General features: G+C 47.7%; 1 protein-coding gene across 1 annotated transcript; it reads right to left on the reverse strand.

Moving 5' to 3' along the window:
• Window positions 1-23,295: 23,295 nt before the first annotated feature.
• LOC119439893 (uncharacterized) lies at window positions 23,296-55,638 on the reverse strand. Its single transcript, XM_037704867.2, has 3 exons — window positions 55,383-55,638; window positions 54,127-54,281; window positions 23,296-23,459 (listed from the first exon to the last, which is right to left on the reverse strand). The coding sequence occupies exons 1-3, from the start codon at window positions 55,476-55,478 to the stop codon at window positions 23,369-23,371; spliced, it is 342 nt and encodes a 113-aa protein (XP_037560795.2). The 5' UTR covers window positions 55,479-55,638; the 3' UTR covers window positions 23,296-23,368.
• Between the last annotated feature and the right edge of the window lie 16,451 nt (window positions 55,639-72,089).

The following is a 72,089-nucleotide window of genomic DNA, read 5'->3' on the forward strand; positions in this document are numbered from 1 at the left end:
CCAGTCAGAAGAGCAGGGTCAGCAAAATCGTGGAAACAGTGAACACGACTCCACTAGAATCATGTTCTAGTCATACCTCGACTGCAATTTTTTTTTTCTTTTATGCCACAAAAGTGTTGCTGTTTTGTGCAATGCCTTTGTCAACAGCCGAGCACACAAATAAATATGAACTTGTACAACGTAGTACGAATCTTCCTGCAGACCTTTCACGATACTCTGGCGCCATCGAATTATACAAAAATAGGTTCAGTCTTCAAACCTCGATAGTTTGTTTGCATTTGAAAATGATGGTACAGGTCCTGCGCAAGGGCGAAACCCATGCAAACGAGAACGTACCCGCACAACCATCTGCACTTAATACATGAGGAATACAAGGTAAAGACAGCGGCAGGGGGGGGGGGGGGGGCACACTTGTTCAGAATTTCACCTATGTGCACTAAACACTCCTTCCTTTATACCCTCCTTTTCCTCCCACCATAGCCGTGCTCCCTAAAGGGCTGCAGAAGATAGCGCCAACCTTTCCTTTTCAAATGAACCACTTAGTAGTAAACACTCTTAAAAACGTGTGCATTAATTGGGGCTTATCTTGTCCTACCACCATAATCGTAGCACCTAACACTCAGATTATGCGTTTCAATACATCAAAACAGTAACCCATTAATCTCGAGCATGACGTTGCGGTATGCGAAATGGTCTGAGCTAGAGATAGTACACGTTCACAAGGCCGGGCTTTTCGGCTGAGAATCACAAGCGACGCTTTGGCACCAGGAATGCTGACAACTGCGTCGTTAATTAGAACCGTTTTACTCACCACATTGCGATTATAGAGTTTTCATATGCCCCCATCGCAACAAACACGTTTCACGACTGTAGAGCACGGCAGCGCAACAAATGCAGCAGGCGCGTCTTCGTCGCGGCTGTGTTTCAAGTTGTGCAGCCGTGCAGCCAGCGTAGCTAGGGGCGAATGGACCTAGTGGCGTATCCGGCGTGGTACCTAGGCAAAGGCGATCCTTAGGGAGCAAAAGTGCCCAGATCCGAGGCGCCGCCGTGTTTCAAGTTCTCCCGAGCGGCGGCGCCACAGTCGAGGGCCCAGCTGCCCTGGAAAATGAATTACGCGTCGCCGCACGGCCACCGCTCCTGCCGTTGGTAAAGTCCCTATATAGGAAAAGTACCACCATCTTTTGATCAACGCCGCTTCTCTCTCTTCTGTATCTCCGATTGGACGATGATACCGCACGCTTTCACTTCTTTATATTTAGTTTTTTCTGCCTCATAGCCATGTTGAAAGTCGCTCTGCGCAGCCGCAGTCGCCGGCGGCGGTGCGCGCCCGGCCTGAAAGCTTCAACGTGGACTTTCTAGGGGCGCCACCATCTACCTGCTTTCGCAAGCAAAAAGTAAAGAAAAAAAAAACAAGCGCTTTGGGAGAGGAGACGGCGGAGGAAAGAGTAGATGGCGGTACTTTAGCCGTTGGGCGCTCGCTGTACCCTCTATATGACGTCACACCCCGCGCTCCACAGCTGCGATAACCGGGAGTATCCAAGGGGAGAACTTGCGTCGCCGCAGCCATAGTTGAGGAAGCAGTATGGATGGTGAGAAGTTGGCCAGCCTGAAGGAGGCCAGGGATCGCCGTAGAAATGAAGTGGAGAGAGCGCGCTGAAGATACTCAAGAGGAGCATGCCGAACGGTTGGCCAAACGCCGTGAAAGCGATGCCGCTAGACGGGCTCGCTTAGCCTCTAACGATGAATCTACAGTGCCGACCTGTGATGAGCGCAGCCGGGGGTCTGTAGCTATCGCTACTCGGCTAGGTTCAACCAGAGCTAAACCACAGCCAATTTTTTCTCTTAATGTCAATGAGAATATCGGCTATCCCCGTTTGCTCTCGAATCCACACCGCTCTCTTCCGGTCTCTTAACGTTAGGCCTAACATTTTTCATTCCATCGCTCTTTGTGCGGTCCTCATTCTCGAGTTTCCTTGTTAACCTCTAAGTTTTATTGCGATAGCAATTATATGGACACTCAAAAGCAGATTTCTGCCGTCGGCGTCGCCGTCGCCGTCGCCGTGAGGTTCCGTATGACGTCAATGGAGATGAAATCGTCGCCGCGCGCCGCCGAACGCTGTGTGTGCGAGTGAAAGAGCGCGAGGGACGCGCGCTTTCACGGGGAGTGAACGCACGGCGGAGAACAAACGCGCGTTCTGCGCTGTGCTCCCTTAAGGGCTGCAGAAGTAGGGGTCTCTTTCCTCCTCTACAATCACCATATATGTAGAGTAAACGTACCTTCTTCCGACGCGCGAAAGGGTGTGGGGGAGGGCGGGGGAGGGGCAGGGAAGGGAGGCGACGTTTAACTGCGGCACGAAGTGCCTATTTATATCAGAGGCTCCGGTAACAGTCACCAACGCCGCACGCATTTTGAGCGAACGCGGGCAAAACGCCGGCGGCGTCGACAACAGTTCTGCGTGTTGCCGGTGCTGCTGCATGTCCAAGTTTATACAGCTGATAAAGCTGCTATCATTACTCCGTATAGCTCTCTTCAAATTTGCTATCGCAATTGATGCTTCGCCTTTCAGGTGAAACTGCGACAACTTTTTTTGCCCCATATGTTAGCACCGATGGAATGCAATGATTGTATACTTTTCTTTTCAATGACAGTGGTAAGCTCCCAGTCAGGATTTCGCAATGCCTGCCGTATGCACTCCAACCCAATCTTAATCTTCTGTAAATTTCCTTCTCATGATCAGCGTCCCCTGTGAGTAATTGAATTAGACAAACGTACTCCTTTACAGACTCCAGAGGCTCATTGGCGATCCTGAATTCTTGTTCCCTTGCACACTATTGAACATTTTCTTTGTCTTCTGGATATTAATCTTCAACCCCACTCTTACACTTTCTCGGTTAAGGTCCTCAATCATGTGTTGTAATTCGTCCCCATTGTTGATGAATAGGCGAATGTCATCTGCAAGCCGAAGGTTGCTGAGATATTCGCCGTTGATCCTCACTCCTAAGCCTTCCCAATCTAAGAGCTTGAATACGTCTTCTGAGCGTGCAGTGAAAAGCATTGGAGCGATTGTGTGTCCTTGCCTGACCATATTCTTTAAGGTAACTTTCTACTTTTCTTGTGTAGAACCAATGTAGCTGTGGAATCTTTGTGGATATTTGCCAATATATTCACGTATGCCTCCTGAACTCCTTGAATACGGGATACCTCTATGACTCCTGTTATCGCTACTGAATCAAATGCATTTTCATAATCTATGAAAGCCATATAGAGAGGTTTATTGTACTCCGCAGATTTCTCTATTACCTGATTGATGACATGGATGTGATTCCCTTCCTGAAGCCAGCTTGTTCTCTTGTTTGATTGAAGTCAAGTGTTGCCCTGGTTCTGTTAGAAATTATTTTGGTGAATATCTTGGTGAAAGCAAGCTAATCGGCTTATAGTTCTTCAATTATTTAACGTCTCCCTGCTTATAGATTAGAATAATGTTGCCATTTTTCCAGTTCTATGGTACACTTGAAGTCGTGAGGCATTGTGTATAACGGGCCACAAGCTTTTCAAGCGCGATATCTCCTCCATCTTTGATTAAATCGACTGTTTTTCATCTTCTCCTGCCGCTTTTCCTGGGGTCATGTCTTGCAAGGTGCTTCTAACTTCATGGCTAGTTATAAAAGGAGCCTCTGTATCATGTTTATCACTACTTCGAATGAAAGTAGCTTAGCTGCTTTGGATACTGTACAGGTCACTGTAGAATTCTTCCGCTGATCTTACTATGCCATCGAAATTGCTTGTGATATTACCCTGCTTATCTTTCAGTGCATACATCTTGCCATGTCCAATGCGAAGTTTCCTTCTCAGTGATTTCATGCTGCGTCTATTGAAACTCATGGGAGCGGACTATACGAGAAAGAAGAAGACGGCGGGCTCCAAAGGCGTGCGCGCTAAAAAAGCAATAAAGAGAAAAGAAGAAGAATCTTGATTTCGTTCGCATCTACATCTACGCATCGAACGCAGCTGTCTCGTCTGGCCACGGACTACCAGAACGACGGACTAATCACAGAAGGCGGACGAAGAGGAGGCCCGGGAGTGAACCAACGGCGGCGAGGCGAGACATCGACAGCAAGGAGCATGTGATGTCAGGTTCTTCTGGTGTGAATTGTTACACTGAGGCAGAGCCTCCGTTCAGGAAAGACAAAGCCATTTTCTTTTTCAAAACAAACTTAATATTCAAAGCAAGGAAAGGGAGGAAAATAAAAGAACACTAAACAGAACACAGAAAGTACATAAAAACCAAAAGTACAATTAACCCCGTTAGTCCACGCGAGAAGAGTCTCAATCAAAACAAAGAAACAAAAATCATCGAGTCTTAGTTACTCGGGCACTTGCGTTGACGGCGTGCACTAGCACTTGCGTTGACGGCAGTAGTGACGTGGCGGGCAGTGGCATGCGAGGGACGCGGACGCACGGTAGAGCCAACCCGGACGTCCGAGTCCAAGGTTGTCGGAGTCGAAGACCGACCAAGTCCGACCGCTGTAGCTGAGCGGCGCCCGTACCGGTTCCCTGGTTCGCGGCTTCGCCCTGGCGCCTCTCGTCAGCGTCGTTCCAGGCCTCTGGTCACCCCCAGGTGACCTCTGCTCTCCGCACGGCAGCTCAGGACCAGCAACAGGAACGCCAACCGGAACAGGCACGCCAGCAGGAACAGCAACAGGAACGCCAACCGGAACAGGCACGCCAGCAAGAACAGCAAGAGGAGCAGGAACGCCAGCAGGAACACGAACGCCGGCAGCAGCAGCTGCCGCAGGAATAACCGGGCCTTACGCTCGGTGGATCCCTCCAGGGACAACCGGGGCCATGCTGGTTCTGTTGAGGCTCTCGGGTTCGGGTCTGGACCCCGACGACACCGACCTCGACACCAGCGATCCTTGCACCCCGTCTCCGAGCGATCTCTCTTCGAGCGTCCCAGTCTCTTCTTCCTCCTCGTTCCTCGTACCACAGCCTGTGGTTTCGTGTCGACCACTGATTGGTCGATTCTCTTTCTCCCTCGTCTGGTCGCTCGTGCCACCGCCCGCCAACATCGTCGTCTTTGTCGGCGACTCGATGGTTTTGGAGCAGACGCTCCTACGCAGTGCCTTGACGCTGTCCACTCACTCATGACAAAGAGTCCCCCCCCGCGATAAGTTTTTTTTTCATAAAAAAAAACGCGGTACAGAGTGAGGGGTATAGCGACACATGTACAATAAAGTGGCAAAGCGACACATGCACAATAAACACACACAGTAAAAAGGGTAGACCAGCTACGCTTGCAGTCTACTCAAAAAATCTGCGCCTACATTCTCAGAGCCTTTTATGTGCTCTATCAGGCCCTTTTTTTTTCAGCGGCCGTGGCTCTACCTTAAAAGAGTACTCTTGTATGAGAACGGCCTCTATCCCTTTGTCGGACGTTTCGGTGCGGACTATGACTTCCTTATTGAGGTCCGGCGCCTTGACGATAGGTTTCGAAGCCAGCGCGTTCTTAATAGCTTCAAACGCTGCTTCTCGATCGTTCCGGAGTCCTTCTCTAGTCTTAAACCTAGGAATTGGATTATCCGTTTCTTCTTCTTTAAGCACAATGAATGTCGATGCTTGGGCTGTCTCTAATGGCTTGCGTTCTTCGTAGCGTTTCAACATATTGATGTGAAACAACTTCCTGCTGTTGCCAAGGTCCAACCAATAGTTGAAGTCATTTTTCTTTCCCGTGACGACAAAGGGTCCCTTCCAGTGCATCAGCAATTTATTATGTTCTGTTGGGAGTAGTAGCAATGCTCGCTCCCCAACCTTCAGCTGTCTGCGACAACTCTTTCTGTCATAATATTTCTTTTGTGATGCTTGTGCCTTGGCAAGCTTTTCATGCGCTAGTTTTAGCGTTTTTTCCAATCGTTCCCTTAGGTCCAGTACATATCCGTAAGTGGTCTTCGCTGCCTCATCGAGTTCATCTTTAGTCCACAGCTCCTTCAGGACGCTCAATGGCCCTCTTGCCTGATGACCATATATCAGTTCGAAGGGTGAGAACCCGAGACTTGTCTGCGGCACTTCTCTGTATGCGAAGAGAAGAGGCGCAAGGTATCGGTCCCACATCTTCGGTTGCTCTTGACATAGCTTGCGCAGCATTCCCTTTAGAGTGCCGTTAAACCGTTCAACCAAACCGTTGCACATTGGATGGTAAGGAGTAGAGCTGAGGTGTTTAATAGCAAGCAGTTCATTCACTTCTTTCATTAAAGATGACGTAAAACAGGAAGCCTTATCGCATAGGATTTCTCGTGGAAACCCGATCCTAGAAAACATTTCTAGCAAACCTTCAGCTACTGTAGCTGAATCAATAGCCGCTAGCGGTACAGCGTCAGGGTACCTCGTGGCAAAGTCTACCAACGTTAATATATAACGATTGCCTTTACTAGAAGTTGGCGACAAAGGACCTATGATGTCCACTGCCACTCGCTCGAATGGTGTATCTATGAGCGGCAAGCGACCGAGTGGGGCTTTGCCGAGTTTCCCTTTGGGAAACGTCCTTTGGCAGGAGTCGCAAGATCGAACATATCTTTTGATCTCTGCTTGAACGCCGGGCCAGAAGAATGCACCAAGTACTTTCTCCGTGGTCTTCTTAATTCCTCCATGTCCAGACAATGCATTTTCATGCGCGAGTACCAAAACTTGGCTACGAAGTTTCTTTGGGACCACAGCTTGTTGTACCGTCTTTCCGGGACAAAACTGGTAATCGCGATACAAGATCCCTTTATCCATGTAAAACGACTGTGCCGTTGATCCCACGCCAGGAAACGTTTTGCCGACCTTCTTCCTGCAGACGTCTAAACTCGCATCTTGTTCTTGTTCCTTTTGGAACACCTGCCTGGATACTTGAAGCAAGTCCAAGACGGTCGTGCGCTGTTCAGTCGCGACTTTTGCTCCCACCATAACTGGGTGGTGCTTTTCTCCATAGTCCATCCTTCTACTTCCAGGGAGGTTGCTGGTGCTGCTAGGAGGCTTCCAGGCTGGGTCGGGATCTGTCGGGTCCCGTGATCCTGTAACATTCCCGACTATCACGTCGTATAGTGGGGTTCTCAAACATTTCACGATGGCAAGACCTGAAAAATATGGCGAAGAGATGTGAACCTTCGCTTCCGGCACTTCAATGGTACTACCATCAGCGAGCAGCAGCGTTGCCTTGGTGCCGATCATCGCGTCATCCGGCACAAGAGACCGGCGTACGACGAGACTGTTGCTGCCCGTGTCGCGTAGTACTGATACCGTTTTTCCATATACTTCTCCTGGCAAAACAGGTAAGTTGTAGAGTCCCGTCGGTTGATTTGGAGACACTTCTGTCGCGTCTTCCCTGTCAAACTTAGGCTCTTCTTTCTTGCATTGAACTTCGACAGGTGAAGAAAGACAAGCCGATGCTTTTGCATTGCCCCCTTTTCTTTTGCAGGACTGGGCGTCATGTCCCGTTTTTCGGCAGTACCCGCAATAGGGCTGGTTGACCCTTACGCGGCAATCTGATGCTTTGTGTCCTGATTTTCCACAAACAAAACATTTTATGCTCGACCTCACAGTTTGACCACCGTCTTTGTCTTTGCTTTCATCTTGTTTCTCCCGGAAAACAAGCAAGTTGTTTTGTCGCTGGGCTTCCATGAAGTGGTCAGCCGCTTCTGCGATTTTCTCAACCGTCTGACAGTTCCGCTCACGAAGAAACAGTGAAAGACGACTATGGCAATTATTCAAAAGCTGTTCAGCGACTATTAAGTCCCGAACCGCGTCAAAAGATTTCCCCTGGACACTAATCTCTACCCATCTGTCGAAAAAACTGAAAAGCCTACTAGCATACTGCTTAGCAGTCTCATTATCGTAGGGCTTACTGCGACGAAATTTTTCTCCATAGCCTTCGGCAGTACAACGAAAGCGCTGGAGCAATGCCATTTTGACCTTGTCATAGTCCATCGACTCCTCAGGCGACAAGCGACCAAACACCTTCAATGCTTCCCCATCCAGACACAAACTCAGTGCCGTGGCCCATTTCTCTTTAGGCCATTCCTGCCCATTGGCGACACGCTCAAATCTCTTTAGATAAGCGTCTAAGTCGTCTCGATTCTCATTAAACACTGGAATTAAGTTGTGAGGGTTCACAAAAGATGAGCGACTTCTTTCCGATTCGCGGCTAGGAGTTGCCAATTCTGTGCCACCTCCTGCCTCGGCTAACTTAAGGCGTAGCTCCAGTGCCCTCTGTTCGAGCTCTAAACGCTGCTTGATTGCCTCGCGCTCCGCGAGCCGCTCCTCACGTGCTTTGGCAGCCTCCTCCTGCGCCCTGTCGGCTTTCTCATCTACCCACTTTCGCAATTCCGCGCCCTGCAGACCCATACGCTCGCCCAACGCCGTAAGCTCTGACAAACTCATCTCGATGACTACACGGTAATGATAACTGGAAGAAATGGCTTTGTCTTGTCCTGTCGCGGACGCCAATTTTGTGATGTCAGGTTCTTCTGGTGTGAATTGTTACACTGAGGCAGAGCCTCCGTTCAGGAAAGACAAAGCCATTTTCTTTTTCAAAACAAACTTAATATTCAAAGCAAGGAAAGGGAGGAAAATAAAAGAACACTAAACAGAACACAGAAAGTACATAAAAACCAAAAGTACAATTAACCCCGTTAGTCCACGCGAGAAGAGTCTCAATCAAAACAAAGAAACAAAAATCATCGAGTCTTAGTTACTCGGGCACTTGCGTTGACGGCGTGCACTAGCACTTGCGTTGACGGCAGTAGTGACGTGGCGGGCAGTGGCATGCGAGGGACGCGGACGCACGGTAGAGCCAACCCGGACGTCCGAGTCCAAGGTTGTCGGAGTCGAAGACCGACCAAGTCCGACCGCTGTAGCTGAGCGGCGCCCGTACCGGTTCCCTGGTTCGCGGCTTCGCCCTGGCGCCTCTCGTCAGCGTCGTTCCAGGCCTCTGGTCACCCCAGGTGACCTCTGCTCTCCGCACGGCAGCTCAGGACCAGCAACAGGAACGCCAACCGGAACAGGCACGCCTGCAGGAACAGCAACAGGAACGCCAACCGGAACAGGCACGCCAGCAAGAACAGCAAGAGGAGCAGGAACGCCAGCAGGAACACGAACGCCGGCAGCAGCAGCTGCCGCAGGAATAACCGGGCCTTACGCTCGGTGGATCCCTCCAGGGACAACCGGGGCCATGCTGGTTCTGTTGAGGCTCTCGGGTTCGGGTCTGGACCCCGACGACACCGACCTCGACACCAGCGATCCTTGCACCCCGTCTCCGAGCGATCTCTCTTCGAGCGTCCCAGTCTCTTCTTCCTCCTCGTTCCTCGTACCACAGCCTGTGGTTTCGTGTCGACCACTGATTGGTCGATTCTCTTTCTCCCTCGTCTGGTCGCTCGTGCCACCGCCCGCCAACATCGTCGTCTTTGTCGGCGACTCGATGGTTTTGGAGCAGACGCTCCTACGCAGTGCCTTGACGCTGTCCACTCACTCATGACAAAGCAGCACGGACACAGAGGGCGGCTAAGCCTCAGATGACGTGTCACCGCTAGAATCTGTAAGCGATCAGCAGTTTCCTCAGTTATTCAAGATGAACAGAGAAGTGATTTTGAAGAAGCGAAAAACGCTGAGGACGCAAATAACAAACCTAGTGAGCGATGCTGAAAAGAAACTGGAGGAGAATCACGATCCTACAGCGATGTCGCTGATAGCCAGCCAGATTAAAGGTACTGCAGACTCGCTAAAGAAAGCGGACGAGCAGATGTAGCAGTTCATAACGCCCGAAACAGCTGGCTCGGAGTTTGCGAAAACAAATGAGTACGAGTTAAAGATAATAAGTGCTCTGCACAACATCAACGCATACCTTTCTCGGCAAGAAGTACGCAAACACCGAGGGAGCAACCCAATTTTAATGGCGAAGCTAGACAATCGCAGCAAGCAACAATAGTGAAGCTACCAAAGCTAGAAATAATGAAGTTTGACGACGGTAAAACGAAATGGCAGAGATTTTGGCGGCAATTTGAAACAGCTGCACATGAAAGAACCGACTTGAACGAAAATCAGAAATTTACGTACCTTCTGTCATCACTAACCGGAAAAGCGGCAGCTGCCGTGGAGGGACTACAGTTTTCAGACAGTAACTATAGCAACGCCATTGATCTACTCAAGCAGAGGTACGGAAAAGATGACGTGCTGGTAGAAATGCATATGAAAGAACTAACTTGAATACAGTAGCAAGCTGCAACGACCATGACGGTTTAACAAAGCTGTCACAAATAGTGCAAGTGCACATACGTGGATTGAAATCCTTAGGATTGAAAAGCGAGTCCTATACATCGATGTTGCTTCCAATCCTGAAAAGAGCTTTGCCAGTGGATATGTACATTGGATTCCAGTTAAAACAAAGAGAAGCGATCAGTGGATCTTCATCACGAGATCAGAATGTGGCTTTACGTCAAGAAGATATTCTTAGGCACTTTATGAAATACATCGAAGATCAAGTAGAGTGAAGAGAGGAATTGTCGATAGAAAGGAAAGAAAGCTACAGCAACAGAAGTGAGAGTAAGCAGCATACAAGAACTGTTAATTTTCAAAGTACAGCTGCAAAGCTTTGCATATTTTGCGTGAATAGTACTCATTACACTGATAATTGTAGGAAAACGATGCCTTATGAAGACAAGAAAATGAAGCTCAGAGAGGCAAACAGATGTTTCCGCTATACCAGGCCTCGCCATACTGCTAAAATATATAAGGCAAACATTAGGTGCAAGATATGTCGAAAATGGCATGCGACGTCTATGTGCCGAACCAAAGAACTGATAGCACAGTGTACAACATCTACTCTTGGTAAAAATGAAAATCAGGAAGAGAAAACATCTACTTGCCAGTTTATGAACATCTCATCAAGTGTATTTCTGCAGACTGCAGTTGCATTAGCAGAAGGTAGAAGGCAGTCATGTTATTGTCGTGTTCTACTGGATACTGGCAGCCAAAGATCATTCATACTGAAAAGCCTATCTGAGAAACTTGGCTGTAAGGTTAAAGGAAAAGAAAGAATCACGATAGGCTCATTCGGAGGAGATCAAAATGAAAGAGTCATGAATTCAGTTGAAGTTAAACTGAAAAGTATCTCCAGTAGTGAAGAAGTGGTACCGGAAGCACTGGAGGTAGACATAATTTCAAAAGAAAGATTACCGTTCCTGCCTATTTCACTGCAAAAGAAGTATGAAGAGGACGGATTCAAGCTGGCTGACGGTTCATGTAAAGGCACATCATGCATAGAAATTAGAATACTTATTGGATCAGACCAGTATTGGCAAGTAATGACAGGTGGGATACGAAGACTAGAAGAAAGGTTGACAGCAGCAGAAACCATTTTCGGCTGGGCAGTACAAATTCAAGCTAGGATATCAGCAACAATAAAGGAGAAAGAAGTCAACCGTAATGGTACTTAACGTCAACGTGGATAACTGCGACATACAGACAAAACTCAGCCATTTCTGGGATATTGAAACTCTAGGCATAAAGTGCCCTGAGAAAGAAACCAGGAGAGAAGAGGAAGTGATTCAGCACTTCAGAAGGCGCTTGAAATTGGAAAAGAAGCGATATTCTGTCAGACTTCCATGGAAAGATAACGTGGAACTTTATGAAAACAAGAACGTAGCTATGAACAGATTACGACAACTCACTCGAAGGCTACAGAAGGACGAAAGTATACTCCGGCGTTACGACAGTGCGATTAGAGATTATTTTAAAAAGTCACAGTTTCGCCCAAAGGGCGAAGCAATGAATGCGATAGCAACACAGCAATGTCATACGAAGTAGGGTGAGCAGCTTTGGTAGCAATATGAATTGTAGTAAACATGAGCTGATTAAGTAAGTAGGTGTGCTGCGGCGTAAGTAGACCGACATGAAGAGAGACTCGATGATCACGAGAAGGCGCGTGTGAAACGGTGGTGTTGATGAGAAGCGCTTCCCGTGGGCAGCGCGCGTGCGAAGGGACACACCTGTAGCGCTGCACTGCCGATCCGGGCAGCATTACAAGTGTAGCGTGCGTTGGAAAATGTGGCCCGACTATTACTAACTGAATGAACAAGCGTGGTGTGAGCGCGCACAAACAAACATGAATAGATCACAGTGAATGACTGCAGACAACGACTGTCAGAACGCTGGCAGCAATCCCATACGTTGCAGCGGGCGAAGGTACGTGCGGTCTATCGCTTCAACAGAAACTGAGTGGCGGATGCACAGTGCATAAATGTCAGATTCGTGTGTAGATAAGAGACGGTGCGGCGAGCGACGAGCGCGGTTGTTGGCAGAGTAGAAGTGCGCCCCCCCCCCCCCGCCAGTTCCCCCCGGCGCTGGCTTCCCGCTTCCTTGCTTGCGCGTGAGAGAGATAAGAGACGGTGCGGTCGAGCGACGAGCGCGGTTGTTGGCAGAGTAGAAGTGCCCCCCACCCCTCCCGCTCCCTCCGGCGCTGGCTTCCCGCTTCGTTGCTTGCGCGTGGGAGATTGAGTGCGTTCGCTCTCCGCGATAGCGCACGTCCCCGCACGCTTCCGCTCGGGCATACGGCGCGCGGTGAAGATTTTATCTATACGGAACCTCACGGCGACGCCGACGGCAGAAATCCGGTTGAAGTGTCCATATAATTGCTATCGCAATAAAATGGAGTAGCAGAAGTGGTTGAAGAAAAAAGTAGACCGATGACACACTGCTACTACATGCCGCATCAGGCAGTAATAAGGGAAGGCCGACAAACCACAAAGATAAGAATTGTATTTGATGCGTCTTCATCGTCGACAAAAGGGTTTTCTTTGAACGATAACCTCGAAACAAGACCGAATCTCAATTGTGATCTGGTGCATATGCTGATGAACTTCCGACACCATCACATAGCAATGACAGCTGATATAGAGAAAGCATTTCTGCCGATTTCAATGCACGAAGAAGATAGAGAGGCATTGCGTTTTCTTTGGTGGGACAGAATTTCAAGTGGTAGCGACGCAAAAGTTGTAACTTGGAGAATGTCAAGAGAAACATTAGAAACAGGTCCGAGTATTTTCTTACTTGCAGCAGCTGTGCAAAACCACTTAAGCAATTTGGAAGATAGCTTTCCGGAAACGATTAAGCAGCTGAAGAACAACATTTACGTCGGCGACGTGATACTGGGAGCCAACTCGCCAGAAGAAGCCGAAAAACTTTATAAAAAGTCAAAATACATTCTTCAAGAGGCGCCAATGACACTCAGAAAGTTCATAATGAATGAGCCTCGATTACAGCGAACAATAAACACACAAGAGAAAACCACAGGCATGGAAACCTCCACCCAGATAAAAGTACTTGGCTTCAGATCGAATTACGAGGAAGATAGATTGTACCTCCCATCTTTTGACATAAAGGACATCGATACGAGAGGCCGAATTACGAAGAGGCAAATGTTACAGCTAACAGCAAGAATATACGATCCACTGGGCGTCTTCACTCAATTCACAGTGACAGCTAAGCGAGAAATACAAAACATGTGGAGGAAGGGAACATCTTGGGACGACCCACTACCTGAAGATGAAACGGCGTCGTGGAGGAACTGGATTCATGAGCTACGATTAATACAAGACATTAGCATATTTACATGTTTTGATATTAACCAAGGCAGCCAGCCTCTTCAAACCGACATTTGTTTCCCGATGCAAGCCCGTACGCTTACGGAACAGCAGCCTAGTTGATAAACACCTACGAAAAAAAAAGTCTGAGCTACTCATATCAAAACGACGAATAGCTCCAATGAAAGAAATGCATTTGCCAAGACTCGAGCTAATGGCTGCGGCGCTATCTGCACGTCTCTCTGAATATATCAGAAGAGGATTTGTAAGAAAACTAAAGGAAACGAGATATTGGACAGACTCGACCATATTTCTAAGTTGTTTACGTGCAAAGAAAAAACACGAGAACTTTGTCGAAAACAGAGTGAAGGAGATAAAGGAAAAACGAAACTGCCAGAGTGGAATTACGTTGCAAGTGAAGAAAACCCAGCTGATTTGATGACTAGAGGTGTAAGCGCAGAGCGTCTGATAAAATTAGAACTATGGTGCCATGGTCCTAAATGGTCAGTTCTGAAAAATAAAACTACAGAACAAACCGAAGCAGAAGACTTCACTGAGCATGGTGAAAGTTATGCGATTAACAAATGCACGTCAAATGCGGCAGTGATTAACGCGGAGAAGTATGGCACATACATACGATTACTCAGAGTCACAGCTTGGATTCTCAGGTATATCCGGAATATACGAAAAAAGAGACCGATCATCGGAGATCTGAGTTTCGAGGAACTGAAGAATGCTGAGACGACAATAATAAAACTAGAACAACAACACATACGAGAAAACATCGTACAGAGCAAGAGCATTCCTCCGAAGACAACAAGGATGTTTCTTCATGGTACGGAAGTCTTTGAAGACGATCGAGGTCTGATAAGACACAAAGGTCGGCTACTCCAATGTGGATTATCATACAACGAAAGACATCCTATTGTGCTGCCAAAGTGGACGGCTGGTACAAAGCCATATCCAGTAACTCACGCTGCACAGAGGAATAAGCGTCACATTATCACAGCTTCGAACTAAGTGTCTAAAGTGCCAACGATTTGACGCCAGACCGCTGCACCAAGAAACAGCCCCACTTACTGCTGACAGAGTCAACGAGCGACAACCATTTGAAGTGATCGGAGTGGATTTCGCGGGTCCGTTACTTATAAAGGACACGATGAAAGGTACTACAACACAGTATGTTGCAATATTTGTATGTGCTACTACACGAGCTGTACATCTCGAAGTTGTGGACATGACAACAGAAACATTCTTACATGCAATCCGAAGATTTACAGCGAGACGAGGGCTACGTTGCATCATTTACAGTGACAACGCATGGACGTTCAAGAAGGCCAACAGAGACATCAATTGTATGATGAAAGAACTACGGAAGAAGTCTCCAAAAGAGCAAGCCAAGGGGACCAAATCAAATGGAAGTACATCGCAGAACAAGTGCCTTGGTGGGGAGGCTTTTATGAAAGGATGGTACGAAGCATGAAATCAACAATGAGGAAAGTTATTGGAAAAAGACTGTTATCAAGAGAAGAGATGCAAACACTAACAACTCAAGTTGAAGCTGTCCTTAATAACAGAGCATTGACCTATGTATACAACGAACCGGATGAGCCTCTACCTATTGGGCCGGCTGATATAATAGGTGGAAAGCATAGGATCAAAGACAGTACAGAAGGTGAAAAAAAGATCAGCATAGAAGAAATGTGGAGAAATAAGCAAGAAATTACGAAAGATTGGTGGAAAAGATGGAACAAGCAATATCTGAAAGAACTGAGAGAGCAGTGTAACGCAAGAAAGCAAGAAATGACAGTGAACCAAGGAGACATCGTTTTGATCGGTGCACGCACTCCTAGGTCCTTCTGGAACATGGCTAAGGTCATTGAAGTATATTCTGGAGTCGACGGGAAGCCGCGCTCCTGTCTCTTAAAAAGGAAGACTCGTTCGGAGAACACCTTTACACACTCGAAGGTTGCTTCCACTGATGAGAAGGAAACTTTTCGCGGCCAGAAGCTATTGAAACTCGTGGGAGCTGACAAGACGAGAAAGAAGAAGACGGCGAGGCACGCGCGCTAAAAAAGCAATAGAGAGAAAAGAAGAAGAGAGAGAGAGAGACAAAACTTTATTTTGATGACGCACGGAGAAGCGTCGATCTCCGTGGTGGGTGGAGCCTTCAGTCCAGGGCCCCAGCGGCGGTGGCAGCACTTTCGGCTCTGGCGATAAGCTTTCGCTGATCCTCCAGTGCCGAGCTGATCAGCACCATCTCCCACTGCTCGTGCGTTGCGTTTCGATTTGGGGAGTTATTGGGGATATTTTGGCATGCCCATGTGGTGTGGTAGAGGGTAGCTCGCTCTGTACAGAAAGGACAAAGGGGCTGATAAAGGGTGGGGTACATAGCGTGAAGGAGCGTGAGGTGAGGATAGGTGTTGGTCTGGAGTTGCCTCCAGGTCGTGGCTTCAGCTCTGGTGAGGGATGGGTGGGGTGGCGGCATCGTTCTTCTCGAAAGGCGGTAGTGCTGCAGTATATCGTAGTAAGTTTGTAGTGTGTCTGGACTTGGGTCTTCTGGCGTCTCTTGCAGTGCCCGGTTGCAGTGACCTCGGGCTATCGTGTGTGCACGATGGTTTCCGCTGACGCCTTCATGTCCCGGTGTCCAAATTATCGTGGTGCGGGGTATTTCGTTGAGGCGATGTAGAATATCGCATGCGATTTTATGTAGATGGCCGTTCGCGTAGGCTCGACATGCTGATTGACAGTCTGTAAGAATATATAGTTCTTCGTTTTGTCTCGATGCCGAGATGGCGAGGGCAATAGCGGCCTCTTCAGCTGCGGCGACGTTCTGCGTACGAACGGAGGCGGATACCAGTTCTTGCTGTCTGCGTCCAGCCACGCTGATTACCATGCCCTCTCCATTCGGGTACATGGCCGCATCTGTCCAGCGAGCAGTGGAGAGAGTGCCGTATCTCCTTTCTATTGTTATCGCTCGTGCTTTTCTCCTGCCCAAGTGATATTCCGGGTGCATGTTACGCGGAACAGGCGCCACCATTATTTGCTCGTGTAGGGACTTGCGGAGTACTTCTTGATTGTTGGTTGTCGCCACAGGGTATTGCAACCTTCGAAGTGCTGCTCTGCCTGTTCTAGTGAGGTTGAGGCGCGTGATTTGCGCATGTCGGTGTGCTTCAATTAGTTCTTCTAATGTGTTGTGGATGCCCAGGGATAGAAGTTTCGTTGTTCCGGTTCCTGGAGGAAGGCCGAGGGCTTGTTTGTACGCTTTCCGCAGTAACACATTTATTTGGGCTTTTTCTGTTGATGTTAAGTTCAAATAAGGTGTCGCGTACGTGACTCTACTGACGATAAGGGCCTGAGTCAAGCGTAATAAGTCTTCTTCCTTCATGCCATGTCTGCGACTGGCAACTCTATTAATCATGCGAGCTACGCTGTAGGCAGTTTGTTTCAGTGCGTTTACAGTGTGGTTATTGCGACCACTATTTTGCATGGAGACACCTAATATGCGGAGTGTTTGGACTCTGGGTATAGGTTTTTGGTTTAGGTGTATTTCTATGGCCTCTCTCTCTGTGCTTTTTCTTCTTGATTTCTTTTTGAGAACGAGGAGCTCGGATTTTTCTGGGGAGCATTCCAGGTTGCACTCTTTGGCGTATTCGGTGACAGCGTCTGCCGCCGCTTGCAGGGCGTCCTGCTGTTCTCCATCCGAGCCTCGAGTTGTCCAAATGATAATGTCATCCGCATATATTGCGTGACGAAGGTGCGGAATCTTCTCTAGATGCTCTGGGAGGTTTTTCATGGCGACGTTGAAGAGAAAAGGCGATAAGACTGATCCCTGAGGAGTGCCTCTATTTGGAACCTTTTTCTCTTTTGTTCTGAGGGTATCCACGCCTACCGTTGCCCTGCGGTCCGTTAAGAATGCTCGAATGTAGTTATAGATTCGTTCGCCACAATTGAGTTGCGATAAGTTCTTTAGGATGGCCTCATGAGCTACGTTATCAAATGCGCCTTTAAGGTCCAGTGCGAGTATGCATTTTACATGTGTGGTGACATGGTCCAGTACTTCTTCCTTCAATTGGAGTAGTATGTCTTGAGTTGACAAATGTGGCCTGAAGCCGTACATCGTGTCAGGAAAGAAACCCGTGTCATCCACGTGAGGCTTCAGGCGATTGAGCACAGCGTTTTCGAAAAGCTTCCCCAGGCACGACGTCAGGGATATGGGTCGCATGTTGGTGAGACCTGGAGGCTTGCCCGGTTTCGGTATGAGTACTATGTGCGCGTGTTTCCATTCATTTGGTAGTGTTCCCGCTTCCCAATGGGTATTAAAGAAAGTCGTTAGGGCTTCTATTGAGTTGTCGTCCAGGTTTCTCAGCATTTTGTTTGTGAGCCCATCTTGTCCGGGTGTTGTGTTTCGAGTTAGGGAGTGAAGCGCTGTCCAGACTTCCGTGATTTCAAATGGGCGATCTAGGTCTTCATTTGGCTTCCCACTATATTTTGGTATAGAAGTTTGGTTCCGTGTGTGATCGCCGATGTATTTTGCCTCTAGCTCTCGGAGAATATCTTCATCAGACCCCGGTTGGTTGCTAAGTATGCGTCTGATTGTGTGCGAGGTTTGTTGCTTGCTTTTGGTTGGGTCCAGTAGGTGTTTTAGGATTGCCCACGTTTTAGACGAGCTGAGCCTTCCGCTCAGGCTGGCGCACATTTGTTGCCAGTTTTGGCGCACCAAGACAGTAGCGTATTCTTCCGCCTGTTGTGTAAGAGCAGCTATGCGCAATTTTAGTTTTCTATTATGCTTTTGTTTGCGCCATCTTTTCAAAAGGCCTCTACGAGCGTCCCACATATGCACGAGATGTGGGTCTACCACCGGATTTTCCGTGGTGAGTTGCACCTGCTTTGAGTGTTGCCTGATCGACTCCTTGAGCTCATTCGTCCATTGTTGCAGCGATGTGATATTCTCCTTTTCTCTATTTTGTTGAACTCTCGCTTTACGAAATGCCGCCCAATCCGTCAATAAGATCTGACTGATGCGTTCGCGTGTATGCTTGAGCGAAATGGTAACCTCCAGGATGTGGTGGTCACTACCCAGCGTTTCTTCCATATTTCTCCATGTAGCCTTTTCGTGGTTCTTGATCATGGTAAGGTCCGGACATGTGTCCCTTGATACACTATTTCCCACTCTAGTTGGAAAGTCTGGGTCTGTGAGGAGTGTGAGTGCGTGTTTTTGAATGAGCGAGTGGATGGTGTTTCCTTTCTTTGAAGTGAGGTTGTAACCCCAAGTCGGATGCATCGCGTTGAAGTCACCTAGCACAAGCAGCGTGTTGTTTTTCGCCTCCTTGAGTGCCGATCTGATGAGGTAATCAAAATTTTCACCACATTTTTTTGGTGGGCTATATATGTTTAGGACGAAGACGCTGCGTGCCTTCCTGTCTGCCGGCAGTATTTCTATAAATACGTGGTCAATCTCACTACCATCCAGTGTGCGGTCTATTGCCGTCAGCCTGCGGGAGACAAGCACTGCTACCCTTGTATCTGTCTTCGCCATGTACGTTTCATATCCGGGCATGGTGGGCCTCGTACCTGTTTCCTGCAATGCGATAACCTGCGGTGGAGTTGTTGCGGTTTTTATGTATTGTTGTAGTGTGGCTTTTTTTCTTGAGAAGTTTCTGCAATTCCACTGCCATGCATGGAGTTCTTGTGCGTGATTATTGCGCTTACTCGCCATCGTGGGGTAATGGTGCGTTCTCCATGGACCTATCCAGATCCTCGACGCTTGAGTTCGCTTTCGGCTTCTTTCTTTTCTTTCCTTTAACAGGAAGATTGTCCGCTAGCTGCTCGCGGAAGGCGAGAAGCTGTTCCTGAAGTTTTTCGTGGAGGAAAAGTTGAAGCTGCTGCATCTGACGCTGTTCCTGCAGCTGCAGCTGTTGTTGTAGCTTTTGCGACAGGGAAGTTTCCATCTGGTGAAACATTTCGACGGACGACGGAGTGGTATTGGGGAGGGAGTTTGATTCCGATGACAGAGTAGCGAGATGCTCCTTGCAGGTGGTTGCTACCGCCTGACTTTCCGCTAGCGAAGCTCTTAGTTTGGCTATTTCTTCCTTTGCGGCTTTTATCTCATCTTTGGCCTCTTTCATTTCTTTAGTGTGTCTTTCTTTGATTTTTTCTATTTCTCTAATGTAAATTTCCCTAGTCTCTTTTAACTCCCTTGCGTGTGTCTCTCTGTCCTCTTTGAGTTGTTTACGGAGTTCGTCTATGAAAGTGGGGATTGTTATGTTTTTGTCTGCAGAGTTGGGATCACGAGCAGTGAGAGACGGAAAACAATGTTGTGACCAGCTCACCTGCGAGTTTGCCGATTTCTGCTGCCCTTGCGCTGCTATATGCCTGGCACGGGACGTCGACCTCTGTCGGGATCTTGACCGGGATTTCGATCGTGTTCCCGCCCGAGAGGAGTTCTGTGGCTGGCGAATGGTGGGCCGCGATTCCCTTTGGTCTGCAGTTTTCTTGGATTGATTCCGGTATCTTTCGGGACAATCCCTTGCAGCCGTGAGGTGTTCGCCCTGGCATAGGGCACACTTTGGAGTGCACTCGTGATCTTGCGCAGGGTTGGCCGTACCACACTTTGCACACAGGTTCACGTCTGGTTGAGGGCACACGTCTGCGCGGTGTCCCACCGTGCGACACAGTTGACATACTTGTTTCGCGGAGCGGTACAAGTAACAGCGTTTTTCTCCGTCCATGTAATACACGACGAAAGGCACTTCTTCCCCTTCGAAAGTGATGAGAGCCGAGTGGGTAGTACCTAGCATTCTCGCATACAGGACTGCATGTCCCGGCGCGTAAAGTCCTTCCATCAGAGTCCTTACGGAGGTTCCAGGGGTTATGCCGTGGATGACACCTTTGCCCGAGTTGTCAGGCGTTGCTGCGTATGCGGTGACTGCGTATTCTTTCTCTCCAAGTTGTAGAGATTTGATTCCGATTAGCTTGATCGCGTAATCTCTGTCGGGTACGCTCGCGATGGCGATGTTTTGTTGTGGCTCTATTCTTACGATCATGGTTTGCGTGCACGTTCCGATTGGCTGATTACTCGCCCTTTTGATGCTGTTGGCGATTTGATCCGTCTGCCACCTAGCAAACGTAAAAGTTTCTCGAGGGCGGAAAATCACCTTGTAATCATCTTTCGGTAGCGGAGGGAGTCGTCTGTGCACCGGTGCGGCTGTCGGTTGGGCGTGTTGCGTCTCCTGTGTCGTAGTTGACATAGATGTGTTTTCAGGTGTTTTGCTCGGCGTCCATTTCGACTTCCTACTCTTTACTGTGATCCACGGATCGTCATTTTTCGGCTCTTCGGTGGATTCTGACGTTACTGGGCCGTTTTCTGACGTGTCCATGAGCACGTGCTGCTGGGGCGGCGTGTCCGCGTCCATGCTGTGTGCCAAGCGAGCGCTAGCCCTAGCCGTACACGTCGAAACAAAAACGTCGGTAAAGTCCGTAAGATTTGGTGGACTGGCCTGAGAGTGGTCTCGAAAGATGCCTCTTCACTTGCGGCGCTGGTTGACGTCGGTGTCAGGTCGATACGGCAAGTAATTCAGCAGATATTGAGGTGAAAAGCAGGAGCCCATGTGAGGCGCGTTCGCATCAAAAGAAGAAGAAGAATCTTGATTTCGTTCACATCGAACGCAGCTGTCTCGTCTCGTTTCTGCGACAGCGTCCATATTTTACGGCTTCCTCAAACTTTCCCACGTTTTAATTTCGAATATCCCTTACTTTCTTCTTGTTGATTAGTTTTGACCGTTCAACAAATTCCATCTGATCATCTATCTGATGACTTTCATGTTTTGTCGTTTCTTTATTAGGTCATTTGTTACTTGGAAGAGCTTACCTACTGGTTGCCTTGGAGCCTTACCTCCCACTTCGATTGGTGCTTCCGAGATCAGCATAGTCACGGTTTCATTCATTACCTTATGTTGTCTTCATCTTCCTGTTCTAAAGCTGCCTATTTGTTTCCCAGCACCAGCCAGAATAGGTCTGCTTTTACCCTTACTGCGTCTAGGTTGGCCTGGTTGTTCCTGACTAATTTTATTCTTTCTCTTCAAACGGAGAGAAATCCTAGACCTCACTAACCTATGGTCACGGTAATTTACCCCACCTAACACTTCTACATCCTGCACTATGCTGGGATCGGCAGACAGTAAGAAATCTATTTCATTCCTTGTTTCTCCATTAGAGCTTTTCCAGGTCCACTTCCTGTTGCTGCGCTTCCTGAAGAAGATATTCATTCTTCGGAGCCTAAGGAGAACAGTATTCCGGGCAAGTTGGTAATCCATTACTGAAGTATTATTGCGCAACAAAAAGACACGGACGTGAGAGAAGAACACAGTGGCACAATAAATTTAGTTGAAAGTTTGCGATTGGAGTGTCTTCTTCTTCTTTTACGTCCGTCTTTTTGTTGGGCAGTAATAGTTCAGTATTCGGAGCTTATTCCTTTCCACGAATTCTACCAACGTATCTCTTCTAGTGTTCCTAGAATCGATGCCGTAGTTGACAATTGCTTGCTGAGCAGCCTGATTTTCCGCACCTTTACATTGAAGTCGCTCATGACTACAGTTACAGTATACTGAGTTTGCACCTTTCTCATTGCTAAGTCAACATCTTCATAAAACTGTTCTATTTCTTCATCATCGTGATTGGAGGTTGAGGCGTAGGATTGTCCTACCTTCACTTTATACCTCCTATTCAGCTTTATTACGACGACTGCTACCCTCTAATTAATGCTGTAGAAGTCATCAATTTTGCCCGCTATGTCCGCATAGACTAGAAATCCTACCCCGAATTCTCTCTTATCTGGAAGACCTCTGTAGCAGAGGACGTGGCCAATAGTCAGCAATGTATAAGCCTCATCAGTTCTTCTAACCTCACTAATGCCAATAATATCTCAGGCAATGCCTGATAATTCCTCAAATAGTCCTGCTAAGCTAGTCTCACTCGAGATGGTGCGCGTGTTGAACGTTGCCAGGTTCAGTTTCCATTGGCGGCCACTGCGGACTCAGAGATTCTTAGCACCCGCTGCGACGTCGCAGGTCTGACCATCGCCTTGGTCACGTGCTCCGCAGCCGCTGGGGACTGAGGGCCATGGGTTAATTGTAGGAGTCATGAGGGAGGTATTGGCCGAATACTGCACCAGGGAGGCCAACTCCTGTTATGGTGGGGACTGACGGCCATGGGTTCATTGCTGGAGTCAGTACCTCCCTCATGACACGGAACATACGTTGTTTCAAACATACCGAAGGTAGGCAACACTCGTGTCATTTTGCGACATTGTTGTAAAATTGTTCCCAAGGTGGTGGGACATAAGCATGACGGCTGCGTAATAGAATTTGAGAGGATAGGGCAACGTTCAAGCCCTTGTAGCTCTTTTAATATAGCGCACTTGCATAAAATTCGTGTGAGAAAACATTCCGGGAGAGATATACTCTATGTGCCTCTTAGATACTAATTACACAGTAGCGAAAAAGCACACGGACGACGAAAGGAGCAGACGGGAGGAAACCTTTCGTCGTCCGTGTGCTTCTGCGATACTGCTTAAATAATGCCATAGCAACTGACCCATCAATCTGTCCTTCTGACACACCGAAAATCGTTTCATGGGCCCATTAAATTGCTGTTAGGCCACGACGGTGCAGCATCAAAAACAGGGACAACGGACCAGCGTTTATTTTTCAACAACAAAGATTAACGTGAGGCCATAAATACAGCGTACGTAGATCCGTCAGGCTAGCTGGCAGTCGGGGTAGGCCATGTCGCAGTCGCTATGGCTCACGCCGTGTAGCGCCGCTTCCACCAGGGAACGGTCCACGGTTCTGCCGACAATGAAATACATGTTATTGTGCGGGCTATAACGGAAAACAATGGCTTGAAATGAAACAAGAAACGTGTTCGTTAAGAAATAAAGGCGGTCGCAAAGCAATCGGCTAAATACGAGTTTCCAGTCTGCGCGAAGTGATGAGCTTAGCGTACGACGCAACCAGAAATACGAGTATTAAGGCCAAACTACACGTAAGCGCGCCGGCGCGTGAAAGCTCGCGCCCGCGCGACTTGCGTTGGCCGCGCCTCGCGAGGAATGCTGGTTTCAACCTATAATACGCGCGCCAGCGCGCGTCCACTTGGCTTACATTGTCCACTTGGCCGTGAACAAAGGTATACGGACCACAGGGTCGCTGAAAAAACTGAATTTCTTTGTAATTACCAAGCACAAACTGGAATTGACGAGTACACTGAAAAGTTCGCAATGCCAAGTTTGGACAGCCGTTATCAATTTCAAGTTGCGTTAACAGGCAGAGGAAAAAACCGGCTTTATCGCTCAACCCCTGGTCCGTATACTTTTGCTCACGGGTGTACGTTAAATGCAAGCCACTTTGCAGGACGTTTCGGTGTGTCCCTTCAAGACTTTTAGTAGAGTATCTACTTCTAGTTTAACGTATGGGAACGCAAACGTGAGGAAGACGTTAGAAGACAGGTTGCTTTATGCCAAATGTACAGAAGCCAATACAATCCATTAGCAGCTATCCTGTTGTTGCTATGTGGACGCGTCTCGTTATGCCTAAGGGGGCCGGAATCCCAGAAGGATCTCAGAAATTGGACGCGCTATGCGCTCATAACTAACGTTTCAGGTGAGTTTAGACAAAGCGAAAGCTCAATTCAATAGTTCATGACGATCAACGCGAGCGAGAACGTAGCCATCACGAGCATTCACGATGAAGCGAGAGCGATGGGTGCCGCCATGTTGGACAACGGTATTCCTTAGCGTGCGTAAACGTATGATATCTGTGCTCGCGCCACGCTTCGACTCGTATGATCTGTCCTGCACCATCTGCGCATGCGTGAGGCGCGTGGGCGTGAGCTTTCGCGCGCCGGTACGCGTACGTGTAGTTTGGCTTTTATGCTCCATTATCAGTAACAACCTCTGAACACAGCACCTTTTTGCTTGTTGCAATGTCACAAGCTAGACAAAAAAAAAAAAGAGAAAAACAAAGAAACTTGGTGACACCTTTGCACATCGACACTGAAAGCAAAGTACACAGCATACAGTGTGTCTATACGGGGCCTCCTATCTAAATCCATGGGAAATCAGAAATAGTTTTTCTCGGCAACCACTGCACAAAATTTGATTAGGTTTGTCACGTTACAAGAAAAAGTTAAATTGTAGTGACTGTTGGTTGGGAATTTTAGATTTCGGTTGTGAAGTTTTTAATAAAAATTGAATCGCAAATTTTCAGAAAACAAAACAATCAAGTTTAGAACTCAGTAACTCAGCAATGAAAAATGATATCACAATTCTGTAAATTGCACCTTATAGTAAATCTAAATCGTACAAAATTGATACTTATACATGGTTTTCAAGTAGACCACTAATTGGTGAGTAGAACGTTTGCAAAACCCTTGTACACAATGTAACGAATTCCCATAAGACATAAATTTACAAATCAAATTTATCCGCTTTGGATGCTCTAGTGGATGCAGTTCACAGAACTTCGATATCTATTTAGGTGCAAAGCTACTAATTTGTAAACTTTGTGCTTCTATTTTTTTCCAAACTTACCAATTTTTCAAAATTCCATTAAAATATACAAGCCCGAAAGCGAACTTCCGCTTCCAACAGTTACTATAACTTAACTTTCTCTCTCAAATGCTACAAATTTAATTAAAATCGGCCCTGGGGCTATGTCTGAAAATCATTTTTGCGTTTTACATGTATAAGAATAGGTGGCATTGGCGTTGGGCCTGAGTGAAAGCTTCCTGTTAAAGAAAACCTCAAGGAACCAGGTAAATAAGTTCCGTTTATCAGGAGTTTAATTTACTGAGAGATCCAGCTCAAGGATACACAATATGCTCTTTGAAAGGGGCCAGATACTTTATTGTCAACAGCAAATAAGTGTACCAAATCTAATTAGAAAGCTACTTCTTACATTTTTACTTGCACACAAGCGCTGTCCAAAGCTAACAGCACAAAAAATTCTATTTTAGTGAATGAAAATATCAATTTTAGTGAAATTATCAAAAATATTGATGACTCTCGAAGTCGTCGATAACTGATTTCGTATGCAGCGTGAGTGCAGGTGTTTCTGTGTCGCCATCGGGAACTCACAGCTCAGCGATTATTGCCAGCACAAACGAACCACAGTACGCCAGCACCACGACAGAGCCAACTACGGCACCAACAAAAGCCAGGAAAAGCCGCCTTGGCGGAGTTGGAAAAAATATACTTCCGATCAATAAACGTTTTTTAGAGCGCAGCGTTTAGGGGCCTGTTCCTGCGTTGAGCGTCGGCGTTGTCCTTCAGCGTAACCAAGCGAACACGCACAGCGGGCGATGAAAGACGGCGATAGCGAAGAGAGAGTGAGGCGGAGAGCGGAGGATGGCAAAAGCGTGAAAAGGAAAAAAAATGGAGTTCCACTCAACGTGAAAGCTGGGGAAGGGGGGAGCAGTGATTCGCCGGTGTTTCCCTTGTGTTTATCTTGTTTTATCCTGTGTTTATTTTGTGTTTAGCTATTCTTTTCACGATGTTGGGATGAGCTTGCCTGCGCTGGCGAGCAACTTCAGCTTCTCGGGCGCGCATCGCTTGATCAGCCTAAAGTCCCTAGATTTTCTGCTCTTTTTTAAGTAGCGACATCTACCTCCGTCGGCCGCCATGTTCTTCTTAACCTCCTGAAGCGGCGTATCTGCGTAGATAGCACCCGACCGTCAACGGCCGCTGCTGCACCACACAAGTGAAATATACGCTTCAGTCATGGGGCCAGACAACCAAATACGAACCCAAAAGCGGCTAGTACTGCGCTGTTGAGGCCGAACACGAAATTTGTCTTTACGGCGACGGCTGCCGCGTTGTATTGCGGTCGCACAATACGACGCCTGCCGCGTTTCTAGCTGCGGTCGCGCCGACCGCAGAAAATCCTTCGCATAAGGAAAAGACAAAAAGATAAACACGCACAGAAACATAATGCGTCTTCAGCCTGCCCACAAGTTTGCTCGCGGCAGCATGCAAGTGACTGCGGGGGAACAGCGTTAGGAAGAACGTGGCCGCCGAAATGAGCGCCGACCAATGAGATTCGTCGGCGGTGCTTCATATCTCGGGACTTTAGATCAGCCCTGCGCCGGCGCTGTCTTTCACGGGCGAGCGTCGCTCTATGCGTGCTTGCTGCTCGGCGTCCATGGCGGGAAACAGCTTCCCGGAGATCGGGAACGTTCAGCGTGCCCTAGTGGAATGAAGGGCGCGTGCGGGCGCATCATCAGCATGGACTGTGCCTAAGGCTGTTCATGCCGGTTGTGGACGCCTCCCTTCTTCGCCGTGTCGTCTCTCGGGCGCAATAAAGGTCTGCCCTTACTGTGACGTCACAGTACTTATTCACCATGGTGGAATCCGGTCTGTGAACGCGAATATAGAAGAAAAAACAGCCTGGAGGAAGTTACTGTACAATCAATGTCCACGTGGTTGGAATGACTATAAATTTGTTGCAGCTACATTCAGGCAAACAGTTGACAAAACGAAAAAAAATTATAACACCAAACGTTGCAGTTACCTATCGCAGTGTAGTAACAATAAAGCCCTATTAAGCCCTACTTGAGTTTCTACGGTCTAAAAAGATTGTTTCAGCACCAATAAAGGTTTTGGGGATTGAGGGTTGCGCCGGCACGATTGCGCGGGCCTTCACCTGCTCTGTCATGCCTCGCCATCCGTTCCCCGCTCGCCTTATTCCCCGCCCGCGCCGCGTAACCGGTTCCCGCGGTGGCGCTGCGCACGTGGCGGTTTGCGGTGAGGGCGGGGCGCTGACGTCACGCGGCCGCGTTTCGGCTGCTAGTGGCGGAGTGTGGCTCGGACTTCTCTCTGGGACGAGCGCACGGTACGTTCATGCTTTCCTCTCGTCCGCCGACACCGTTGTGACTAGGACTGGAGCTCGCGCACGGTGCCTTTGCCCGTGCGGGGAGCGCGTACTTTATGCTGATCCTTTTCCCGACGCTAAGCCGACAAGCGGTGCCATTAGTGCTCGCGCGAGGTCGTACCCCGCCGAGCCGCACTTGCCGAAAGCCTAAGCCGAAGGACCCATTGGTTATTGCCAGAGCAAGTAGCATAGCCGCCGGGACTTTTCCTAGCGGCGTGTCCCAGCTTGAGCCTGTGCTCTCGCCGCGACGTGCTATAGGCGCCTGTTATTGTATTTTCGCCCTGGTGCGGGACCCCTTTGGCTCCCCGCCACGCGGGCGTTTGTGCAGTGCTGGTGCCGACGGTTTCAGTAAACGGTTTCCGTCAACTCAGGGCTTTACTGTTTTTTTGCGTGCGTCGCTCGGTAGCCCCTTGCGGCCTCTGAGCTCGCGCGCGAGCGGTGCTGGAGGCGACGGCTGACGCGGCCCTGTGGCTCGCTAAGCTCGAACCCGCGGTGGTTGGTCTCCTGTGAGACACCAAGAACCCACAAGGTAGAATCTGTTGGCTTGACTTCCACTGAATTTGTACAGTCACTAGAGGAGTAAGAGGTTGCGTGAGGCTCTGCGGAGCTCCGCCCTCGACTACCAAACCTGGGCGACCCAGCACGCCCGTGAGGCGACGGCGAGGCAAGCCCTCGACGTCCCCTCATGGGAGGCTTAGGCCCGGCCATCATAACGTGCTGGTTCTACAATAAATGTTTATTCCTCTTCCTCCTCTCTTCGACTACGTGAGTTTACGCCAATAGTCATTGGCTATCATCCTAGCACTACGAAAACTTCCAACATGTACTTCTTCAGCCGCAATCATAACCGACTCCTTGTCTGTTTCCTCCGCTTTATCAGTGCCCAATTCATCGATAATTCTCAGAGAATTTCATTCATCCATCCCCCAACATTTACACCTCATCCGTCAAGTATGGGTGCTAGGGCACGTAGGACTCACTTTAAACGAGTCAGCAGGCGCACTAGCAATGACATCTCCTAAAGGCCCGGTACTGAGGGTCCTAAGACCTTCGGCATACGTCACTTCTCGAAGATTTAAAAACATATTCCGTCCAAGAAGAAGATGCCAAATCATGTGTATTAAATAACACCGATTTACAGCACTTGAGATTTCCTTGGCACAGCAGATGGTGTTCAACAAGAAAATTTGAAGTTTCATTTGCGCGAATGCGTTGTCGAATACCAAGGATTAATTTCTATTCCCATAGGCCTGGTTTGGCACCTTCCCCTCAAGGTATTATTGCAATGAACCCGAAACTATGGATCATTTCTTTTATAGAGCGTCGTAGGTTCACTGTGCATAGAAAACGACTTCCAGGAGGTCCCCTCCGCCAACTTGGATTCACCATTACGCTACCTATCATTCTGTCTCTGGGGGCGTCGGCACTAGGACACTGCAATAGGAACGTATGCGATGTCATACTTAATTTTATACCCGCCGTGGTTGCTGAGTGGCTATGGTATTGGGCTGCTGCGCACGAGGTCGCGGGATCAAATCCCCGCCACGGCGGCCGCATTTCGATGGGGGCGAAATGTGAAAACACCCGTGTACTTAGATTTAGGTGCACGTTAAAGAACCCCAGGTGATCCAAATTATTTCGGAGTCCCCCACTACGGCGTGCCTCATAATCAGATCGTGGTTTTAGCACGTAAAACCCCAGAATTTTTATATTTAATTTTGTAATGGAAACAAGGAGACTTCCCTGTTAATTTTACTGTTTTACTTTCCACAGGACAACAAAAATATTAACTTCAAATTTTGAGATAATATAGGATGAAAATTCATATTAACGATTAGAATTCATTTAATATCTCATTCTTAAATAAGAAAATCCTATTTAGGTATTCTTCCCTTTTCATCCCACTGCCACCCGATTCATGGCGAATCCCCCGTAGTGGGTTGTGGTATATGTATAGGCACCAAACCAAACCAAGATCCATATTGGCCAGTGCTTGCTACCCCTTGTAAATACACCTTGAATATAGTTTCCCTACTGCTCTTCCACGTAACATTTATTTGGTAGAGTTGCGCGGTACGGTCTGAAGACGGAGCTTCGAAGCGGACGCCACCTCGAATCTACCGCCATGCCGCCAGGTGATGACACTACGCCGCCAGCTACGCCTGCGACCACCACCCAGTTTATCGCCCTCGCACAGCCCCGCAATCCGGGGACCTTTTCCGGGGCGAATAGCATTGACGTGGATGAGTAGCTCATCATGTACTAGTGAGTCAGCAAACAGAATGGCTGGGATCCAACTATAATGCTGGCTATCATATTTTACCTCGGCGGAACCCCACGCGCCTGATTTCGGACCCACGAGGACGACCTCACCAGCTGGGACATGTTCCAGCAACAGCTGCGCGACCTTTTCGGCAACCCGTTTGGTCGACAGCTTGCCGCCAAGAAAAAACTGGCGGTACGTACCCAGACGTCAACTGAACCGTACTTGTCACACACACAGGACGTGCTGGCCTTGTGTCTGCAAGCTGACCAGATGTCCGAGGCTGACAAGATCGCCCACATTTTGAAAGGTATCGCAGACGACGCGTTCAATCTGCTCGTGTTCACCAACGTGACCTCCGTTGACAGTGGGTGGGTAAACTTTATTGATTCAGGAGAGAATCATGTGAGGGGGGAGGGGAGAAAAGGAAGCACGACGACGATGGGCCCTCGGGCCGCTCTAGATGGCTGGGCACATTTGTGCTTCGGCGACCCCTGTGGCCCAGCCCACTGTCCGAAGCTGTAACTCCGGTTGCGAGCTGCGCAGAGCAGTCTCCCATCGCTCCTTGTGTTCTGACCCTCGCCACGGGGACAATGTCATCAAAGAGTGCCGTGGTCTAGAGCCAGCGAAATGTCGGCGCATCTCGCCACAGTTCGAGCGTCTGCCGAATACCGCGGCAACGTCGTCCTGCGAGGCGGCAACTCCTTGTCAACCATCCACATCAGACGACGTGACGCGCATCGTCCGCCGAGAACTCAAGGCCGCATATCCGGCTTCTTATAAACCCATGCTATCTGAGACTTCCACGCCGACTGTCTCGTTGATCCAGGCCGTCGTTCGCCAGCAATTTGCGAAGCTTGGCCTCTTCTCTACTGTCTGCAGCATGAACACACCTGACGCCGCCTAAGTCTCCGCGCACAGGCCTTGTTGTGGATCGTACGCCTTTCATCGATCGAGAAACCCGTCGGAATGGAGAACAGCCGATGATAAGCCGATCTGTTTCCGCTGCAGCCGAGCTAGACACATTCCTCGCTATTGCCGCAGCCAGTGGCCCTCTCAGCTATCTAGCCCATTTCCAACTAACTGTCGTCCCTTCCACACTGCAAGCCGCTATCCGCCCCACACCGAATCCTCTATACCCGATGTCCATGAGAAATGTACCCGCTACGCCCAGTCGCCTCTGCCGCATCGCCGTCCATCTCGTTCACCGACTCGCCGCCGCTCTCCTTCGCCGTCTTTTAGCTGTCGCTTCTCGCCGGAAGACTAGACTGCGCAGCTTCTGGAGGTGAAGCTGCACTGTTCACCTTGACCCAAAATCATCTGTTGCCCTTACGTGCCTATCGGAACATTCTTAAAGCCCACGTTGACGGCGTCCCTGTCAGTGTTTTGGCTGATACTGGGGCGCACGTCCCTGTCATGAGTGCCAGTTTTTGTCGTCGCATGAAGAAGATCCTTACATCTCCCACGACCCGAGTCGTACGTGTCGCTGACGGTGCGACGGTGGCTGTTGTTGGGATGTGCACAGCTCGGGTTACCGTTGATGGTCACCAGGTGGTAGTTATTTTTACTATCATTGTGCAGTGCCCTCATGACATCATACTTGGACTTGCTTTTCTTTCTGCCAATTCAGCTTTGATTGATTGCTCCGCCTTGAACTGCATGGCCTGTGTACCCAGTGACCAAACTCCTTCGTCCCACATACATTGCAGCGAATTTGCTCACCTGCCATCTAAAATCGTGGCGATTTGTTATGTTCGCCAGCTGTTCCAGACGGCGCCTACTACGTGACGCCTCACTGACGTCCTGCTCACGCACGGTGTCGCTGCGCCCTACACGGTTCTGAGCATTACCGCAAACAGAACCTGCCTTACAATTGTGAATTTCGGCTTCATCAAGCAAGTACTTCCATAGGGGCTTTCCGTAATCCATCTTTGCCCACTGCAAGACTTTCAGATAGAAGCTTTTTTACTGGATGCTACATGTATTGAGAAGGGCCCTCCGACACCGACAACTTGTGGCGGCAGCGAAATTAGCAGCACGATTGCCAATGACCTTCCGCCTGAGCACACTGAATCCCTTAGGCGTATTCTCGAGTCGTATCGAGATATTTTCGACTTCGGTAACCGGCCTTTGGGCCAGACGTCCGTAGTCGCGCATCGGATACACACAGGCGATGCCAGCCCTTTTCACCTACCGCCTATCGTGTGTCTGCGTCTTAGCGATGCGTCACCCAGCAGGACGTCAAAAAGATGCTTGCGAAGGACATTATCGAGCCATCCTCTAGTCCATGGGCTTCCCCTGTTGTTTTAGTTAAAAAGAAGGATGGATCGTGGCGCTTTTGTGCGGACTATATATCGCCACCTCAACAATATTACGAAGAAATGATGCTCTTGATTGTCTGTATGGTGCCGCTTATTTCTCTTCTATCGACCTTAGATCTGGATACTTGCAGATTGCTGTGGACCCAATGGACCGAGAGAAAACGGCTTTAGTTACTCCTGATGGGCTGTACGAGTTCAAGGTGATACATTTTGGTATGTGTAATTCCCGCAGACACATTCGAGCGTATGATGGACTCTCTGCTTCATAGGTTCAAGTGGTATACATGCTTGTGTTATTTAGACGATGTATTTGTGTTTGCACCTACGTTTGTTACCCACCTAGAACGACTCTCAGCGATTCTTGACTTGTTGCGCCGGGGCCGGACTTCAGCTGATTTCGCCGAAATGCCGTTTTGGCCGTGGCCGCATTACGATACTTGGCCTAATTGTGGACGCTGCCGGCGTACGACCTTACCCGGAGAAGATTAGAGCCGCGAAAGACTTCCCGGTGCCCCAGTCTGCCACAGATGTTCGCAGCTTTGTGGGACTCTGCTCCTATTTTCGCCGGTTTGTGAACTTTGCAGTGATTGCGAAACCACTCACAGACCTTCTTAAACAAGACGCCCCTTTTACCTGGGGTCCTGCACAAACCGTGGCTTTCTCCGGGTTAACCACCCTCATCACAACGCCTCCGATTTAGGCTTACTTCGACACTTCAGCACAAACCGAAGTCCGCACTGACGCGAGTGGTTATGGAATAGGCACTGTCTTGGCCCAACGTCAACGTGGAGTGAACTGCGTAATTGCTTATGCCAGCAGGCTCCTGTCTGTATCTGAGCGAAATTACTTAATTACAGAACGTGAGTGCCTCGCTCTTGTATGAGTAGTTGCAAAATTTCACCCTTATCTATTCGACCGACCCGTCACAGTAGTTTCCGACGACCATGCCCTCTGGTGGCTAGCCTCTTTGAAAGATCTTACAGGCAGACTCGTTCGATGGGCCCTGCTTTTGCAAGAGTACACCTACACGGTGGTATATTAGACAGGGAGCCTGCGCAAAGATGCGGATTGATTGTCCCGCTACCCTGTAGCCGACTGTGACTCTTCGCGCACTGAATCCCTCGATAGCGTTTTTTTCCATTAGCCAGTTGCTTAACATCGACGACGAACAGCGTCAGGATGCCTACTTACGAGAAATAATCGAGCGCCAGGAATCCTCTCCCAGCGACGCCTCTGTGCGCATGTTCACCCTGCAGGATGGTACCTTATATCGAAATAACGTGTACCCTGGTGGTCCTGACCTTCTCCTAGTTATACAATCTCACCTGCGCTCCACAGTTCTTCGTGAGCTTCACGATGCCCCAACCGCTGGCCACCTTGGTGTTTATTTCACACATGACCGCGTGCGCCGGCGCTTCTATTGGCCTGACACTGCTCGCTCAGTGCGGCATTATGTCAGTGCCTGTGAGCTCTGTCAACGCCGAAAGAAACAGTCTACTCTGTCTGCTGGGTATCTTCAACTCCTCGACATCCCACCTGAGCCCTTCTTCCGTGTCGGTTTGGATCTTCTCGGACCCTTTCCTGCATCTGCTTCAGGAAACAAATGGGTTGCCGTCGCTACTGATTACGCGACGCGCTATGCAATGACACGAGCGCTGGCGACCAGATGTGCTACAGACGTGGCGAACTTTATCCTCCATGATGTAATTTTAGTACACGGTGCCCCATGTCAATTGCTGACTGACCGAGGCCGTACCTTCCTGTCCAAAGTTATCGGCGATATTCTGCGCTCCTGCGCCACACAGCACAAGATCACCACGTTCTACCTTCCCCAGACGAACGGGCTCACCGAGCGCTTGAATCGGACTTGAACAGATATGCTTTCCAAGTACGTGTCGGCTGACCACCGTGATTGGGACCTTGCACGGCTATACGTGACGTTCGCATATAACTCGTCCAGCCACGACACTGCTGGAAACTCTCCGTTTAGCTTTTGTTCGGGCGTGAACCAACTTTATCGTTGGACGCACTTCTTCCTGCCCCTGCAACTTCGACTAGCGAATATGCACGCGACACCATTGTCCGGGCTGATTACGCGCGGTAGATATAGCCCGTCGTAGACTTACTCCTTCGCAAGACAATCAGAAGCGCCTTAACGACCAGCGACATCGCGAAGAACGTTTTGCTCCGGGTGCCCTCGTGTTGCTTTGGACACCCTCCCGACGTGTGGGTCTTTCTGAAAAACCTCCTTCCTCGCTACACGGGCCCGACAAGTGACTGACGTCAAGTATGAGATTGTGTCCGCCAATCCGACTACATCTTCTATTCCGTTGGCCAGCGACGTCGTTCACGTTTCGAGACTCAAGCATTACCACACTTCCTCTGCTGTGGGTCCTTAGAGGCGCCGGGCCGGCGCTTCTGCCGCCAGGGGTCATGCTACATGCTATACTGGCCAGTGCTTGCTACCCCTTGTAATTACACCTTGTACATTTCATTTCATTTGGACATTTTCACCAAATACCCACGAAGGGGGCAAATGGAGAGTGTGCCTCCTGACTACGCCCACTCTCCGTGAGGCACTTCGGGCAGGTACAGCAGGATAGTGTACAGCATATACAGTAATTTACATACAAACAATGAAGAAACGAGGAATACTATACCAATCTGAGAAATATAAGATAGAGATGCAAAAAAAAGCTGTTCCTCAGCTTTAAATGCAGAATGCACTATGATCAGCACCATTTACAAGTTGAAATGTGATGTGAAAACAATGAATACATGAAACATATTACATACATTAAATATTTTCAGCACATGCACCTTAGAATTGTGTTCTATTGATTACATCCATTATGCGCTTCCTAAATTGTGTAATGTTTCTAGCCTCCCTAGCGTATTCAGTTATTTTAGGAATCTTATTACACAATAGAACAATTTGGTTATCAATTGTCTGTACACCATAGTTAGTCCGGCACATTGGCCCGACCAACGCAACAGTACGCAGAGTATACGTAAGATCTCTGTTTAAATATGTGTCAGAAAAAATCTGGAAGTTATCTCTAATTTTTTTTTGAAGATTAACATGACAAGTTGCATCCTATAGCACTCTGGGAATGGGAGTACATTATACACACGAAAAAGAGACATGTTTGTGGGGACCGAGGTGGTCATCAAACCTAGTGCGCGTTTTTGAAGAAGAATTATACTTTCTGTATTTGTTTTGTTACACGTACCCCAGACTAAAATGCAATACATGATTTGCGAGTAGATAAAAGAAAAGTAAAGCTGCCGTTTAACTCTCCCTGGAAGGAGATGCTGCAAGCGTCGAGTTAGACCGATTGACCTTGATATTTTTATTCGAAGGTTGTCCACATGGTTAGACCAACTAAGTTCGCTTTGAAAACATACACCTAGAAATTGAATTTTATTTACCTGCGCAGTATTTTCTCCATTAAAAATCAAAGAGATAGCATGATCTACAGGCCTATTTTTTGGCTTGAAGAGCATAAATTTGGTTTTTCTTATGTTTAGTTCTAGCTGGTTGACTGTAAGCCATGATTTTAGTTTATCCAACCAGGAATTTGCGGTTATCTCAATGTCGCGGAGATCTAAACCAGAAAAGAATGCATTGGTATTGTCGGCGTACATCACTATGTTTGGTGTGAAAGGAATGCTTACTATGTCATTAATATAAAGTATAAAAAGTAAGGGGCCAAGTATCGATCCTTGGGGAACCCCATACTTAATTGCGCCCAAATCAGATTTAAAATTATGAAGCTGTACATATTGTTTCCTGGCCCAAAGATAGCTTTTCATTAGATCAAGCGCAATCCCGTGTATTTCATACATTTGTAGTTTCGTAATTATATGTCATGCTTTATAGAATCAAAAGCCTTACGGAAATCGAGAAATATTCCCACCGCGTAAGACTTTTTTTCAAGGTTACGAAGTAGGCTATCCTTAATACGGAGTAGAGCAGTCTGAGTTGATCTACCTGGTTGAAATCCACACTGTTCTTCACAAATGACATTTCTGTTTGCTATAAAAGAGTATACCCTTTATATATCAGGTGTTCCGCGACCTTAGAGAAAAAAGGCAACATAAATATTGGGCGATAATTTTGAAGTTAATTTTTATTACCTCCTTTAAAAATTATTGTTACGCGAGCTATTTTCATGGTACATGGAAAAATTCCCTTCAAGAAGAGTCTGTTGCATATGTACGTGAATGGGGCAACAATCAAGTCAACAACTGCCTTGATAGGTACTGCGGTAATGCCATCTACGCCTGGTGAACTGTTCTTTAGTGAGCATATGGCAGTGGCTACTTCCTCCTCGGCAACAGGTGATAAAAACAAAGAATTAGTGAAAGAGCTTTCAATATAGCAATCAGCCGGTTTAAGGTCAGTCGCTTGCGTTATATTACTCGACGATCCTGCCTCAAGGAAGTGAAGGTTAAATTTGTCTGCCAGTGCCTTGCCACTGAAGTGAATATTGTTTATCTGTATATCGCTAGGGACAGTGGCCTGTTTTCTTCCTATCAATTTATTAACTGAACTCCAAACCATTTTTGAGTTGTTAATCATTGTAGAAAACTTGTATGCATAGAAAACTATTTCCGCCTTCTTTAGGTCCCTGTTTAGTTTGTTTCTGAAATTTTTGAAATCAATGAGGTCAGTTTGTTCTTTTGTTTTAAAAAAATGCTGGAAAAGTTTTTTTTTCATTTATCCGCTTTAGAAGTGCCGGCGTAATCCACTCCTTTCTTTCTCTCTTGTGTTTTTCAACAACAACGTGCGGAAAAGCAGTATTATAATTACTAACAATTTTCGCCATAAGCAGGTTGTATTCCTTAGATGGATCAGGTTCTCGGTACAGGTCATCCCAATTGCAGTTAAGCATTAGAGAGCGAAATCGGAGAATATTTGTATCGTTTATATCTCTACGCATGTATTTTTGAGAATTCTGCAGTTCTAGCATTGTTAATAGTGCAAAAAAATGTAAGTGGTCGCTTATACCAGAGCTGAATACTCCGGCTAATGCATTGTATGGGGATAAATGAGTGAAACAGAGATCAATGATCGTTGCTCATTTGCTTGTTATTCTGGTAGGGGTGTTAATGATGTTTTCACAGCCATGGGACAACATTAATTCCATTAGTTTTATTTAGTAGGACCATCTTTTGATACATCAATATTAAAATCACCAAATGATATCATGAACCATCGATTGGAATTAGCATCATGTTGAAGCTTCTCTAAAAACTCACGAAGTGAGTCAGGGTTACCGTCTGGGGGGCGGTAGATCAGTACTATTACAACCTTGTTGTGTATTACAGTAACTGCTTCGAAATCATTACACACAATACAATAGTCGGGCCACGCCTCATAAGGCAAATTTTGTTTAATATACAAAGATACACCGCCACCGCGTTTTCCAATTCTAAATATTGATTCCGTATTGTAATTTCCCAAGCTGACCACGTCTGACTGTGAAGCTGACCACGTCTGACATAGTTTCCCTACTATGCTTCCACGTAACAATATGTAGTAACTATTAGATGCAGTTCACAGAATCGTGATATCGTTTTTCATTACTGAGGTAGAGTTATGAACTTGATAGCGTCTTTCCCAGAAATAATGCAATTCTCAATTTTTATAAAAATATCAATAACCTAATGTTGAATTCCAATGGTAGATCCAGATCAAGTATTTCTGCTCTGTGTGGAGCAAGTCTATTCCAATGGCAGAATGGGAGCGTGAGTTGTGTGTTCCAATGGCAGATTGGGACCAGCCGCCGATGCCGGATCGCTCTGTGGAGCAAAAATATCTGCTCCGCCGAAATCGGCAGATTTCACCGGAAGTCCGCGTGACGTATTTCCTTCACCCGCCTCTGCTTTCTGTCATGGTCGCCTGTTTCCGGTCGCGGGCAGTAGACATGGAAAACATGGACCGCATGAACGCTGCGACGCGCCGTGCGCTTTTGTTCATGCTACTAGATAGTGACAGCTCCGACTCGGACACAGTCCAGTGATGATTCTACCGACACCGACAGTGAATGTGACGCTGCTGTGTGTCAACGGGCGTTTGATGTGATGTTTCGCCTGCCTGCAAAGAGGCCTAAAGTGATTGGGTTCGTCGAGGATGTCGTTCGGCGATACTCGGACGACAAGGTACCGTACAGCCCAAGGTGGTACAAGCGCGCCAACACGTGCGATGCTCGCGCGAAATACCAGAAGGAAAACAAACCCAGAGAATGCTGGGACGATGCACATGAATGGATGGATGCTATAAGCATCTCCTTTGAAGCGGTGTCGTGGGCTGTGCCAACAAGTTGTTGTTCTCCTCTCTATTTTACCTCTAGTTCAGCGCCCTCTCAATTCATTTCCGTGTACTAAGTGCCCCCGCGGGAGCGCATGCATTCCATTCGCAGATTTGGTGCGAGCTGGTGGGAGCGATCCGAGTCGGAGCGGCGCGCTCCGTTCGTGATCTGGCCGAGCGCTCGCGATCTGCCATTGGAATTCAACATAAGTAAAATTTCAGTGTCTAACAGTCGCTAGATACTAACTTTTTTTGAGCAACAAACCATGCAATTTGGTGCTGTGGTTGCCAAAAAGAACGATTTCAACTTTGGGTAACAGCGCAAACAGACGACCACAAGAAGGGAGACACGGACACACAGGCGCCTTCTTGTGGTCGTCTGTTTGCGCTGTTACCCAAAGTTTCAAGATGTACCAACTCGCCCAAAAAGAAGTATTGATGAACGATTTCAACGTTTTCATGTACCTGCATAGGATGAAGAAACTGCCAACATCAGCCTCATTCTCTTCGTCAACGGGCAACCCTGTACTCCTCCGAACTCGCTCGGCAACGGGCATCCCTATCGAAATAAAAGTTTAGCTATTTTGTTCACCTCACACGAAGCAGTCGGTTCTTTTGACCTGCCACAATTTCCTCATAAATTTGGTGCCGAAAACCCGGGATAAACGATCGAACTTACCATTGAAGCAGCGAGGTCAACAGACGTCAACCGCACAACGAGCTCGGGGAAAACCAGCAACGATCCTCGGGCAAAAACGGTCGACGAGGCGCACCTTCAACAACAAACGCCTAGGGACGCCATACCCAACGGAAACCGACGCCACGACTAAAGCCCCTTCGCGGTAAGCGAACTGTTAACACTGATGCTGCGATGGAACTGCTCAAACTGAAGAGAAGCGCTTTGCGAACTCAAGTGACTAAACTGATTTCTGAAGCTGACTTATTATTGTAGAGTCATTCAGGAGAAGGAGCTCTTAATGTCTTGTCTGCGAGGCTTAGCGCCCTCCAAATACAGCTAAACGAGGTGGACGCAGCCATCGAACCTTTAGTGCAAGACCAAGACGCAGAGCAAAATTATGTACGGGCCATAGAATACAACGACCGCATCGTCGCGCACATGGAAAAACTCCGCCAGGAAGCAGAAAAAGACGCTCGAAAGAAACAAGCAGAAATGGCAGCGACGCGGGCGCCGACCGACGGCCCTCCGGCGGGGGCAAGGTCAAAAGTGAAACTGCCGAAGCTCGAGTAACAACGATTTAGCGGCGCCGCCACGGAGTGGCGGTCCTTCTGGGAGCAGTTCGAGCAAGCGGTGCACGGAAACGACGCCCTCTCCAACGCTGAAAAGTTTCTGTACTTGCGATCGTCACTTTCGGGAAAAGCCGCAGCGGCCATTGCCGGCATTCAGGTGACTGGGGCAAATTACACCAGTGTAATCGAACTTCTAAAGGAGCACTTCGGTAGACGAGATTTGCTCATACAAGAACACCTGACTCAGTTGCTCGACTTGCCACTGGTACGGAACGAAAAGGAGCATATCGGCCTACGTCGGCTGTATGACCACCTGCAACGCAACATCGCGGGTCTCACGGCGCTCGGAGTCAAAGCAGACAGTTCCGGCGCACTACTCTCCTCCGCACTCCTGCGAATTCTGCCAACCGATCTTGTTGTCGCATACCATAAAGGACTTTCTGCTGCAAGCAAAGATGACGGGCTCAGCATCAAGAGTTTGCAAACTTTTCTGAAAACAGAAGTAGAGAGCCGGGAAAAGGCACTGCAGACTGGTAATCGCGAAGCCATAGAATCAAGCCCAAAACATCGAGAGAAAGAAAAGAGCAAACCTCAGAAAGGCTCAGCAGCTTCTCTTTTCTCGGCTGGTAATTCAAAGCACTCCGATCCATGTGCATGCTGTGCTACAGCGAATCATGCGACTCACGAGTGTCAGGCGCAGATCTCACTAGATGAAAAGAAGAAAAGACTCACTGCGGCTGGTCGGTGCTTCCGGTGTTGCATAAAAGGACACACTTCAAGGGATTGCCGCAACAAAAGAATAAAATGCAAGGAATGTGGCAGACGACATCTGACTCAGATGTGTGACCCGCCATGGAAGCCACCCGAGAACAAAGCCACAGAGTTGCACTCTTCGACAGAAAAGAAATTTGAAAAATTACCAACTGTGCTTCTCCAAACCGCTCAAGTATGGGCAGAAGGACGAAGAAGAGCCCTCACCCGTCTCCTCTTTGACGGAGGTAGCCAACGAAGCTTCGTCACTAAAAGCCTCTCACGCGAACTGCAGGTAGAGGTCATAGGTGAAGAGGACATCACAATCTACCCATTCGGAGGAGCAGGAAACGTTATCAAAGAAAAGCGCAGAAGAGTAAGAATTTGGCTAAGAAGTCAATACGACCGTAAAGAGCACTCTATCGAAGCTCTGGAAATACCGGAGATCTGCTCTGATCGGCTCCATGTTCCTGAGGACATCCTAAAGAAGGTGCAAGCGGACATGGATGAACTGGCAGATGTCACTGTGCCACCAGCCCATTTGACGGGAAGCGGGATTGACATTCTTATCGGTGCTGACTATTACTGGACTTTGCTGTGTGATGAAGTGAAGAAGCTGCAAGGTGCACTGGTTGCAGTGAAGACCGAATTTGGCTGGACTCTACAAGGAGCGATTCCCAGCAGTAGCTCAGCTGCCTGCTGCTCAACCGTGGCAGTTCTTCGTGCCGGCGTGTTCGCTGACACAACCAGCTTGTCCAAGGAGCTTAAATCCTTTTGGGAACTTGAGAGCATTGGAATTATCGACTCTTGTGCCTCAACAAACGAAGAAAGCAAAGAAGTCATGAGCACATTCTCGGCATCGGTAAAGAACAGGGACAAGCGCTATGAGGTGGCACTCCCCTGGAAACCCCTGAACATGCAACTCGCCGACAACAAAGCTGTTGCAAAGAATCGCTTGACTAGCCTCACGAAAAAGTTAATGAAAGATGAGGCGACATTCATCAAGTATGACGAGGCTATCCGTCAGTACCTGGAGCAGGGGTTCGCGGAACGACTTCTATCAGAAGAAATCAACAACGACGCAAGCAGAGTATACTACATGCCTCATCGTGCGGTCTTTAGGCCTGACAGCCTTTCGACCAAGATTAGAGTAGTATTTTACGCATCGTCTGCCGATGCAGGTTGTATTATCTCTGAACGAATCCCTGGAACTAGGACCGAACTTGAATCCAGATTTGCTTAAAGTGTTGCTGAACTTCAGAATTCATCGCATAGGATTAACTGCCGACGTTGAAAAGGCATTTTTGCAAATTTCGGTGCAACCGGCAGATCGCGACGCCCTCCGATTTTTCTGGTATGGACATCTTCCAACGAAAGAAGACCCAGACCCTCCTATTGAAGTCTGGAGAATGACGCGGGTGCCTTTTGGCGTGACAAGTAGTCCGTTCCTCCTCGCAGCCACCGTGCGCCACCATCTGTCTACGACAGGAGATTATCCGGAAATAAGGAAAACCATCAGCGAGAGCCTTTATGTAGACGACCTAATAACAGGAACGAACACAGAAGAGGTGGCTGCAGACTTCTACCGAGGGGCACTAGATGTCATGAATCGTGCCAGTATGACACTGCGCAAGTGGAACTCAAATTCCAAGAAACTGCAACAGCTGTTCAACGATGAGGGAACCGGATGCGCCCTTGGCTACGTGGAATGTCCAACAGCAAGTGTCTCACGGGTCCTCAGATTTGTATGGGATAAGGACAGCGATAATTTGGCATTTTCCATGGAGGCCACCTTAGATTTCCTCAACCGAAACAGCAACACAAAACGATTCATTCTTCAGGCATCGGCTCGTATATATGACCCGCTTGGTCTCATTTCTCCTGTCACAGTGACAACCAAGTTGATGTTTCAGACACTGTGGGAATTGGGTATTGAGTGGGACGCCCCTCTGCCTGAAGAAGTCAAAGCAGCTTGGATGCAGTGGCACACCCAGCTACACCATTTAACGGATGTAACAGTGCCAAGGCGATATGGTAGCTTACTCAATGATAGCTCAAAGGAAGTACACATCTTCACAGATGCAAGCCCCAAAGCTTACGGCGCAGTTGTATATCTGCGCATATTCGGGGTCGAAGAAGCAAGGGTGACTCTAGTCCTCTCAAAATCTCGAGTAGCACCGATTAAGAGAATTTCTCTCCCACGACTGGAATTGATGGGCATGGTGATAGGTGCTCGACTGAGGGAATATTTGGAGCGATCCCTGAACCTCCCAATTGCCAAATGGTATCTGTGGACAGATTCATCTATTGCTCTGCATTGGGTACGAGGCCCCGCACAACAATGGAAGCCCTTTGTCGCCAACAGAGTGGTGGAAATTCAGCAGCGAACCGATCCAGACATCTGGAATCGAAAATCCCGCCGACCTTTTGACAAGGGGAGTCACACCTAGAGCACTCAAATCGAGCTCAATTTGGTGGAATGGACCTGCTTGGCTTTCACAGCCATCAACTCGCTGGCCAAGTCATGAAGGCATCACTGACATGACCATGGCTGAAGAAGAAAGAAGAACACTTCGCGTTCACAACGTAACCGTAAAGGAATCTGTCTTGCCTTTGCAACAATACAGCTCCCTCTCTAAACTGGTTCGCGTGACAGCTTGGGTATTACGATTTCCCTACAACGCCAGGCACCCCAACCAGAAATACGAAGGGCCTCTTACGACAGAGGAAATTCAAAATGCACACACCTATTTGATTCTTCAAGCACAATTCGAGGCCTTCCAAAATGAACTCCAATGCCTTCGCCGCTCGACTCGCATGCCAAGCGATTCCCCGATACGGGATCTCAGCGTCATCTGTGACGACGATGGAGTGCTGAGAGTGGGAGGAAGACTTAATGCAGCCGAGTTGTCGTACAAAGTCAAGCATCCTATTATCCTCCCGTCGACATATCCCTTCACAGAGCTAACTATCAACGCAACCCACCAACGTCTCCTGCATGCTGGCGCACTGGAGACTCTTACAGAATTGAGGGAACAGTACTGGATCGTGCGGGGAAGACAAATGGTGAAAAAGGTGCTCAGGAAATGTATGACTTGCAACCGTTTTAACAGCCATGCTGCTACTGAGCCTGTCGCCCCTCTGCCTCGTGAGAGCGTGACACAAGCGCCACCCTTTGATGTTACCTGTGTGGACTTTTCTGGACCACTGAACACAAAGGATGAAGGAAATAACCGGAAGTCTTACATCGTTATTTTCACGTGCGCAGTGACTCGCGCAATACACCTTGAACTGGTGACCGACATGTCCACTTCAAACTTCCTGATGGCGTTCCGAAGATTTATCTCGAGAAGAGGAGTCTGTCGAGTCATCTTTTCTGACAACGCCAAGACATTCCAGCGTGCTTCTAAGGATCTAAAGCGACTGTGGACAACAGTACGAGGAGAAGACATTCAGAACTTCTTCACAAGCCACCATATCTGCTGGAAATTTATAGCTGAGAAAGGGGCTTGGTGGGGCGTATTCTGGGAAAGTATGGTTCGGTCCGTGAGAATATCATTGAAGAAGGTCTTGGGAAACAGCTACTGCAACTTCGAGGAGCTCACTACAATACTAATTGAAATCGAAGCTGTCATCAACTCTCGACCTCTGACCTACGTCTACACGGAGGCAAACGAACCCGAACCTCTATCACCATCGCACTTTCTGATAGGAAAGCGACTGACCACTCTTCCTGACAGCGGTTCCGCTACAGAGACAGCTCAGACACATGGTCAACTCAATCGTCGCTGGCGCTACCGCCAAAGGATGGTCGATCAATTTTGGCGTCGCTGGCAAAAGGACTACCTGACAAGTCTACGATCCGCACATTTTGCTATGCCGAATTCGTCAAGCGCACTGAAAAAAGGAACTCTCGTTTTGGTTCATGAACACTATCTACCAAGGCAGCTCTGGAAAATTGGACAAGTGGCAGAAGTTCTCCTCGGACAAGATGGAAGAATTAGAGCCTGCATGGTACGCATGCCTAATGGAACCACATTGAGAAGACCGATTCAACTGTTGTACCCCATGGAATACATTGACGAATGACCTGAAGCTCATTCCCGGGGGAGTATGAAGAAACTGCCAACATCAGCCTCATTCTCTTCGTCAACGGGCAACCCTGTAATCCTCTGAACTCGCTCGGCAACGGGCATCCCTATCGAAATAAAAGTTCAGCTTTTTTTTGTTCACCTCACACGAAGCAGTCGGTTCTTTTGACCTGCCATAATTTCCTCATAGGACTTAAAACTTGAAGCTCGGAGTCAACTTCGATGCTGCCTATTCAAATACATGTACAACACAGAAGTGCTTTTACGAGGCGACCTCTAGACTGATTTGGATGACATTTGTTGCATTTAAAAGAGAAAGTCGAAATTCTAGTGGCTATAGGAAGCAGGGTATTGATTTAGGACCTGGATTTTTTCACGAGAGCTCTAAGAAAATTGGTAAGTTTTAATTTAAAAATCTGGTAGCCCGAGGTTAGCAATATTGTACCTTTGCATCAAAACCAGATATCGCAGTTCTGCAAACTGCATGTGATAGAGCATCTAAAGCGGACAATTTCGGTGTATTCATTTATATCTTACGTGAATTTGTTACAATGCCTAAAAGCGTTTTGCAAAAGTCCTACTCATATTAGTGGTTTAATTCCTTAAGAGCAATTTATTTAGCAATTTATTTAAGAGAAACTTAAGCAATTTATCAATTGTTACCGCTTTAGATGTACTATTACACGCAATTGATAGAATTGTGATATCATTTGTATTGAGTTACAGAGTTGTAAACTTGTTAGTTTGTTTTCTGGAAATTTGTGATTTTCAACAATCTTAAAACATTGACCGCCTAAATAAAAAATCTGCTTTCAAGATTCACTAGATATTACTTTTTTTCTTTGAAATACAACAAACTTCATCAAATTCGGTGCAGTGGTTGCCGAGAAAAACGATGCAGAACATTTTTGTACAATTTTTTTTATCTGCGAGGATGCAGGCCGTACGCTGGAAGCATGCTGGAAACAGTGATAGATGAGCGCGATAGCAATTATACGCTGGCAATGGTGGGAAGCAGCCGACAAGTGCTGTCCTATTGCTGTTAGAAAGCAATATTTTGTTTATCAAGCCGATGTTCATGTGGTTCATGTTATATAAAGTGCTAAATTATTTCTACAATAATAACTACGTGCTTTCGAGTTTTTTTTTGTTCAACTACTTTGGCTATATCGAAATCAGGTCCTTTTTATTTTTTAGCCAAGCCAAGCTAAGTGGTAGGATATGCCAGCAATGCTATGATGCTGCTATTACAGAACACATATGTGCTATTATTAGGGTCAGTTCGATTCAACCAAGTTTCTTTGCACCTTCTGCACCTATTTACAGTGCGCTGCGTCTGGGATTGTCCAAGGTACAGTGGCACACCCTGCACCACATCATCGATTGCACGGGGTGCAAGGCAAGATGCCGCCACGGTACACCATTGTACCTTGCAGCGAGTGGGTGCGCCACAACCGACACCTTTTCATTTGTGGCGCCATGCACTTTTCCAGAATCGAACAAACCTATTGCAGCGGTGGTCCACATCTACGGCGCCATTAGTTTACGGGCATCTTGGATTTCACAGGGAGACCAAATGAATATCTCGGGTTACTACTTGCAAACTCGCGCGCGTAAAAAAGCGTGCTCGGGCGCCGCCATGCAATGAGGGACGCCACGACTCCGCTGCTCCATTCATTTCAGCGAAGGCAGCGCCCCTCGTTAGCGTGAACATTTTTAACGTGACAGTGTTAAGGAACCCATGTCGCAAAAAATCCGGCGTCGGCGTGGATTTCGGCGTCCGTGGCAGAGAAAATCATCCCCAACCACCCGGACCGCGCAGGCCCTCCACGTGGTGCAAGGTTTTGGTGAACAAAAAATTAATTTCTTACACTGAAATTCGTCAGAAAAATGATCAAGTACGACTTAACCACAAGCTACAGACATGGTGGCGTCGGATTGTAATTTGAATGCACGAAAAAACATAATTCTGTTACGAGGAAACTTAAACACAAACTCGTTTTCCAGCATTTATAAAAGTGGCGCGCTGAGGTAGTGTACTTACGAAAATGCAATCCAGATGGCGCTCGCATCCTCGGCAGGTTTAAGTCAGCAAGCGAAGCGAATGGTGCAGATTTTATCTGTAGGATGTGTGTGCTAGGGTCGCGGCTAGACCGCCTAGAGCAAGACAAGGATAAGTTGGCTAAGCGGGTTGGAAAGCTAGAAAAGGACCTTAAAATCGAGCAGAAGCAGAGGAAGGAGGCAGAAGAAAAGCTAGCTAACGCAGAAATCCAGTTGAGCGCCACCATTCTGCAAAGCAATGATTAACGCATCGAGGTGAGCACCGCGAACGGAGCTGGCTCCGATGCGAGTGCAGAGACAGCCGAACCCGCCACGCCGGGAAGCAGTAGCGGAAACGTCAGTGATAGTCACGAAGGGAATACCACTGACGCGGCCGGGGAAGAAAACAAAGCCAAGGGCAAGGATAAGAAAGGCGGGTAGGGCATTGTGACTTCGGGGGCAGCTTTCGGCGATGAGGGGGAAGGAAAGCGTCGAGTTTTCTTTGTTGGGGATTCCAACATGCGTAAAGTAGAACCGGCGATAGCAGAGAGGGTAGGGGCAGACGAACGAGTCCAGGTTAGCGCGCTTCCGGGAAAGCCGATTAGAGAGGTGATAGCGAAGGCCAAGGAACGCATGTGGGAAACAATGGAGGAGAGACACCTAGTGGTGATAATGGGTGGAGTGATTGACGTACTGCACGGACGAGGAGCAGGGATCACAAAGCAAATAGCCAAAGGGGTACCGACCTGCGGAATGTTTCAAAGGAAGTACAAATCGCGGTGTGCACGGTGCCAGAGGTTGAAAGGCAGGGTTATAAAATTGAAAGGGCAGTTCTTGCAGTAAACAGGGAAATTTGGACTCTAGCTACAGCAATGAATTTTACAGTCATTGACATCAACCGAGAAGTGCACCGAGCAGGCCGCGAAGGCGCTTTTGTGGTTGACGGGATACATTTTAGTGAAAGTGTTGCAACACCGGTCGGACGTCGATTCGCGGCACGAGCTGTAGCTTTTTTAGGCGGGCCCCAGGCAATCAGGAAGCAGGATTGAGTATTGAACATAGCGAAACACCAGTAAAGGGCAGAATTAGGCGACCAGGAGTCAGGAAAAGACGCAGAAAGGATAAGAATAGAGAAGGTAAAATTTGCTACATTAACATGCAGGGTGGTCGCAAGCAGGAAAAATGGCTGGAAATGCAAACGCAACTGAATGATGAAGCGATTAGCGTGTACGCCTTGACCGAAACGCATCTACGAGATTTGGAGCAGCCGCCTGTTATTGAAAACTTTGTATGGGAAGGGTGCAACAGAATGACCGGGTCAAGGAAAGGCGGAGGCGTAGGCGTACTAATTAGGCGAGGTCTGAAGTGGCGAAGGGTAAACGAGACATGTAAAGAGCATTTATGGATTAGTGGTACATGGCAAGGTAAAAAGACGTGGCTGGGAGTAGCTTACCTATGGACAGGTAGTCATAGCAGATAAAAAAATAAGGAATTGGTCGATTGCATTAGAAGCGATATTAATGAGTTCAGTAACTCGGGCCAGGTGATATTAGTGGGAGATATGAACGCGCACATGGACGATTTAGACGGATATACTGATTACAACGGCTCTCTAGTGCTGGATTTGTGCGATGAACTTATAGTAGTTAACAGGGAGAATAAGTGTCACGGACAGGTAACGTGGCAATGCGGAAACAGGCAGTCATGTATCGACTACGCCTTAGTCTCAGAAATGGTCTACGAACAACTAGACCAAATGATAATAGACGAAAATGGAAAAAATAGCCTGGGAAGCGATCATAGACGTTTAGCATTGAAGTTTGGGCGAGATACCAGCGCAGAACATGAACCAATAGCCTCAGAGTTTTTAAAAATGAATGACGAGCAAATAACAGAGATCGCAAACAACATACAGAAGAAAATTGAGGCTTTTCCTACAGCAGTCTGGGAATATAAGGAACTGGTGGAGGTTATGCAGCATGAAATAAGGCGGACACGGCAAAACAATTGTTGGATTGGAAAGAGGAAACCACGTAAGTGGTGGAACAAGGAAATTAAACAAGCTATAGAAGAGCGTAAAGAGGCATCTAGGGTTCATCGAGAAGCCAAAAAGTTGAGATTACAAAAAGAAGAGGTGCTCCTTAGATGGAATACATACCGAGAAAAGAAAAGTGTTGCGAGTGAGCTCGTGCAAGAGAAAATTAAATGCGCAAGTGAACGTTGGGTGCATAACATTCACAAAACAGACAAAGGCGCCCCAAAAAGATTCTGGGACTATATAAAAGCACTCGGAGCTCCAACTAGAAACTCGCAAACGGCTATAAGGGATGAAGACGGTAACATCTATGAAGGCGATGATGCGCTGCGGTACATCACAGACGTTATCAGGCATAACTTCGGCACGAGAAAAAGCGTAGTTCAGACAACAGATCCAGCAACAACAGAGAGGCCTGAGAGATCAAAATTTAGCATAGAAAGCTTTTATTGGAAAAAGGCAGCAGAAAATGTCCCTAACAACACGGCAGCAGGACCCGATGAAATCCCAATACAGCTAATCAAAAACCTCGGTCCAAAAAGCAAGGCATTGCTGACTAATGCCATGGAGCAAGTGATTAGAACAAAGAATATTCCCGTTGGATGGCGTGAAAGCAAGATGAATCTCATCTACAAAGGCAAAGGAGATAAGGATAACACGAGCTCGTACAGGCCAGTTACAGTAACGTCGGTGATATATAGAATGGCAATGCAAGCCATAAAATTAGAACTGTCGAAGTGGGTGGAGGAAAACGGTGTATTGGGGAAACTACAGAATGGGTTCAGGCTAGGCAGACGCTTAGAAGACAATATGTTTGTACTAACTCAGTGCAAAGAGATTTCAGTAGCTCAGAAAAGACCTTTATGGATAGCATTTCTAGATATTAAAGGAGCTTATGACAACGTAGACAGGGAATTGTTGTGGGATATTATTCAATACGAAGGCATAGATGACGATTTTGTGGAGCTGCTGAGGGAGATATATCGAGACAACCAAGTACAAGTGGCATGGGAAGGCCGAAAAGGAAATGAAATGGTGGGAATTCACCAAGGATTGAAGCAAGGATGCCCTCTGTCACCATTGTTGTTCACGCCTTACGTCAAGGGCATAGAAAGACGACTGGAAAACAGCGAATTAGGTTTTGATTTATCCTACATGCGTAATGGACAAATGGTGCAACAGAAGGTCCCTGGACTGATGTACGCAGACGACATTGTGCTACTAGCGGACAATAAAAAAGATTTACAGATACTTGCGAATATCTGTGGGAACGCAGCGACAAATCTGGGCCTTAAGTTTAGCACAGAGAAATCAGGGATTATGATCTTTAATGAACACACGAGTAACTTCGTGGTGTCAATTCAACAGCAAGTAATACCCATAGTGAAGCAATATAAGTACCTCGGCGTACACATAAACGAAGGAAAGAATTACTCAAGCAACCACCAAGATAATCTGAAAATAAAGGGGAAGCGGAATGCAACAATAATGAAACACAGAGCACTGTGGGGCCACAATAAGTATGAGGTGGTGCGTGGAATCTGGAAAGGAGTAATGGTGCCAGCGCTAACATTCGCAAATGCCATTATGTGCTTAAAATCGGATATATTGGCGGGTTTGGAAGTTAACCAAAGATCAGTAGGCCGGTTGGCTTTGGGAGCACACGGTAATACGACAAATGAGGCAGTGCATGGTGACATGGGTTGGGCCTCTTTTGAAGTCAGAGAAGCACAAAGCAAAATTAGTTTTGAAGAAAGGCTCAGGAACATGGATGAAAATAAATGGGCGGCTAAAGTGCCCAAGTATCTCTACATGAAAAGCGTTGACACAGAATGGAGGAAGAGGTCAAGGAAGTTGGCAACCAAGTACAGGATAATCGAAACTGTAAATAGACAACCAGGGGTCCTCAGAAAGAAAGTGAGAGAAATACAGACCGTGAGTTGGATGCAAAAAATGGAAACGAAAAGGACAATGGAGATTTACAAGAATGAGAAGAAAGAAATTAGAAGGGAAAATCTGTACGATAACACAAAGGGCAGTGCCTTGCTATTTGAGGCTCGAGCCGGTTGCCTAAGGACGAAAACATATCGGAACAAATATTCGGAACTAGATGAGACATGTGTATACTGCAGTAAAGATCCAGAGACCACTCAGCACATCCTAATGGAATGCGACGGGATCCACCCAGCGAGAACCGTAGGTAACGTGCAACTCCCAGAAGCGCTTGGGTTTAAAGTGGAAGGAAACATAAACAGATCAGCCGTAGAGATCAGCAAGAGACGATTAGAGTACTGGTGGAAAAAAAGCAGGGAAAAGATGGATACGACCCGATCTCTTAAAATCATAGGCAGCGGTACAACGTAAATTTTTGAAAAAGAAAAATAATGAGAGGTATACAAAAATGCTAGATAAAGAGCATGTATAGTATACCTGATTAAATCAAGCAGGCTAGGTGACTATTTGTCGCCGCCCCGTTTCAAAGGGGATGCCAATAAATCATCATCATCATCATCATCGGTGAAATTGAGACTTAGCCTGCCTAATCCGTTTTGTACACGCGCGCGCGTCGGGGCAATAGCCAACAATTAATAAAATAATAAAAAGTGTGCTAGGGCCTTCCCATTTTAATATAAGACAACTTATATTGCCCCTGGAAAAACGTCCTCCCAGCAATTTATTTCTGTTTAAAAACGAAGCCGACTTTAAGGGGATAGGTGTAAGCTTGGTCTTTGTAAGCTGGCTTTCCCACGTTTGTGTTGCAGTGAAGCCCACTGAAAGAAAAATGCGATGCGAACGGGGCCCGATAAAGCTATCGCGTTCCACTCTTAAAGGCGAAGCTTAAGCGTCCTCCATTTTTTTACTTCGTAATGCGCATAGAATAAAGCGCGAACGCACAATAATAAAGTAACTGCAAAATGTGTACCTAATAACAGCCTACTTACGGGCAGCAATCTCACAACATACGAAGTACCAAGGTTTCACCGCCAGTTCGCGCCACTTTGATTCCTACTTAAATGGGCGAACAGCGTGCTTGAATCTAATGGTCTAGTTAACCTTTCCTTCTCTCTATTTAGCTCGGGGCTCCCATACATGGGACGGAGAAATCTTTCTCGGCACCCCTGCAACAAGTTTAGTAAGGCATTTTAAAGAATTAGCTAAAATCTAATGACTGTAGTACACACATGTTTTATTTAGTGAGTCTGAAATATGCAAAATGCTGAAAAAAAAACTCAGCTATCAAGCTTGCAACTTTATAACTGAGCAATGAAAAACCAAATCACACTTCCGTAAACTTCATATAATATTACATTTGAAGCGCACAAAATTGACATATTGTACACCGCTCTGGAATGTACCCCGAAGTATGACTTTTGCAAGACTTCTGTAAAATCGTAACATTCCACTAAACTGTAAATTCATATATAAATCCTGTCCTGCTGTACGTACATGATCTAGCGGTTGCAGTTTACAAAACTGTAACATCAGTTTTTGGTACTCAGGTATAGATGTGTAAACTACGGGCTTAATTTTTTTAACTTCGTAGTTTTGTAGAATTTTTGCAAAACTTTGACGCGCTAAATACAATATGCTTGCTGCAGTCACTGCAATTTACTGTTCTCTCTCCAAAGCAATAAATTTCATTTAAATCAGTCCAGTGGTTGTGCCATAAAAGCATTTCCGCGTTGTACACGTATTTGGATATCAGAGTTGGCAACGCCTTGCCACGATCGCGCACCCGTCGCACAGGCGGCTTCCACGTTCGCCGCTCCAAGCAGCCAGCATTCCTCCTCGATCACTCGCGGGAGCAGGCGCTTCGAGACCACTGAAGGTCACAAAGGCACTCACGCGATACAGTTCCGACTTGCAATGACTCGCGATAACAATGAGTATACCACAGAAAAAGTGGCATTATCCTATGGCCATATCAGCAGAGCGGGCTACACATGCGATGGAGCAGGCTTTCGTTTGTTCATTCAGTATATTGACCCTTTTCGCGGCGATCCCGTGGGCGCTGCCTTTTTTGATCACGTGGGGACGTGTCCATTGCTTGCCTCAACTGCCTTCGTTGCCTCCTTGTTTACAATGGAAGTGTATGACGCCGGCGCGGCTTAGAAAACCTCTGTTTTCGGAGATATCGTAGACGGTGACTAGGTGGACGACACGAAGCTTTGATCACAGCTTCAGAGAACATGAAAAAGCACTTTCGGAGCTGAATAAGCTATGTCCAAACTGCGTAAGCAGCGTATGGTGCTTGTTCTAAAAGCGGGGCTAAATATGTATTCCAAGCTATCCAAGCTTTCCGATTATGAATTCAGTCAGGATTAGTGTGTTTTGCTCTTTTTTCTTTATTCAGTAAATATTTTGAAGCAGTGGCTTGTCAGTTTCTGACTCAGTGAAGTTCCTCGGTGCGGCCACTATCTGATTATTTTCTGCCTAATCGCTCGCGGGTATGCTCAGTTCCGATAGATTTGTTCTTGCTGCGCACAAGGCTTGAAACGTAGCTGTTTTGTACATTGTAATACCTTGTAGCAAATATATTTTACAGCTAGTAACTCGCTTACTCTTGTGGACGAAACATTCAGCTTCGACCATTCGTGCGCCATAGGTGTAGTCTGTCACTTATTGTGCGTATACAGTGCGCATATATTCAAGTGTGCGCCCATTCACTTATTCTTAATACGTCGGCGATAGAGTGGGCGTAAGTTTTCCTGCCATTTGGGACAGATGTGTATAGGTAACGTGCGCGAAACTTACTATGACAGGAAGCGGCGCTACTCCCTTTGTCATTGTTTAACGAGTGGTACTCACTCCTGCCGACGTTCAGGGGATGAAGCCCTTTCTTTGAAGGTTAGCTATACAAGGCTGGGCGGATGAGCAAATTTCTGTATCCTCGAGGAAAGCCGTACATCACGAAGTGCCGCTAACACGTTCGGACAGTTGCAGCAGCGGTCCGCGAACTTGGCCACGCAGATTCATTCTATTCCTTAGCATGCCAGTCACTATTTTTACAGCCAACTACTGCACAAGTCTTCAATTCAATCCACATGATTCTATCTAGCATGATTGGAGCACAGTGTGTTCGCGAAAACTCAGTTGCATATCCGACAGCTGATCGCACAGAATTAAGGTAAAAGCGGTAATGGTTTCGTATTCGCGCGCGGTCTCTTAGGATGGCGCGCCGTTGTGAGCGCCATCTCGTTTCTCTAAAACAAACTGCTCCGCGAAAAGGGTCAATATCTACGGCGATGACGGTGCCTGGTCCTCCTCCTCGTTGTCTTAGTTGATGAATCGGAACTTAATATCGGCAGTTATATTTGGATAAAAGGAACCATGGCTATAGGCTTGCAGGCTGGTGATGACGTCATTTGTGAAATTATTTCAGTCGGAGAACCGGTGAAAGTGCACGTAAAGTGAACCACGCAGCGAGACTTGGCACTTGCTCCAAGTGACAATGGGGTCGCAAGGTTACGGCAGTGGTGACCTTGTGACAGGACTGTCGCGTGACGTACAATGTGCACACCACACCTGAGCATGGGCGCCAATGAGCGCAGGCTGTGGACGCTGCCCAAGTGTTGTCCCACCCGGCAGGCGATGCGCCGCTGGCACTCCGGGGGCAGCTGGCTCACCTGCTGCTGCCGCTCGAGCACGTACTGGGCCATGTCGCGCCGCTGGCGGAGAAGCTGCGTCCCGCACGGCAAGGTGAAGCTCGAAACGCTCACAATGGAATGAACGAAAAGCGAGACTAAGAGGGATTAACAAAACAACTTCTCAATTGCTGCGGTTTAAGCTGCCCTATATACCGTTTAAGCAAAGCGGACATCACACAACTTATTCTTTCTGCAACAGAATAAATGTAGTATACTTGTAGACCTATTCCTAGAAGAAGGAAATCTCTTGCAAACAATGGATGTGTTCTCGCTATGATGAAATTCAACATTTACTCTTTGCATTACGTGCAGCAGTGGCGCACCGACGGGGGGGGGGGGGGGTTGTAACCCCCCCCCCCCCTGAGGCGGAGTTAACCCCCAATTTTGTTTAACCCCCTTTCTTTCCTTGCGCCTTTGAGTACTGCAACTAAGATGTAAGACATGCAATCGTCTGCACACTCGCAAAAAGCGCATTTTTTGACAGTTTCCCGTGAAGAAATTGAAATCAGTGCTGTTTAGATGGTATTGACAAACTAAGGCAAACTGTGAACTCCCCCTGGCAGAGATCATGGGTGCGCTACTGACGTGCAGTATATAATACTGAAATGATTATTGCTTGTATTGTATCACCTACTACTTATGTATATGTTGTGCACCTTTTGTGCTATTTAAAAACATTATATGGTTGTAATGGTTGTAACTATGAAAAGTACTTATTATGTATGTCATGTGTTGTTTCTTTTTATAATATTTGTATTACTTTCATTACTGACCTCATGTTAAATTATGTACCTTAGACACTGTTTATCGTCTGCCGTTTGTCGCTGCCCGTAAAGTGGGGCCGAGGACTACGTCATATCCTATTGATTTTTGTCCACGGTCTTCAATATCAGTGGTGTTGAAATAAAGTGAATTGAATGCAAGAGTAATTATAAGATGAGTACAAGTCTTCACTAGTAACTGGACTTGATAGCTGTGGACATTTATAATTTAAAATTTGAGATGTCAAGCGATACTGGAGATGCAGTCCGTTGGACTAGCGGTATCCGAGCTGATCATGACGTAACAAACTCTGCGTCCAATGTGGGGCTCCTCTCCCGCACTCATCTGGCAGGGACATTTGTGCTGCTTTACCTTGAGCGTGCCGTCGCTGCTTCGACGGCTGCCAGTGGACCCGAACAGCACCTTGAAGGCCATGTCAGTGAAGTAGTTGACGACGACGCGTGCCATTTTGACGAACACCTTGTCCCACTCGGCCGCCTCGAACACCCTGAGCAGGCTGGAGAAGACCCGCCCTTCGGGCTGCGCCGTGCGATGCTGCGGCGGGGCCCACTCGACCGCCGCAGGCCATTCGGGCAGCACCGACGACGGTGCGGCAGCTGCGCAACATCATTGCACGACGTCACAGGTCGACTGTGCTCTCTCGATGTTTATTCTCTATTCAAAGCGACCCATGTGCCTGATCAGGCCTTGCACGAAAAACACAATAAAGAACAGTGTAGCTAGAAGCGAAATGGCATCTCACTTATTATGCAAAAAGGCTAACCGCAGTTCGTTGATGGTGTTCGCAGAGCGAGGAGTTTATGACAAAGTTCACAGACGCGCATCGCACAAGAACTCCGGAGGGACTGGACTACGGCGGCGATGTCGAATTGCCAGGGTGTTAAAAGGCCAAACTTTGCGCGTGGATCAATTATGAGGCTGAAAAACTGGAGTACGTCCCGTAGTAAGCACACATTAAGACCCTCCAGGATTTCCAAATACAATGCGAGGTTCCTTGAAATTTGGTTAACAACGGGTCTTGTAATTTTACAGGATAACCTTTAAGGACATGACTAGTGTGTACGTCGGGTCTACCAAATATCCCGACGCATGGGCCCCCGTGCCATGAGGCTGCTTTGAGAGTACGCTGACAAAAGCTTCGCTCACTTCCAGAGAGGGACGTCACCAAAATGCGTCCGTCCACGCTGCCAAGGTTTACTTTAACATTTATTAAATGGGCACTGTAACACGTTCTTGAACACGTTAAGAAAATATTCGCGACACTTAAGTCAATGCTGTCATGAACAAGAGGCAAATGTTATTCTGTTACATGCCACAGCTAGGCAACACCACCCACCCTTCCCTGCCCCCCCCCCCCCCCCTTTGGGTCAGAATACATCGCTTGCTCTCTCTTGTGGCTCTCGAGGCCTTTCTCTATTTTGCCGCTGTCAGTTTTGTCACAGCTAGCGCGACAGCCCAGTACGCCAACCACTGGGCGATTTTTCATGGCCGTGAGCTATAGTGGCGTAGCTAGTTATTATAGTTAGAACATTATTTCGTGGGTTAGGCAGCGGTCCTATGTGTTTGTACTCGTCGTTCCCGCTACCCGCAAACACCCACCCGCCCAATTTTCCTTTAGTAATGAGCGAAGGCTCTCGCCCCGCATGCACACCCCTTAAATCATCTACAGCCAAGCGGGGGAAGCGAAGGTTGCTAACGCGTTGCGCCCGCGTCGCTCATTCGTCGCCCTTTGGCGTCATTGTCAGACGCGAACTTGAACTTGTAGCGGGAACTGCGCTAGAAACGAGAACTGACATACACACGCGGTTGTTTTGTAACCCGGTTGTATGTGCGACGCGAATTGTGTAGTACTTTCTGGAAGCCAAGCGGCACCAGCGATTACACTGGAACCTTCGACGAGTCATGTTTAAAGCCAACGTGCTTGACCCGCTGATCAGATGTACGACGATTGCCGACTCTGCTGCATGTCTCTCTCAAATTCTTTGCCTCAATATATCGCGAAATGAAAACAAGTTTAGAACTGCGTTCAAATTTTGCATTAGGGAGTATCGCAATCGTCGGTGGATTTTTTCTCACAATGTGAAATCTCTGCTGTTCTTGCTCCTGCGAGGCAATAAGTGCTGGTGTAACTCTTGTGTAGAAATAGCCTAAAAAAGTCGCAGTTTCGCCGGAAAGGTGAAGCATCAATTGCGATAGTAAATTTACTAGTAGAGAGCTATATCGAGTAAGGATAGTGGCTTTATCGGCTGCATAAACTTGGACACATTCGCTTACCAACTGAATTAACAAGTATGGTGTCAGCGCGCACAAGAGAACATGAATAGATCACACTCAATGACCACAGAGAACCACTGTCAAAACGCTGGCGTGAGCAAACGTGCCGGCAGCAGCGACCGAAGGTTAGTGCAGTCTATCGCTTCAACGGCAACTGAGCAGCGAAAGTACAGCGCATAGAAAGGTATGATCCGCGTGGAGATCGCTTTCAAGATACGGTGCGCGCGAGAGCCCCCAGCCGCGCAAAATACTACGCAGTTGCTGGCACAGTAGAAGCCGCGCCGCCTCCCTCCCGCGCTGCCTTCCCGCTTTCCTCCTTTCGCGTGGGAGATAGAGTCGCCAGTTCCCCTTGCACCCGGTCGCAAGATGCGCATTTGGTGCCGCCGCTAAACGTCGCCTCCCCTCCCTCCCTCCCTCCCATCACCCCACGGCCTTTCGCACGACGGAACACGTCGTGTTTGCTTTCCGCCATGCTTTCACTCGCATATACAGCATACGGCGCGCGGCGACGATGTTATCGCCGTTTGACTTTATACGGAGCCTCACGGCGACGACGACGCCGTCGTCGCTATTGCTATCGCAATAAAATGAATGAACAATGTCATAAGTGACACATGCCATTACAAAAAATTGAAGGTAGTGTTATATTTGTATTGTAGCGGCTCCTCACGTTCGACAAGGTCGTTTTCACCAACGTATGCAGGGTGTCCCAGCTATCACGCAGCACGATTTGAAAAAAAGAGGAACGGCGTTACGCGAAGCCAACCTAGTGCGTATTGTTTCCAGTAGAATGGAGTGGCCGCCAGTAATTTTTTTGCGATAGCAATTATATGGACACTCCAAGCGTATTTCTGCCGTCGCCGTCGTCGTCGCGTGAGAAAGCATGCGACAGTGAGCCGGCGATCGCAGCTCAATCTCGCGCACGCAAGAGAGCGAAGCGGGAAGGAAGCGGGCCGTCTTCCAGTCGCGCCCAATGCTCCGGGGGAAGGGTAGCGTGGAGGGAGGCCACACGCTTCCTCCCGGACGGCTGTATCTTGAAAGCCGTCTGCGGCGGGGGCAGAGTCCTTCTTTCCTGCGTTGTGTTTTTGCGGATCAGTTATTATTTTGTTAATTATTTTGCCGATAAGCATATTCCATTTGTCACTATTCCTACTAACCGCCACAAATCATGGTTCACTAAAGCTTTGAAAACACTTGAGAACAAAAAAAGCGTCTCTTTCGTTCCGCGAAGTTAAAACCAAATGCTGACTCGTGGGACACTTAGTATGAAGCTGAACACGCATATCTAACAGAAGTTCGCCAACGCAAGCATTCTTTTTTTCACTCAGACCTCCCCCGCATGATAACTGATAATCCTCGCAAATTCTGGCAGACCTTCAACCCTCAGCCTACTCATACTATCCATATTTATAATGATCAGTTTGATATTCTTTCAGATTCTGAGGGCGCTCATACTTTCAATGCCGCCTTTTCCTCAGTTTTTACAAGCGAACATGAAGTCCCCCTACCTGTGTTTTCTGCGCCTGCCATGTCTACAATGCCGGCCATAAATTTTTCGACCAACGGCGTCGCGTCACTAATTGAGAAACTAAAAGTGTCTTCGTCCTAACGTGTTGATGAAATCAACTCTAAACTATTAAAAAACGCTAAGCATATTTCTGCCGCATTTTAAACTTTGTTGTTCTCAGAGTCTTTGTCCTCGGGCACTCTACCAAACGAATGGAAAGTGGGCAAGGTCGTCTCGGTCTGCAAGTCAGGTAACCAAGTTTCACCGTTAAATTACCGGCCTATCTCCATTACAAGTATACCCTCTAAAATCATTGAACATATCATTTACACTCATATAATGAACTTCCTCGATCGCAATAGCTTTTTTCATCCATCACAGAATGGTTTTCGCAAGGGATTTTCTTGCGAAACCCAGTTAGCTCTTTTCCTTCATGATCTATACTTAAGCTTTGACACCAACACATAGACTGACGCAATTTTCCTTGACTTTGCTAAAGCGTTCGATAAGATACCTCATCAACGCTTACTATTAAAACTTTCTCATTTGGGCTTGTATCCAGCTGTCTTACAATGGATTAAAGAATTCCTCACTAACGGCTCACAGTATGTATTTATGTATCAATAACACTTCATGTAACCCTGTTGCTGTATCATCTGGCGCCCCCCAGGGCTCCGCACTGGGCCCCCTATCGTTTCTCATATACATTATTACTCTGCCACTGAAAGTTTCTTGCTCAATTCGCATGTTAGCACACGATTGTGTTATTTACCAATCAATAACTAACACTAACGACCAGGTCGCACTGCAAAGCAGCGGAAATAATATGCTGAACTGGTGCGATCGTTGACTTATAGTTCTAAATCCCACTAAATGTAAAGCAATGTCTTTCACTCATTCTCGTAACCCTCTCATGTTTCCGTACATGATTTCCGACACTCGCATTGAGACAGTTAATTCCCTTAAGTATCTAGGTGTCACTATCTCTCAAGATCTCAATTGGCTGCCGCATGTGTCCAACATCATCTCATCTAGTAACAAAATCCTAGGTTTCCTCAGACGTCATTTACAAAACTCCCCTCCTCATGTTAAACTCATTGCATACAAGTCTTTAATACGCCCTAAACTCGAATACGCGTCAGCAATTTGGAACCCTAATCAAGTTTATTCAGGCACCGTACATTCTACCACCAGCCCGTGTATCACTTCGTACAGGACATTCCCTAAGTACTGCTCGCCCCCGAACCTGTGCTCTCACCTTTTCCTCGTCTTTTTTTTCACGCACAACTGTAGACTGGAACGGCCTTCCCCACGTCATCGTGGCCATCACCAACCCACACGCCTTCATTGATGCTGTAAGAGCTCAGTACCCATCTTGAATGGTCAACGTGTCATCCTTTTTGTACACCCACCCCTGATGTAATAACCCCACAGTGGGGCGTTTAAGATACTAAAGTGAAAGTGAAATGTCCCTTGGCAAACGTATGCCGTGCATCATCAGCAGCAGCGGGAGTGTACAGCCGCGGCCACGTCTGTGTATAGTGCTCGAGCGGCCGGCTTTGCTCGGCGGGGCGACACCATGCGGCCGTTGCGGGCTGTGACGTCGCGTGCACAGCAGCATGCGCGGCCTAATAGACACGCAGACCTGCGTACGCCAGAAATTATGCTTTTAAGCGCCCCTGTTTTCCCGGCTGTGCGCATTACCGAGGGCGCCGCGGTGCCTTACCTCGCCCGGTGGAAAGGGAGAGGCGCACGTGAATGATAACGCGTGCGATTCCGTCGCGGCACATCGCATGAAAAAAAAAAGTATTTCTACACCCATCGCCGATAATACAATCCGCCAATGTTAAGACGAGATCGCATGCCTCCTGTCTGTATTCGAGATAGACATATCAAGCCTTTTTGCCGAATTTGGTTTCGCCATGGCTCCCCGGCTAACAGCGGATGAGCGTCGCGCAATTGTTATAATGGGGCGCACAATGTCGCAAAGGTGTGGCAAGGCTTTAGGTGTGGCAAGGCTGAACTGGCCCGCGAGAAGCCCCGATTTAAATATAATTGAAAATATATGGGGCCTAATGAAGTCACACCTAGCCAAAAAAGCGGGTCTAGCCGCAGCTAACTCTGACGCGCATTGGATAGCTATTCAAGAGGAGTGGGACGGCCTCCGACAGCTGCCAGACCTCGTGAATAGGCTGTACGACTCGCTTCCCACGAGGATCGTAAGTGTCAAACGGAACAGGGGGGGACCCATTTTCTATTAGGAGATAGAACGGCGCCATTTTCCACTTTTGATTTAGGCAAAAATAAAAGATGTCCTTTCTGTGCTTCCATGTTTAGTCTGAATTAGTATAAGCCTTCCACTATGATCATCATATCATGATTAAGGGATGTGAAACCCTGGATACTATTATTATTCATCACTACAGAGAGTCGGCAAAAAGTGGTAGAAAAACTCAACGTCTGGGATCTCATTTTATGCAGCTGGTGGCGTTATCATATCTTCGTATAATCGCATACCTTAGAATAGCCAGAAAGCGTGCATCGTTTCTTGCGAAACAGTCAGGCGCGTGTTATCTGTCGAAACGCATCTTTTGGAATCGACATGCCGAAAGCGCCTTGAGGGAGCGTGCGTTTTATTGCGATCGCAATTATATGGACACTTCAGCCGGATTTCTGCCGTCGTCGTCGCCGTCGCCGTGAGGTTCCCTATAGATAAAACCTTCGCCGCGCGCCGTATGCCCGAGCGGAAGCGTGCGGGGACGCGCGCTATCACGGAGAGCGAACGCACTCAATCTCCCTCGCGCAAGCAAGGAAGCGGGAAGCCAGCGCCGGAGGGAGCGGGGGGGGGGGGGGGGCGCACTTCTACTTTGCCAACAACCGCGCTCGTCTTCGCTCGCACCGTCGCTTATCTCCCCACGGCTCTGACCTTTATGCGCCGTGCATTCGCCGCTCAGTTTCCGTTGAAGCGATTGACCGCACGTACCTTCGCCCGCTGCTGCGGCGTATATATGCGCTTGCTGCCAGCGTTTTGACAGTCGTTGTCTGCAGTCATTCAGTGTGATCTATTCATGTTTGTTTGTGCGCGCTCACACCACGCTTGTTCATTCAGTTAGTAATAGTCGGGCCACATTTTCCAACGCACGCTACATATGCAATGCTGCCCGGATCGGCAGTGCAGAGCTACAGGTGTGTCCCTTCGCTCGTGTTGCCCACGGGAAGCGCTTCTCATCAACACCACCGTTTCACACGCGCCTTCTCGTGGTCATCGAGTCTCTCTTCATGTCGGTCTACTTACGCCGCAGCCACCTGCTTACTTAATCAGCTCATGTTTACTACAATTCATATTGCTACCAAAGCCGCTCACCTTACTTCGTATGACATTGCTGTGTTCCTATCACATTCATTGCTTCGCCCTTAGGGCGAAACTGTGACATTTTTTTTGGTTAAACAAGCACACCTTTCAACGTTGTCGCTCGTCCAGAGCAGGTTTGCGTGTCTATTAGGCCGCGCATGCTCCTGTGCATGCCACGTCACAGCCCGCAATGGCCGCAAGGTGTCGCCCCGCAGAGCAAAGCCGGCCGCTCGAGCGCTATACAAAGCCGTGGCCGTGGCTGTACTCGTATGTGTTCTGGACTGTTTTTGCTGCATCGGTTTTCACTCATCGAAGAGAGCCGGCGTCTGTGAATTGCCAGCTTGAATGGGAAACAATTCTCACTAACTGATTGCATGGCGTGGGAACTAAAACATAAGAGCACTCGTGTGCGATCAACCTGTAATGCAACCCCGAAACACGTATAAGCGCCATTCGCTATGAAACATTTTGCGTCAGCCGCCGGCGTCGTTCTCATACCTTTCAAGTCGCTATGCTACGTCTACGTTGGCCTCCTGTATACGGCCAATGGCGTTGCTCATCACTGCGGTTGGTGAACGAGCATGATACTGCCACGTGTACTCGTTTATCTTTCAACGGTGACCGCTTTTCACCGTCTAACCAATGTTAACCGTTAGAATTAAATTATGAGCGTGCCAAAACTACGCTCTGGTTATGAGGCACGCCGTAGTGGGGGACTCCGGAAATCTGGACCACCTGGGGTTCTTTAACGTGCACCTAAATCTAAGTACACGGGTGTTTTCGCATTTCGCACTCATCGAAATGCGGCCGCCGTGGCCGGGATTCGATCCCGCGACCTCGTGCTCAGCAGCCCAACACCATAGCCACTGAGCAACCACGGCGGGTTAAATGTTAACCGTTACCGCTCGGTGCAGGACGCGCCTGCATGTATCGGAAGTTTCTCGAACCTTATCGATGCTTCTATCCGTTGTCTCTTGTCACCGACGCTTATGTAATCTGATTGTAGGAGCGACGCAAATTGTCTAGTACCTCTGGAAGCCACGCGGGCACCGGAGATTATTACTCTGGAACCTTCGATGACTCATGCATAAAAGTCGACGCGCTTCGCCGCTGATCAGATTTTCGATGATCGCCGACTGTATTCGCCCCTATCGTTGTTCTTCTAGTGTAGCTTGCTTTTGTGGGCACAGGTTCGCCCAATAAAGATTCAGTTTCGTCATACAGAGTTTTACGACTGTTTTCTTCACCGTCACTATTACGTGGTAATATAAGTTTTTTTGCTTCGGCATTGCCTCTTTGTTCAGTAAAGCAGTAATATTCAAATGGTATCGCATAAAAGCAATCTGACGGCTATTTGTGACGACAGAATTTCCGTAAGACGGCTGAGTGCGTCGTAGGGGACGGGACGAACTAGAGCGCAAAAAAACGAAAAAAAAATGGTTTTCATCTTTCTTCACAAAAAAAAAAAATAAATAAGAAACACGAGCTAACGCCGCAACAAAACCTCGCGTGGTCATGCCGCATCCTTGGATATGCGCTATAAAGAACAAACAGATACAGGATAATCATTTTTAAGTTCTATGGAATGTTTTTTTTTTAAATCACCTGTAGCAGATAACATAATTCTTGCCCTTGAGCTGGATTATTCGAAGAGGATGACTTTACTAGCATGAGAAATCGATACAAATATTCATATAATTAACAAAATATGACTGATTAACTTCTTACTGAATTACTTTACGGTACATATTTCAATTCACAAATTGTAGCCGTTGAGTTTGCCAGGCGTATCCAATCCACTTGGAATGAATTTCTAGAATGACGCCAGTTTGGAGATATGCGCCATCAAACTCGCCATAAGAATGCACTGTTGTTCCACTTACTTCTTTAACAAAACACACTGTTATGCAATGAAGCATAAAAGTAACATGTATTTCGTCCCACACTTCGAGAATCTCGAAACTGGTGCCATCCTGGAAATGCCGCTTCTGGTTTCAATCGTCAGGGTGCGTGAGCCTGATTCATCCTCGAGTGAGTTCGTTCGGGCTTTGCGTCAAGTGCAGGGGAGGAATGCTTCGCGTTGAATCGAGGATTGTTTCTGCCGTAATTTTTTTCTTTGAATCAGGCTGCTTCGGGAGGGGTGGTCACGGTTCGACTACTACATTTGCAATACACTGGTTTACGACACCAGTCGCGATACATATCAGGCTATACTGTCACTGGGCTGATGTAAATTGAACATTTTTTCACTTAATTATAGTAGATACAATGTTCTAGCAAAGCGCTGTCTCTCCACAAAGAAAGCATTCAGCGTGCTAATCGCCATGCTTGTGCTTACTGACACAACGAGAGTGGGTAGTCCCTGGCAGGGGGTACTACCCTCTTTTTTATGGCTTATTAGCTATTCGCATTCTGCTACAGACACGCCCTATCACATTGCGGTCATTTTTTATACAAATTTACATAAAAGCACCTAATGTTTTAGTCTCACGTTGCGTTGTTTCTACATTCACCAAAAGATGGCAAGCGGCAACGCGTCGTAGAGGTCAAGTATCCTGATCGCAGCTTTTCAGTTTTCTTTGGTTCGGCTGTATTTTGACATCGCCGATTGCAGCACTTTTCGATAGCAAATAAACGCCAAGAAATAACTGCCAAATATGGCAAGATACGTAATTATCGGAAGCATATACAGTATCTCGCGGGCGATGATGAAACCGCGTGACACAACCTGCCTTTCCTTTGACGTGCACTGTTTTGCCCGTTGCGCAATACTTTGCTTTCGAATTGTGATGACGACCTCGAAATGGAAATGATGTCAAGAAGGCTTTTCCGCTTGCGTGGTCTAGCTGCTGGTCTTGGCCACCCGCAGAGATCTCGCACAGCAAAGCCAGCCAACAGAACGTGAACGGTGTCAAATGTTCGAGCGGCGCGCGCCATCCTTCGCCTTGACCTCCGAGGGGGCCGCGATGCTTGTCGGCGGGGCGTGCTTGCGCGTGCGTACGCAAAGCGACCGGCTCGGTGCAGGAAAAGTGGCCGACCCCCTTTCGTACATTTCGTCCAGACGGGTCACCGGCTTCCACGCGCGCCATCGAAGCCGAGAGGCGCTGCACGAGACGTCGTTCTTAAAGGCGGGAAAAATACTCGCTCTTCGATTGCCTAGTTTTATCAGAGCACACCTTTCGCGGGCTTCGAATTATCAGCGTCGTTTAGATGGTGCAGCCTCGCCGAACTCGTAGTCATTCATTTTTAACCCAATGCAGCAAGAATCTGTGACGGTGTATTTTTTTATTGTTATTCTGTGGGAACTCCTAAATATCGCGAAAAAACACAGACACACACAAGGTCACAACAACTTCAGCGAATTATCTTTCAAAACAACTCTGTGCAGACATTATATTTTCCACACAACACCTGCCGAGCCCGTCACACCAGCTGATGCTGTTAACGCGGGTCCGAGCTGGGCAGCACGACATCCCACTGGTCTGGGGTTAAGGAGGGATATTGGAGAGAGGGAGAAAGAGAGAGAGAAATAACTTTATTTTGCCCAGAATGTGGTTAGAGGAGGGGGTAATGACTAAAAGCCTCCCCCCTCTCTCTTAAGACGCCGACCGGCAGCCCCTGAGCCGCGGCGGCGTCTTCAGCCATTTGGACTAGTCTTGCTTGAACATCCGGGTCCGAGCTGAGCAGCACGGTCTTCCATTGGTCCTCATCTCTTATTATTAAAGTTGATTGTTGTGTTTCTGACTTGTTATTGTTATTATATTGTTTCTTTGGGCATGTCCAGATTACGTGTTGAAGGTCTGCTCTGTTGTTACAGTGCTTATAGTGACTGAAGGCAATGGGGTATTGGAGGTGTATGGAACTGTCCGGGTGGTGTGACAGCGGGAAGCGCGCTCTCCACGATGTGGACATCTGTAGGAAAACAGGGAAGTGTGGTGGGCGTGGCATACAGACTTAAGTGAGAGAAAGTGTAGTATGTAGCTGCCGCCAAGCAAACGCTTCTTCCCAGTGCTTGCTTGTTGACTTTTCGCGTTGATTGGTCCAACTTCAACAGATCGGTAGACGTAAGTGGGAGTTAGTGTGCATTTAAGCGTTCAACGATGGGCATCTTCGTTGGCAAGTCCACAATCTCATGTTGCGGTGGAACAGAGAGTAAACCAAATAGAAGCGTCGCGGACTATACCTACGCCCCATCCGCATCAGCCTTGTTACCCTATAGCTCACGCTAGAGTGTACTAGAATATGGTCGAGTGAGACGAGCGGCTGGGGCGGCACATGATTTGCAGTGAGGCGCCCGACGTGGAAAAATACTGGGGCGGCGCTGCGGTCGAAGTGGACTGGGCCGCATCAAGGTCGCGCCGTTGGAAACTGCTCGTGATACTGCTCGGCAGAGTCATTCGTACTACTTCGCGCGCTGGTATTTGCGTTCAGACCGATCAAATGGAGTTCATAATTGCATATGACATGTATTTATGCCTTAAGAATAAATTCATTTTCTTTATCTTCTTTATTTATTTTTTATTATTTTCTAATGCCGCTCGGTGATTCCACTCGGCCGCAGTGTCGGCTTTCATTCATGTTATTGTACGGTTCCCTTTGGAGAAAAAATATTTTTCTCGTTCTTCAAGCAACATGTATCTCTCGTGTGTATTGTTGCTCATATAGTTTTCTATCGGTAGGTCTTGCGAAACGCAGACGAAGCAACATATGTAACCTTCCTGCTTGCCGCTTCAAACAAGTAAAGCATACCTGCCCCATCTGGCGCCTTGTACTTAGATTTACGGGAAGCATTGGTATAGATAAAAAAAGTGTAAACTGCAGTGCAACATTCCATTCAAGTTTCCGCCTTTCTCGCGTAACAGAATGCGGAGTAATTGGTACGGGGTCATTTATTGCAGTCGGACCTCGAGCGCCGAAAACGGTTTTAGTTAGCCATTCTATAATATGCAAATCTTGGGCCGTAAGCAGTACGTGGTATTTTTATTGCGATAGCAATTATATGGACACTCAAAAGCAGATTTCTGCCGTCGGCGTCGCCGTCGCCGTCGCCGTGAGGTTCCGTATGACGTCAATGGAGATGAAATCGTCGCTGCGCGCCGAACGCTGTATGTGCGAGTGAAAGGGCGCGAGGGGCGCGCGCTTTCACGGGGAGTGAACGCACGGCGGAGAACAAACGCGCGTTCTGCGCCGTGCTCGCTTAAGGGCTGCAGAAGTAGGCGTCTCTTTCCTCCTTTACAATCACCATATATGTAGAGCAAACGCGTCTTCTTCCGACGCGCGAGAGGCCGTGGGGGAGGGTGAGGGAAGGGAGGCGACGTTTAGCTGCGGCACCAAGTGCCTATTTATATCAGAGGCTCCGGCAACAGTCACCAACGCCGCACGCATTTTGAGCGAACGCGGGCAAAACGCCGACGGCGTCGACAATAGTTCTGCGTGTTGCCGGTGCTGCTGCATGTCCAAGTTTATACAGCTGATAAAGCTAATATCATTACTCCGTATAGCTCTCTACAAATCTGCTATCGCAATTGATGCTTCGCCTTTCAGGTGAAACTGCGACAACTTTTTTTTTCAGTCGATACTTAAAAAAAGAAAAAGAAAGAAATAAAGCCTGCGCGGTAGCCTAATTAGTGCCTATATCGTGGATACGTCGTTGCGCTGCTAATTCTGGAGCTCGCGGGTTCAATCCAGGTCGCGGAATTCGATGGGAAAGAAATAGAAAAATACTCGTGTACTTCTATTTAGGTGCGCGTTAAAGAACCCCAGGTGGCAAAAAACTAAACCGAGTGCCTCATAATCATATCATGGTTTTGCCACGTAAACCCAAGAACTTGCTTATATTAAAAAAATAAAAAGAAAAAAGCAGGTGGCTGCGTTCTTCGGCTTATTTCGGGGGGTGTAAACAACATAAATTATTCTCGAGTCTGGTTTCCGAGAAAAACATGTTACGCTTATCCTATATTTCATGCATAAATGTAATGCCGTTCCCAAATGTATGACCGCTCAACTCTGCAGCTTGTATATTATAAACGGCTGCTTTCAGTTATCCCGTGCACTATCATAACGACCATAATGAAACAATTAAAGGAACGGCATACCTCACATACACGTAGATATATGTGCAGATCTGTTTCGTTCGTTGAAGATAAGTGTGGTACCACATGGGGCACTCAGTTTTAATGGGTTGCAAACATGGTGAGCCTGTCAAAAATTCTTGTCTGAGTCAAGTTAGCAGATTTACAGGCTGCCCCAAAACGCGGCGTTTATATTGAATGGTAGCTAGGAACTTCTTAATCAGGACTTATTAACACCCGTGCGTTAAGTCTCAGGAAGTGCGCCTCTGCGCAACAGCCACGACTCCCCGGCAGCACAATAATTCGGAATAACCGTCCTCATTTGCATGCAGTCACTCACCTTTGAGATTTCAATAGTGCTGTTATGCGTTACATTCGAACGGAAATGACTATTCGGCGTCGTACAGTATAATAATAACACACACACACACACACACACACACACATGTTATATAACTGAGATAATCAGTATGACAAGGCAGCCATCCTTGTTTATTGTAACTTCTTTTTCTTCTTCTCGTTTTCCCTTCTTCTTCTACCTTACACTCCCCCTCTTTTAAGTCTCACCCCTCCTGGGGTGATAAAGAAGGATGTTGCTCACAGCTGCAATCTCTAATTGTCCACTGTTCATATACCCAACAGTCTTGAGTAGGCCTTGCTGCTCACACGTTTTCACGACTTGGAACGGACCAAGGATTTTTACATCGGTTCCTGGTAGTCCCTTTCTGACACGCACAAAGTCGTTTAGCTTGATATCCGTGATGTCTCTTGTGGAACTGGCGCTTCATCGCTGCGCGATACCTGCTGCGCTCCTCGATGGTTTTTGGTCGTTGCGTTAGCTGAAGTTAGTCCCAAATTCCAAGCTCCTGGTCGGCGGACAGTTTCGGCGCTTCACCATACGTGGCGAAATGTGGGCTACATCTGAGGCTTGTGGTATGTGTCCTGTTATGGTGTGCAACGGCTGCTTCTAGGCAGCACTTCCAACCTCCTCTGACGTTTGGGTACATTGACATAAACTGTTTTATGTCATGGATAACTCTCTCCGCCAATCCATTGGCTTGGGGTGATATGGAGATCAGCGCCGCAGCACAACCCCGCGACTGTCTGCCCACTGCTGAAACTTGTTGCTCATGAATGCACGTCCATTGTCAGAGACTACGACCTTCAACTCCGAAAACATCGCTCGGTCAAGAAGGGCAATGACACTATTTGTATCTTCTTTTCCAGGGCGTGCAGCTACCATTCTTGTGCATTGGTCGATTGCCACTACAAATGACTGTGTTTGGCGCACACCTTCGCTCTTCTTTTTCAACTCGGCAAAGTCCACATGCACTACTTTGAAAGGTGTGTCTGAGTGAAGCGGTAATACGAGTGCGTCTGGTCGTGGGCGGTACTTTGCCTTGTTGACCCTGCACAAGTGGCACGATCGAACATAGTTATCTACATCTCTCTTCATATTGTTCCACGTGAACCTCTGCAGAATCTTATTATAGGTTCTCCAGAAACCATCATGACCACCAGAGTCGGGAGTGTCATGGTACATGTGGAGCACTTTTGGAATTAGGGTCTCCGGCAAGTCGAACAATCCATTGGCAAACTGTAGACCTTCGCATCCTTCCCATGGTTTCGTCACGTTTAACACTTCATGTGGAACTTCGACCGCCAGTCTTGATAACGCATCTGCATCCGTCAACCCACTGCCTGCACGGTGAATAACCTCAAAATCGCGCTGCTGTAGTTCGTTTATCCAGCGCGCCAGCTTTCCTCTTGACTCCGACTGACTGAGGAGATAGGTCAGAGCCTGATGGTCTGTATACAGTTTGAATTTTCTGCCGTCTATGTATGATCTAAAGTATCACACGGCCATGAGGACGGCAAGGGCCTCTTTCTCCGTAGTAGAGTAGTTCAGCTGAGTAGCGTTAAACGTGTAGGAATAGTACCCAACGACTCGGAGCTGTCAATTTATGGGGAGAACTGCAGTCCCTCTGATACAGCACTGCCCCTGTACCATAGTGTGATGCATCAGTGTTCATCTCGAACGGCAGGCTGAAGTCAGGTAAAGTTAGTACTGGGTCAGACGAGATTCGCTGCACCAGTTCCTGATAGACCTCTTCGCACTCATCAGACCAAATAAAAGGAACATCCTTTTTTGTCAGCTCGGTCAGGCACTTTGTCATCTTTGCAAAATCCTTAATGAAAGCCCTGAAGTGGCCTGCTAGTCCAAGAAAAACTCGCAGCGAATGAACGTCATGCGGCTTTGTAAGTGTGGAAATTCGATGTACAGACTCTTGCTTGGTACTTTTGGTAGCACCGTCGAACACCCTACCGAGAAAAACGACCTTCGGCTGAAAGAAATCACTCTTCTTTTCATTTATCTTCAGATCAGCATTGCTGAGTGCTTGTACCTACCTTCGCCAGATGTTCGGTGTGCTTCTGCTCAGATCTCGAATACACGATGATGTCATCAATGTAAATATTGCAAAAAATTCCGAGATATGGCTTAAGAACACAGTTCATCATGTTTTGAAACCATGCAGGTGAGTTTTTCCAGCCAAAAGGTAGTCTATTATATTCGTATATGTCGAATGGCGTCACAAAGCCGGAAAATCTTTTTGTCTCCTCTGACAGTGGCACTTGCCAAAAGCCTTTGCACAGATCCAAGCGAGAAAAAATCTTGCAGCCCCCGGTTTCATTGATAATTTCGTCAAGTGGCATTGGAAACGGAAATAAGTCAGTCTGTTTGTTTACCTGCCTGTAATCAGTGCAGAGACGAAATGTGCCATCTCCTTTAGGAGCCATGGTGATCGGAGAAGCGAAGGCAGAGGTTGATGGGCAGATGACACCGGCGTTGAGCATCTTCTGTAGTTCTTCCTTCAACCAATGTTTCTTCTCTCGTGACATATTGTAGGCCTTGCGTTTCACTACCGACTGGTCGCGAAGTTCAAACGGTACTTCAAACTTTGATGTGGCCTTTGGATAGCCCCCGACGCATATTAGCTCTGGATACAACTTGATAACGTCCGCTGCTGTGGTAGGCTTCCGTTGAAGTTCAGCAAGTGAAACCGAAGACATTTGGTGGTCATCTCGAGTAGTGACTTCCGCATCCCAGTAGAGATTAAGTCACAGCTGCTGCATGACTGGGCGAGACAAGAGCAATTGACATTTTACTCCATCGAGTACGAGAGCCTTAGTTAAGATGCTTTTTCCTTTGCATGTGATTAACACTTCCGCCCACTCATTATACGACTGTTTCCTGCCGTCGTAACCATACACCGTCACAGGACAATCTCCACGATGCTTAGGTCCGGAATTTCACTCTTGTTTACAATTGTTATCGAAGCTCCACTATCTACTAAAGCCTTGATGTCCTTCCCATTTGCTTGCACAGAAATGTACACAAGCTTGGCACGATCGGTAAGAAAGATGGTCTCTTGAAATGAGAAAGAGTGACCTTCCGATGTCAACTTGGTCACAGTTTTACACTGCAATCTGTGATCTTCAGTAGATGAAATACTGTAGCCGTTATAAGCACTCTATTGATGCTGCAGAGTGCATAAATCTTTCATAGTCTCCGCAAGTCATCCGCAGTATGCGGAGTTCGTAGTTGGACATCGTGTTGCATGTTCTTAGGAAGTCCTAATATAATCAGAGGTATGAGCGACGAGTCCAATAACGTGGAGTCAGCAACATGTAGCAGCCTTCTCTTCTCAAAAAAAAATATTCTACCAGAGGGCCGGAACTATATTTGAAGGCTATAGCGCTATCCCAACTCTGGAGCTTACTCTCGGAGAAAGACGTCAAAAAACTGTCTCTCCACTCAGCCCACGGCCGGTACCCTCTTTCCGTGATTCTCA

Source organism: Dermacentor silvarum, chromosome 2, assembly GCF_013339745.2.
Source record: "Dermacentor silvarum isolate Dsil-2018 chromosome 2, BIME_Dsil_1.4, whole genome shotgun sequence".
In the NCBI taxonomy this organism is placed as follows: domain Eukaryota; kingdom Metazoa; phylum Arthropoda; class Arachnida; order Ixodida; family Ixodidae; genus Dermacentor; species Dermacentor silvarum.

Coding starts and splice junctions, on each gene's coding strand:
- LOC119439893 (XM_037704867.2), bottom strand. CDS start 55,478: ATGGCACGCGTCGTCGTCAACTACTTCACTGACATGGCCTTCAAGGTG. Junction 54,282..55,382: donor GCAGCGACGGCACGCTCAAG/GTAAAGCAGCAC, acceptor TGCGGGACGCAG/CTTCTCCGCCAGCGGCGCGA. Junction 23,460..54,126: donor TCATTGGCGCCCATGCTCAG/GTGTGGTGTGCA, acceptor CATTGTCGGCAG/AACCGTGGACCGTTCCCTGG.